Consider the following 62,764-nt stretch of genomic DNA (forward strand, 5'->3'; position numbering starts at 1 on the left):
AAAGAAATTCTGAACACAACTTGGGCTCTTAGACAGAGACATCAAAAAATTAGGTAGCAGGATCCCTCCTCTGTGAACGTCCACAGCCTGGCTCCTCTCCCACTTTGTTACCTGGAGCAGAAATCTCAGAGTCCTGTAATTAATGAAGAATCCAGTTCTTTTGGATTTGTGCCCAAGTTTTACTATAGAAACAGCATTTTATCCAGAAACCTCTCAGGGCTGTTGCAAGACTGTGTACAATCCTGACACCACCTCTCACCACATGGCCCGCTGGAGGGACATATGGTACCATTCGGCAGGAGTTTCTCTCCCTTATTGAGCTCTTGTTTGCCATTACCACTCAGGCATGACCGACTGCTCTTCCTCTGCTCATCTGTATCTCCTGGGGCAGAATCACTCCTCCCCAAGCAGGAACCTGCTCTGCTAGGTTTTTGGCAAGCTGCAAGACCTGTGGGGCTGTGGCGGCTTCCTCACTGCCCCACAACACCAGCTACATGTCCAGAGCCAGAATGAGGAATTTCATGGCCCCAGCTCCCAGATCACAGCTTGGCCCTACTGCGTTGAGTGCTAGAATATAAGAAAAAGAGTGTTTCCCTGCTGGCAAGGTAGTGATACATGATAAAACTGTCCTGTTCATGAAAGCGGAACTGAGAGGGTCTGGAGAGCATTTTGTAGGTGATAAGCAGGGAGGCGAGGTGTGAACAGAGCCAGGCTTACGGCCGTGGTGACAGCAGAGGGCACGCTTTGCTGGCACAGCACTGAACGTGCAGCCTGTGCACACAATTCTGGGCATTGCTGGACTACTCTGGATCTGTGGAGTGAGCTGGAAACGTGGGGGTAAGGAAGCAGTCACAGGAATTCAATGCAATTCAATCGTCTGCAAAGACACATGCCCCGCAGCGCTGCGTCAGAAAGAAAGGAACAGAATCGCCTTTGCCGCAGCCGAGTGGATGATGGATTTATCTGGCTGGGGAATGAGTGTAAAAAAATTCAGAGCACACTGATCCCATAGAGGGGCTGGGGGAGGGGGAACTGCTAAATCAATCTGCAACTTATTCGCTGCTCCATGCCTGTGCCAGAGTCATAAGGAAGTCTGGAGGTCTGCCCTTACCCCCTCCCCAGCAGTACTCAGCAAGAGACAGTCCAAAGATGTATGGAGAAGATGGACGCCCTTTCTCCTCTTCCTCATTGCTGGTTCCTTCAGGTCAGAACAAGAGGGTTTTCTGAACCAAAGCACATGTTTTCATCTTCATTTAAATGGTACTTTTCCTTTAGATTCTCCTTGAAATTAAATGTCAATACTTTTCAGATGGAGAACATCAGAGTGATTCTCCCAAATACTACCTGAGATCACAAAGAACTCTGGCACATTCCATACTTTATCCATCAACAAGGCTCAGACCTGATGGGAACTCAGTTTCTCTCCTTTAAACAGGCTGAGATGTTTCTAGGGGAACGTTCCCATCAAAGCCCTGGCTCTGATCCTGCCCCCACCAGCGTCACAACCTCAGCTGAATCCCAAGAGGGGAAAAATAGTTGAAGTGGACATCAGAGTCTTCCTGAGGCTGCTCTGGCTCAGGAGCCAAGTCATCTCCTGATGGGACACAGGACCAGAGAGCAGAAAATGAGCACACCCTTGCTTTCCTCAAGTAAGCATCTGAAATTCAGTGGGACAAATCCAAGACATTTGCCTGCAGTAATATTTTTTCTGTTGCTAGAAGACACTGGTATAATTCCTCCAGCCTCCCCCCAGGCAGAGAGGGGAGCAGGGGGACAGCCACTCAGCTCCAGCACTGAGAGATGGAGTCAGAGCCAACCTGGTTTTCCAAACTTTGTCCCCATGTGTCTGGAAGACCCACAGTAGCCAGAGTGACCATCAAAACCAGGGATCCCCAAGGTGGCTGAGGGTCTGTCCTGGCCTGGAACTAGACTGTAGGGAGCACACATCCAACTGCAGCAGCACTGGTCCTAGCCTGCAGCCCTGCTGGGCACTACTGCTCTGCAGCAGGATGCCCTGCACATGGCCAGGGAGGGTTGGCAAGACAGGGTTGGGTTGGATAGATATTAAAATGAAAAACAAAGGGTGGGTGAAGACAGGGGCTAGCAAGGAACAGCTCTGGGCTGAAAGTCTTTAGCAGGGCTGGAATAATACACAGAGGTGCTGCAGGTAGCTGGAGAAGAGTGGGGTACTGAGCAGTCTGGGTTTGGGCAAGACATCAAGAATGGCCTCCCAAACCCCCTTAAGGACTCAAGTCTGATATCTTCCCCCGTTTTATGCCAGCATGACCATACCAGCTTCCTAAAAACAGCCCTGCTGGCCCACCCAGAACCCATTCATCTCAGACTGAGCTCTGCCCCTCTGCAAAATCCTGTTAAATGTGTCTGAGTCCTGCTGGCCCCACACAAAGTTGACAGGAAACTAGAAGGATGGGGAACTCATCAAGGAGGTTGTTCCTGCACTGTAGCAACTCCTACATCTCCCATTTCCACATTGGTGTACAGATGGGACCTAACAGTGCCGAAATGTAGCACAGCTTTCCATCCCATGCAGCAGTCCAAGGCTGCACTCCAGCCCACTGCTATACCCTGGGAAATACAGATGCTGAACTGAACCCTGCAGCACATCAGTGCAGATCCGTAGTTGTGGAAGCTCAAGGAGCTGGTCGCCACTCCTCCCCACTCAGGAGTGATGGGGGTTCCTTGTCTGTTGTGTGAAGTGGCACGGGACATTAGATAACAGCTTTCAATATCCACAGGGGAGTCCAAAATAACCCATTTCCATCTCTGCTCCTCCCTGGTACGGCACCCAAGCAGGCTGCTCTGCGCTGGGCTGTGGGAGTTGGGACAAGCTGCTGAGGAGTTGGGATCCTTTGCAAGCTTGGTTGGGGCTGGGACTGCAGCGTGGCACAGCTGGGTTTTGCTGTGCCAAGGGTGAGAGCCTGGGGGCTACAAAAGAAGTCTATTCCAGTGCAAGTAAACTGGGAGAGTCCAGCTTGCTGCTACTGGCACAGCTGGGAGAAGTGGGGAAATTACTGTTGCTGGGAGAAACCATCCCTAGGAAATCTCTCTTGAAGGCAGACAAGAGGGACAGGATAGGTTTGATGCCCTGGTGTTTGCCATGCCCAGGACTGGCTCTGCTTTTTTGACTGCAGGAGGAAAGAGGTGTTGGTCCAGCTGCTAGCACAGGGACATGACAGAGCGAGAAACTCTGGGACTCCTGGCCCTTGGAGGCAGTCTGCTCGTTTTGGGTCCAGATCCCTCCTGTTGGCCTTGGCAGGAGGCTGTGTCCTGTGTCCGAAACAAGGGAAAGTGTCTCAACCAGAGCAGGGACTGACTCCTCTCTACCAGTTACCCCAGAGCAACACCAGTGCTAGAAGACAGACAGGGTCCCAGGAGTGCAGGGCTTGGCCTCGTTCAGGTCAGGCAGATGAGGATAAGCTGGCTGTAAAAGCAGCACAAGTCAACCCAACCCACAAGGTGTCCTGGGCTACTAACGAAGGCTTTGTCTTTCATGGGTGTCATTCATGTGCACCATGATTTGGGGAGGATGCAGAGGATGAAGGCAATGTGTGGCTGCAGATGTCTGCACAAAGGAAGGGAGGCATCATGCAGGGAGGGCAGTCCCAGTTCAGCCCAGAGGTCTGCCTGGTCTGGAACCAGTGATCAGCACCAATTAATTCCTCTTGCTGGACTGTAAAGCAGAGCAGGAACACCTTGGTTCATGCTCCATGCTCCCAGGTCAGCCTCAGCAAACCCAGCCAGCAGCACCAGGGTTGAAGAGCGGGGAGGCACATTAATTTGACATGAAACAAAATGTCCTCTTGGAGATTTCTGGAGACCTTTGTGCAGTACTTGGGTCCTTGTCTCCACAAGCCTTTGACTTTCCTCAGCTGGAAATTGAGATGGGAGAGAGACCCTGAAACCCCTTTTCTGGGTGGTAGCAGAGCCCCTTCCTTGCGCATCCTGCTCTGCTCCTGCCAGCTGGGAGATAGCTGAAGAGGCCCATCCTTTGGGGTGACAGGGGCTTGCAGCAGCTTTACCCAGTGTGGGCATCAGCCACCTCATGGGGACAGGCTGGAGAAGTGGGGGAGACTGACCTTCCTACTGGGACAGGCTCATCCCCAATCGGGCCAGCAGCTCCACTGACCCTGGGATGGAGACAAGGGTCCCTGCAGGCTCAGCCAGGGACCTGCACGCCCCGGCCGAGGCACAGACTTTTCACTGCTCCCCCGAGCTGCAGAGCTTTCGCAGAGCCGGGACACTCTCCCGGGAGGCTGCCGGCTGCCAGCGGAGCTGCCCCGACGGCCGGTGGAGCTGGCCGGGGATGGGGGGAGCGTCTGGGCAAAGACCGGTGCCGGAGAGCCCCACAAGGACCGGAGAGGCGGAAAGGACCCCCAGGGGCAGCTCAGCAAGCTCAGCATCCCCCACTCCTTGCTGGAGCCGGGGGCAAATCCGCCCTTAAGGGGATCCTTTCCAGCTCCCCGGTCTCTGCAGCCGTTTCTTACCCGACGGGGCGGGAAGCCGCTCCAGGGTGAGGGGCTTTGGCACCGGCACTGCTGGGGGGCTTAGCCCTCCGGCATGGGGGTCAGACCCGCGGTGAGGGCGGTGCACAGCTGGGACCCCCCACCGCCGCGCCGGGGGGCTTGTGGCTGGGGAGGAGGGAGCGGACGAGCAGGGTCGGGGGCTCCGGAGGGGCGGTGATTTGGGGAGAAAACGCGCCGGGGGCCGGGGGGGGCGGCAGGGGGGCGGCCGGAGGTGGGGTATTCGGGGGGGCACCGTGGACGCTTGGCCGGCCATGGGCAGAGCGGAGCATCCCCGGTCCTGGCCCCCCCGCCCCGGTCCCGGGCAGGGACCCACCCCCGGCGGCGTGGGGCGAGGGGGGCGCCCCCGCCTTGACGTCAGGAGAAGGGTTTATAAAGGCGGCGGGCGGCGAGGAGATCCCCAACGCCGGAGCCGAGCCGCAGCGGAGCCGTCAGCGCTTCCCCGCCGCCGCCTCTCCGCGCCCGACCCGCCGGCGAGATGCTGTCGTGCCGCCTCCAGTGCGCCCTGGCCCTGCTCTCCATCGCCCTGGCCCTCGGCACCGTCTCGGCCGCCCCCTCGGACCCGCGGCTCCGGCAGTTCCTGCAGAAGTCCCTGGCTGCCGCCGCCGGGAAGCAGGTGAGAGCCCCGCGACGGGGCGGCCACCACGGGCACCCCTCGAGCACCCCGCTGGGCACCCCGACGGCCCTGCTGCAGACCCCCACTTCTCCACTGCAGACCCCTCGCTTCTCCTCCAGAGACCCCCCTGATTCCCCGTTGCAGACCCTCCGTTTCCCCAGCAAAGCCCCTGGCACCCCCGTTGCATACCCACCGCTTCCCTGCTGCAGACCCCTCCAGTTCCCCACTGGACACCCCAGTACCCTCAGAGCAGTCCTCCAGTTCCTCACCGGACCTCCCCAGTGTCCCCATTTCAGGCCCCCAGTTTCTTACTGCAGACCCCAGTTCTCTGACAGATCCCCCAGTTCTCTGCTGGAGCTGAGCCAGTGACAGGCTGGGCATCTGGGGAAGGGAAGGGGAGACAACCTCTCCCCCCAGCCCAGCCCAACTGGGTGCTGGTGGGGTATGAGGAGCAGCTGCTGCCAGGGCAGAGGACAGAGCCCCTGGTGAAGCTCTCCAGGGCTTCTCTGGGGCACTGAACCAAGGCAGCTGCCCCGGAGGAGCAGGAGGATGTCCTTATCCATGAAGGGAGCAGCCAGGGCTTGGAGGGACACAAGGAGAAATAGCCCCCAGTGAGAGGGTGACCCAAATCAGCCTCTGCTGCGAGTTCCCCCAAAGACCTTTCCTGTGGCGTTTGAGCAGCAGCCTCGCAGCATCCTCGCTGAGTCCAGTGCAGTGTGCTGGGGGTGGGAAGGGAAGGGAAGGGAAGGTGATATGGTGCTCGGATGAGTTCATTCCCTGCCATAGCCAGGACAGCCGTCTCTTCCCCACACCAGGTAGATGTTGGTGCTCTTCCACTCCGCTTTATTTCGTAGGCACAGCTGCTGCGTAGCAGCTGTCAGGCTGTGCTCTTTGGAAAGCTGTGGCTCCCCTTCTCCTCCAGAGTCCTGCATGTCTCTAATCTGGGCACAAAGGTGTCTTAGAGGGACAGAGTGATGAGCCCCCCAAAACCAAGGAGTAATCGTGCTCTCTCTCTCTCTCTCTCTCTCTCGTTCTCTCTCTTCTCCCCCAAGGAACTGGCCAAGTACTTTTTGGCAGAACTGCTCTCAGAGCCAAGCCAGACAGAAAATGAAGCCCTGGAGTCTGAGGACTTGTCCCGAGGGGCTGAGCAGGATGAAGTGAGACTGGAGCTGGAGCGCTCGGCTAACTCAAACCCTGCTCTGGCGCCCCGGGAACGCAAAGCAGGCTGCAAGAACTTCTTCTGGAAAACTTTCACATCCTGTTAGCTTTTGAAACCCACCTCTCCTCCCCATCCATCCCTGCCTTCTTCCTAGCCCCCCACCCTGAGCAGAACCTTCACCACAAGAGGCGAAGACTGTAAATACACAATCCACGGTTATGGTGAAATTAAACAAACAAAGAAAATTTGATTTTGATTTCCAGTTGTTTTAATAAAACTTTCTGTTCCAATTGTACATGATTCGCTTGAGTTGTGATTTCTGACTAGTTCTTTAATGACATGCACTCTGCAACTATTTCAGATGTACTATTTTTAATTCTTTGTTGCAATAAAGTTTATGTTTCAAACGGTGATGCTGAGACTTGGTGGTCAATGAGAAAACCTAAGCCATTTCTCAGGCTGTTTGTCTTCAAAATGCTGCCTGTCGCAGGGCAGCAGCAGCAAACAGCATCCACATGTACGTGTATGTGTGCACACACAATATCTCTTAAAATGATTTTTTTTTTTTTTTTTTTTTGCTGTGGTCTTTCTAAAGCACCTAGAGACACAGTGGTATTTTAGATATCAAATCCCTGTAATTGTGGCTGAGTCAAATCCACAGCACTGGCACTTCAGTCAGTCTAGAGGATTTCAACCCATCACCAGAGGCATCACTGTAAATCACAGATGTGTATTCCAAGCAATGGGGATCATAAAAGTCTTTCACAGTTCGAGTTTACCCCACACATACCTCATTCCCTCCTCATCCACAAACACTAATATGTGTTCTTACCTGGTATATTTTATGCCTTGCAACATCCTCTCCTTTGGAAAGTTTTCCTTTGTTCTGCACAGGGGGAGGTTTCACATCCCTGTAAAGCTGAGATGTTAACCCCATGCCATCAGCCACTGTCAATCTGATAAACTGGTTATAGCAGTTTTTCTACCCACTACATCATCATTAAAAGGATATTTAAAGGTTTAGTAGAGTAAAAGATAGCATCTGGAAAAAGACATTTTTCTCTCAATGGAAGAGAAATTCTTTGGTTTTTTGCAGTCTCTTCCCTCTCTGGCTGCTCTGGTTTGTGGCATGCATTCGTGGGTGAGCTGGAGCTGTAGAGCTTACATCCTGCATGGAGCACAGCTGCCACTTTGATGAGAAATTCATCATTCAGGATTAAAGGTAACAAACATTTTGTAGCCATCATATGTGAAGGAAAGCTGAAAAATAGGGGATCTTAGAGATGCTCATGGGTGGAGGGCTGAGCATGCCCCTGGTGGAGGTGGATTCCCCAGCTGAGGGCATGTTAAATTGCCTCTGGTCTGTGCTGAGCATAGCTCTCTGTGGGGCATCGTTCTTGATGGCTCATGGGCCGTTGCCTTTATTCTTGGTCTGCGCCTCCTTTCCCTGTGGGCAGGGGTTTGTTAGATTCGAGTTGGGAGCAGGTGAATCCCTGGGAACTATAGCAGTGCCAATGTGAAATCCCAGCCACGTTCTCTCACTGCAGGACTTGTCTGGGCTGCTCCACAGCCGCCTGCAACAGGGAGGGCAGCGAGGGATGCGCACGGGGAGGGGAGCTGCTGGCATCAGGCCCTCCAAGCCCAGAGGCAGGACTGGATGCTGCCCTACCTCCCTGGAGCAGGGCAGCTGCGGCTGCTGCCTGTGCTGCAGGCAGGTTTAAGAGCTGCTTGCTCCCTGCTTGGCTGCTGCCAGCGAAGCTGGATCCTTCACCCTGCTGGAGAAGCCTTGCTGTGACATGATCCTGCATCTCCCTGGCTCCTGGGAGCCTCCTCTCCTCCTCCCTTGTAAGAGGGACAGATTTTCTGGTGTGACCTGGGGAAACACACGGTCCTCGGCCTCCACTGCCCCACATGCAGTGTGGTGGGGGTAAGGCGTCTGCCCCCTTTACCAGAGGTGGGTGCGCTGCAGACTGAGCAGGGAACGGTGATCCTCTTGGCACTTTGGGGGGACAGGGGGAGAGCCCTGGCACACCAGGTACCCTTTTTTACCCCCTGGATTTCTGCAACTGGTGCAGCTGTGGAGGATGCAGGATTAACTCACCCCTGGGAGAGGGGCAGGGCTGGCACTGTTGGCGGGGAAGCCTCCAAAAAGACATTTGAGAAGTGCAGGTAAAGCAGATTATTTCTCAACCCTAAAAGCAGACAGGGTGAGAATAAGACCTCATTTGAAAGAGTGGAGACAGACTCTCTGAAGCGAGAGCAATGACCCTAGCTCATATCTGATTCCTTTGCTTCTCTGCATCGTCAAAGGAGCTGATTTTAGGGGATTCAGTAAAGCACCGACCTCCCCATCCCTGGCCGCTTGCTCCTGTCTTGACTGAGGTTCCACTTAGCTTTCAAAAAGCAGCTAATTCTTCAATGCTGAGACAGTCTCAAGACAGCAGCTACAGGAACAGAAAGGAGGTGGAAGTGCCAGGGGCTTGAATATTCTTAGGCACCAAGTCCGTCTTTCATGGGATATAAATAGACCACTACTCGCCTGAGGTTTTTCCTCTTGGTCACTATGCTCAGCCAGTGCTTCTGAAGGGAGTTTAATCCTGGCAATTACTGGGGTGAATCTCATCACAAATAGGGATGTAGATGATCCTCAAGCACAAGCAGGAATTAAAGACAGAGTGATTCACAGGCTACACCAGCCTGTCTCAGCAATACAGTTGGCGTCACGTCACCGCAGCTTCTGTGAAGCTTAATGAAGATATACTGGTGGAGGCATGTGCGAATGTCCTCAGCTCAGAGGCAGAAAGACAAACCTGCTCCTTCTATCGACTCAGGAGCTCCTGGAGTCTGGGGAGACGGCTCCCAGGGCATTAAATACAGTATCACCGCATGTAATTGCACTGCAGCAGCACCAGCAATCCCAGGTGCTGGGAGCCATACAAACACAATGCATGAGACGGTCTTGCCCTGCTGAGCTAAAAAGACTAGAAAGACAAAGAAAGATTTATTGTTTCTCTTTGATAGGTGGGAATTATGGGGTAAAGAGATTAAATTACTATATTGAATCACTGGCCACGCAGCCATGAAACAGTATCCTGGGCTGGGAAGACTCTTGCTGGTCAAGGCTGAATCTGGGATGAGCACATAGGTATGGTCAGCTCCCATGGGCCAGAGCTGCCAAAGGGGAGAGCAGTTTTTGTGAGAGGTTTTCAAGCAATGTTCTCTGCAGCTCAGAGCCAAGGCTCCACAGAGGAGCATCCTCAGCACGGGCCTCGGGGAGGTTAGGGGCTGTGATGATCCACACACAGCTGATTCATCTCTCCTCTTGCACTTGGTGTCACGGGCAGACCCCCATTCCAGCAGGTACCTTCAGCCAGTGATTCATCTGAGGCAGTGCAGGGAAATGTCCGTGAGGAACCACATAAAAGGGCTTGAAACTGCTGTCTGAAGAGTTGCTTTTAATGAAAACCAGAAAAGGTTGTATAAGGCCTGGAAACACACATCCCCCGATGGGAAGTCAGTGATGAGCTTCTCAGCCATCCCCAGCAGCAAACTCTCCAACTAACGATGCCAGGGGGGGTCATTCACTCCAGCAAGCAGGCCAGGAGTTTTTTTATGTGCAGCCCAAATTGGTAAAAAAAAGCAAGTCTTCCTTGGCCCAGAAGGCTTGTTGGTGACAGATAGCTTGAAACAATCTTAGCTGTGGTACAGAGAACATACTTGTGGGATCCAGATTTCATAGCCTGGGTCCACTCTGGCACCAGCTAACTCCTTTAGGCTCCACAGAAAAGACCAAGAGCTTGGACCCATGGGCACAACTACCCTTCGCCCAGAACAGCCTGTAAGATGCTCTGTGCTGCCTTTGCCTTTACTCTGCCTCTGTGTCTCCTAGCAAGCATTATACCATCACTCTGATCCGCAGACAACAGGAGCATCTCAGATTCCCAGAACTCTGTTCTCATCACAGGAATCTTCTTCCCTTTCATCCTGCCCAAACTCCCAGCACCTCTCGGGAGCACTAGAGCAACCCCAGCCCCCATGTGGGTCAGCACCAGGCATTTGGAAAGAAGCACTCACTGCTGCAACCAAGTCCTAATTCTCTGAAAGCAAAGCAGCAGGATATTTATTGACCAGGGTGAGAAAAACTATACCAGGCAATAAAAGTTATTATGATGAAGGAACAGACTGTACTCTGCTCTCTAAATACCTTCTGACTCTTTGACAGCTTCTCACCAGAATAATGGAATAAAACTCACTTACACTGAGCATTGTCTTCTCCTTTGTATTTGTTTTATTAGGGAATTATTTGTTACTTTTTATTAACACCTAATTGCACTTCCAAGGATAGCTTTTTGGCCAGATGCTGTGAGTACCTCAGAAGACTTTTTGGATGGCAGTCTCAGGAGACTTATCCCATAAACAACTTGTAGAACACAAAAAATTTCACAAAAAAATCACCAAGTTTGTTTTTTCTCATACATATAGTACAATGTGGCATGAACTAATATTTCCAACATCATCTGACAAAGAAACCCACCTGGTCATTCAGTTAAAAAAATGAATTTAATGAAGGTCCCCAGTACTTCCTATGGGGAGATTCCCTGACAAAGCATAAAACAATTCATTGAAATTCACAGTTTGCTCATCACCTGGGTTGGCTGCTGGACCAGAGATAGAGGTACTTGGTCCCGCACACAACAGCAGAGCATCCCTCCCACTGCTCTCCGCTGCCTGCCTCCCCCTCCGCGCAGTTGTCTCTTGCTGCTGGCAGCCTGCTGCGCTCCTTGGTGAGGAGGGAGGAAACACTCCTGGCCTCCAGCCCTGGCAAAGCATTCCCGGGAGGTGATCCGAGAGATGCTCCCAGGCCCTCCCTTGCTCATCCCTCAACCCTTGTTAGGAGATTCCCCTGGGCACAGAGGAGAAGTCGGTGAATCCCTCCCCACCTGGCAATAAGCCTGGTGCTGCTGTGTCCCAAGGTAGAGCATTTGATCCCTTACACAGCTTTGTTCTCCCTTCAAGGAAAATCTCTTCTTTTGCTCAGGACTGAGGCTTAAGGAAGAAAAAGGATCCCCCTGGAAATTGGCTGTCACATTTGCAAGACTCTTTTGTAAATCTTCACCACCGCCTCTTCCCTATTTTACTTCTTGTGCTTGTCAGGGTTTGTGATTCTTCCCAGAGGCTCAAATACAGTATTCCTTTCCCTGTGTCTCTGCTCCCCACACCAGCCTGTTCCCCAAAGGGTGCCATGTGGGGGGACATTGCTGAGCACAAGCCCAGGAATGGGGTGCACTGCAGCCAGCAGAGAGAGCCAAAGAGCACAGATTGTCCTATTTATGGTTTGTATCTGTAAGAGCAGATGCTTAGGATGGGTGTCCTCTGTGCCAGGGGCTATCCCAGCTCTGGTTAAGACCTCACCACAGGGAGATGGGCTGGAGACAGGGCTTCTGCAAAGAGGGGCTTTCCATGGAGCAGCGCTTTCGGGGGCCAGAGCCGTGTGAGGATGCAAGCAGCACTGCTGCACTGAAAGATTCTTCGCTCAAGCTAAGTGCCTACTTTTCACTTCTAAAAGGCATTTCTCATGTCAGAGTTGCCAGTTTTTAATGGGTTAGAAGAAAGTTAAATAACATGAAAATGAGTAAGTGAACTGTTTTATCTAGGGTTAAATGCAGTGAGGTTTATTCTAATGGCAACTTGTAAGAAATTGCTTCCATGCAAATCTTCTTCCTCCTTTTGTTCAGCATCCAGAACAGCTCCTTATTCACTCAGACTTCACAGTCTAAGCAGCAATAGCAGGGGCAGAGAGAGGAAGGGCTATGTCCAGTGAAAGACTCAGGGGACCACATGGCCTCTGGTGGTGGCACTTTGGCACAATGCGTAGCAGTCACTCTTTTCCAGACCTGAGAGCTCCAGGCTGCAGGAGACTGCATCTTCCGTGGCTTGAATAACAGCCCCTGGAGGCAATGGGGGCTGGAGGTGATGTTACCTGTGCTGATGTCTTCTCCTCCCAGCTACAAGAAGTGGTCCCGGACCTTGGAGTCTCAGACCCTGCTGCAGGAAGAGCAGTAGCTGCTTGTGGCAATGGGACATCACCACACCAGTGTGGATCCCCATGGTCTGTCACCCCAGCACAGCCAGTGTTGCACCAACCTCTCAATGGCTGTTGCTCTCCGGGGCTGTTCTGTGCACTCCATGCACCCTGCCAGGAGGGCCCCAAAGCTGCTGCCCTAACATCTCCATCCCCTCGGCATGGCCTAGCAGCAGGGATGCCCAGTAATACTCTCTTCCTCCTGGTTTACAGTCCTTGGAAGGAAACACCACCATCCCCGGAAGGACAGAGGCCAACATCAAACAGGAAAATTAGGCTCAAGCAACATGTTCAAACCAGAGCTCTCAGCAAAAGCATGTGAGAAAAAGGCGGTGGTTGTTCTCCCTGAAACCTGCATACAGTATTTGGAAAGCAATGATTGGAAAGAGAGGATTTCCAGCATGGATACCCTTCAGAAGACTGTCAGGGAAATGAAGAAAAGCAAGATACCATGCCAAGCCCTGGTGAGATTGCTGTCACGAGGACACAAGGAAACAAAGCCTCAGGTGATGCAAAAGAAACTTCACACCATCACTTTGCTAGCCCAGAAAGGGAACTTCTACAGAACATCTGATCAAATTGTCCTGGAAAGTGTGGTGGAAATGGTGGGAGATGTGTTATGCAGCAACAATGCTCAAGGAGCCCTGACAGCTATAGCAGAGGCATGTTCATTGCCTCGTACTGCAAAAACAGCTATGTTGTTGGCCTTCTCACAGAGTAACTCCAGGATCCATTCCAATATCTTGGACTGTCTGTCAAATGCAATTCTGGAGTTTGGTTTTGCAGGGATGGAGGCCAAGGCACTGGTCAATACCCTGAAGATCGCTCTTGCTGTTGTTCACTCAGGTGTGCAGAGTCAGCCATCAACTTGCTGGAGGTTATTTACCTGCACATGGGAGACTTGCTGAGAGCACTGTTTGAGAGTGAAGAGCTGCCCCTTCTTCTCCAGATAGATGCTGAGCTGGAGAAGCTGCATGGACAGGTTCTACCAATTCCCAGTGGTGCCAACCCCGAGCCATGCCTAGATGACAGGACCCAGGGGGTCCCAGGGGATCACAAAAGGACTGAAGCCATAGACATTGGTGACAGGATTACCCCAGAGCTGGTGTCAAAGCTGCAGGAGAACTGGACTATCCAGAGGGAGGGCCTGGAAGAGGTTGCAGGCATCCTTCAGGATGCCAGATTCATCCAGCCAAACATGGGACAGTTCCCAAGAGCCCCGAGGGCTTGTGTCTGCAATCTGAACCCCACCCTGGTACAGATTGCCCTGAGGGTCCTCCAGCAACTGTCCACAGTCAAGGGTTCAAACATCAAACAGCACATGAAGGACTTGGGCCTTCCCCTCATTGCTCTTTTTAGAGAAAGCAAGAGCAACATGAGAGCTGCCACCCTGACTGCTGTGAATGCCTGGGCTGCACAGATCAACAGACTGGAGTGATTGGATGGGCAGGACATTTCAGAAGATCTAGGTGAAGAAATGCCTTTACAGAAGCAAGAGCTGGTGCAGTGGCTTGCTGAGCAGCTGCCAATCCTCAAATCAGCTCCCTTGGACCTGCTTTGGTGTGTGCCTCACCTCTATTCTTCCCTGCAGGACACCAACAGGGATGTTCAGACAGCCCCACAGGCACCCTGCCTTTCTTCATAATGCACCTTGGCTTTGAGAAGATGACCGAAGCCACCAGTGAGCTGAAAGCAGCTGCAAAGGACCACATACTTGTGATACTATAAAATGCCAGTGACAGTCCGTCAGCCCAGTCCACTACTCTGCTGAGTCACTTTCCAGACACCCCAGAGTCACCACCATGACTGTTTTCCCCTCTCTTCTGACCACACTACCTGCAGCAACAGCCTTGCCTTCACAAGCATCAGCTAAAGAGCCAGCACCCGAAACCAGTGGAGAGGAGAAGCAGGGTCCCAAGGGGCCCAAGTCAGAAGTAGTCCTGAAAGACACAGGAGCAGCCAAGGGAAAAGCACAAATGAATTCCACTCTGAAGGATGGGGTCAGCAAACTGGGACCTATCTTCACCATTGTCCCCAAGGAAAAAGAGCAGAACATGAGGGATGAGAAAGGCAGCAAAGTGCTGCAGTGGAACTTCACTGCTCCCAGCAACAGGTACCTCAAGCAGCTGAAAGCTCAGATGAGCAGCTGTGTGTCCAGCAGCTTCCAGGTGGAAATGTTCCACTCCAGCTTCCTGTACCACATCAAAGCCTTGGCCATCATGGCCAGGCACTTAGAGACAGAGAAGGAAGGAGTTATCAGCTGCCTGTACCTGATTCTGAAATGGCTCACCCTGCATTTCTTTGACACCAACACATGGGTGCTTATCAAGAGCCTAGATTACCTCAATCTGCTGCTAACCTTGCTGATCCAAGAAAAGTACCAGCTGATGGACAATGAGGCCTTTTTCTCCTTCCCATACCTGGTTCTGAAGATGGGGGAGCCAAGACAAACAGTTCTTAAATTGATGTATGCTGCCCTGAAGAGGATATGCCTGCTGTATCGAGCTAAGCAGGTCTCTGGCTTCCTCAAGGAAGGCATCAGGTCCAATAACACTAAGCAGCAGGAAGGCTGCCTGGTGGAGATGGGTTATCTCCTTAAAATGTACAGCCTGGATGTACGTGAGCCAAGCCCTAGCAAAGCCTTGAAGAGGATAGCGGTCTTCCTTGGAGGCCAAGATAGTGCTGTTCATAGTGCTGCTCTAAACATTATGGTTACAGCTTGCAAAACTCACGGGGAAGCCCTGTTCACAATGGTTGGGGATCTTCCAGAAGAACATATGAGGATGCTGATATCATTCAGTTAGAAATGATCCCTGAATTCCAAACCCTGCCTATCTCCTCAGACACTGATGACATATGTTATAACATGACCTCCACCATTAATTCCCTTATTTGTCTCATTAGCAATGGTGATACTAACACCAGCATCCAGGCAATGAAAGAATCTGAGGAGATCTTGAGACAGAAGAACAAAACAGAAGCCATGTCTGGGCACATTAATGAGTGCCTTGTAGCCAGCTTTCAATCAATCAAGTTTATCAACCAGCAAAAGGAAGCAGATAAGATATGGGGGAAGGAATAAATCATTCTGTGATGTAACTGTGTCCTTCAGGCATGTAACTGTGTCTTCCAGGAGAAGAAACTGGCTTAGGAGGCCTCAGTGGAATTGGTTAAGGATGTAATGAATGATATCTTTTACCTTGATGCTAGACTTCCTGGATGAAGACCTAGAAGAAGATCAGAAGATCATACAGTCCGTTAATGTCCTCATGAAGAGGGTGTTGGAAAAATCTGACCAGATGAGGATTTTCTGTGCCTTGCTGAACCTGCTCCAAGGCAGCCTGACTGCTGAGATAAGTTTTCTGACCTGCTGGCCACGTGCCTATGGAGGACCACGCAGCTTCTCACAGGCACCATCAACACTGTCAACCTAGATGAAATCCTGCCGGATGCCCACATGCTCATGAAGGCTCTCTCAAAGGAAAAACTGAGGCAGCACACAAAATCCTGCTGTAGATCCTGAAAACCCTGCTGCACAACTTGTGCAAGCTGAAAGGAGTGAGGATCCTGGATCACCTCACCCTAATTGAGGATCCAGCTGTCTCCGAAGTGGAAGCTTACCTGTGAAAGACAGTCAGTCCTACTGCCAAGCAAGGGGCAAACAAAACATCTCTAGGAGCAGGGGAGGAGCTCCTCTTAGCAGCCCACAGGTTTGCAAAGGACAGAGCAGGTGATGTTTTAGAGAGCATCTTCTAGAAAATTTGCTCCAAGGGGAGTTTGAGGGATGGTCTAGAGGAGTTATATGAATGTAAGAAAAAATGGCCTGAGGGAGAGTTGGAGTCTTTCCTAGAAAACCTCTCCCTCCTCTTGCAGAGCTATGTGAAGCAAAGTCTGGCCATCATCCAGACAGAACGGGACACTAGAGAGCATCTTCCTCCTCCTCACTTGGGGATGTACCCTGAGGTGGAAGCATCTCCCCTTAGATCAACTGGGATTTCAGGAGGGACCATAAAGGGGAAGGAGGTGATGCCATCCTGCCATTTACCTGCAGCAGCAACACAGCCTTGACAGCAAGACAGCCCATGGGAGGCTCCCTGCCAGTCAGGTCCCCTTGAAGGATGACAGTGTCATGCTTCTGCTTCCTTTTCAGGGCTGCCCAACAGGGATGTCCCTGGGGGCATGAAGAATCACCAGCAGAAATAGCACCGGGACCTCAGGACTAGCCAGCCCTCCTCCACAGGCACATCAATGGACAGATGGCATGAATCACGAACCAAAAAAGAAAAAACTCCAGCATGAATACTGGGTGAGTTATCTGTGCTCTGGCACCCTGGGACTGTAGCCCCCAGGACCTGGTCTCAGTTTCTCATTGATGTCTCTGCTGCTGTTGTTCAGAAGAGCAAAGTGTGGGGCAGGCAGCGCTGGGGCACCAGTACTCAGCTGGGGAGCATAAAAGCATGTGCATACCTAGGGAGGTGTCACTCCAGCTCAGGCTGGGCTCCTTGGGTGAGCATGTGGAGGCTGATCCCTTCCCCAAGGGGTGAAGTAAATAGAAAGAAGAGTAAATTGCTACTCTTTTGAAAGCCAAAGAGGAGATAGGTCTTAAGACCAGAAGATGTGAAACCCAGGCAAAGGGAAGAGGGTCTCCCAGGTTCCCTGTGTGCTGCAGGGAACAACTATAGGGTTTGCTTGTTTTCAGAGGGCAAAGTCTTCATGTTTTCATGTCACAGCAGAACTTTTTAGCCTTTAAAAAAGTAAGATGGGTGAAAACAATGCCTTGGGGCAAAACTGAACCCAGAGCACACAAATCTGTCCAGGACACGGGACAGACAACCAGTCAGGGAGCTGACCCTGCCTGGACAACGTCCACAGGGTCCTTCTGACATGGGATTTTCTAGCAGTCAGAACGTTCATGGTTAGTAAAGTATCAGACCAGCAGTGCCCTGGTGCCCAGCTAGGAGGTGGCTGAAGAGATCAGGGCTTTTGGACAGCATCTCTGCCTTTCTGCACAATAACCACCAGTTGCACAATGAGCCTACCAAAGGCAAAGGCTGCAATAGGAAATTCATTAGGGAAAGCGATTTGTACAAGTTTCTGTTTTCTCTTAGGTAAAATCAATAAGACATAGAGTTTCAAATCCACTTCCACTTGTCAAACTGAAAGAATTCAAGAGCATGAGCACAGAGTTGCTATGGACAGCAGCAGAATGTCAATGCCTCAACCCAGCCCATTCTGTCCACCGTTTCCCAAGGAGCACGCTGTCATGCTCATGTAAAACCACCTTGATTTGTCTTTAACAGCCCTCTTGCCTGTAAGTTCCTGAAGGTAGGAGTCCTCAGCTTTGTATTAGGTGTAACAGTAAGCACTTCAATGACGCTCACTAAATTACTAGGCTTATTTACTAATAGACAATTCAGCCAATTACAGAATGGTGTTAAGTGTTTGTACTCAGGCAGAGTGTGCTAGCTGCCTGGTGAACATGGCAAACCAATATTTTTAATTAAAATAAGTAAAAAGGAATACACAGTCTGATTACTGGCCAACAAGAAAAATACACCCCAGAGATCTCAAAGTGTAATTACCTTTTCTGAATGGCCAAAATGACCTGTTTGCTGCAGACTAGAATTCTCTCTAACGTTGTTACAAAGTCATGGTCATCCCCTCACCTACCCCATTCATCCAATGCTGTACCTGCCCAGGGGCTGCTCTAGTACCCATGAAATCAGGCTCTGGTACATCCATATCTAGTTTCTGCCTTATTTTCAGGCTGACTAGCTGGAGGGTTCACAACAAGCCTCTACAGCTTCTGATTGCTTCCTGCTCTCTCCTTGGGATGCCCTTTCTTTTTGTGCTAAAGGACATAAGCTTTGAGGCTGGAGTGGAGCTGTGTAGCTTACATGCAACACAAATGGCTGCCCTTTATATGGCCTTCCAAAAGTAAATTCATCCATGCTGAGCTGTGAGATCAGATGACTGGACATGCTGTTCCAGGAGGTTTCCTTCAATGCTATGCTCCCCTTTTGCTAGTAGCCAGTGCCCCATGAGCAGCTGCTTTTAGAGCTTCCTCTCCACCAAGTCCTGGAAATGCTCTGTACAGATGCACAAACATTCCAGCAGAGTTACCTGGAGGTCTGTCCATCCACTACACTGTCACTCCGTCCACACTGAAACTTGCTCAGTAATAGCATTCCCCTTGCAAAAGCCTCTCTGGCAATGTGCTGTCACCAGGCTGTCCTCCTGACCCATGCTGCAGTGCTGCATCTGGCACGCTGCTGGAGGAAAAGCCATTAACCAGTAGACAGCACTGATATGCTGAGGCCACACACTATGTTGTAGCCAGGGGACACAGGCAGGTTCCTCCTCTATAATGCTGAAGGCCTGATCCATTCCTTAAGGGTTCCAGAGGATGTAGAAAATGAGGGAAAGTCAAGCGTTTGGAAGCTTTGCAGTATTGGCCAGGCAGGCAGACTATTCATCGTATTGCATCGTGTTATCGGAGTGCCTCAGGGCCCTTGTCAGCAGTCAGAAACCTCCCATAGTGGGTGCAGCACAAAGTCAGAGAAAGTAACAGTCCCTGTCCTGCAGATATTACATGTGATAGGAGATAAGTGCATCAGCGCAGATGCCCTGGAGTCCTACAGGAGCAAGTGGCCTCAAATATTCTCAACACATTCTCACGTGTGCCCCACAGCACAGCCCCTGAGCAGCAATCAGGAGTGCCCTGAATATTAAGATGATGATCTGCAAGTTATTCTTGCTTGCATCTCCTTGCCCCTGGCAGACAACAGCACGCTAGGGGGTATCATGGTCCAGCATGGGTCTAGGTGCTTATTCTGGATTTTACCCAACAGTCACATTCGGATGATGTCAAGAGAACAAGGCTTAGAAATATGCTTTACACTCAGATCTGGACAGTGGAGGCCTGTGCCCTGAAAGAGCTATTTCCAGCACATGTAACCCAGCCTGCCAGGGAAATTTTACATTTTTAGAGAGTCCCTCAGAGACAGAGGAGCAGGTTCCTGCCTGTGAAGCAAGGGTTAAGGAATGGGTCCTAACACACAGTATGAAACCTTGGGGTCCTGGGATGCTCCTGCCAGCACCACATCCTGAGGTTTGCTCACAGCCTGAGGATGGCTATCCAATTTTCCCCCATCCTGCCTCCTAGACAGCCAGTCCTCCAGGCTGTTCATCCTCCCCCACAGCCCTGGGGAAGAGCAAAGAGCAAAAGAGCACCTGGGTCGGGAGGCGAAGAAGGAGACCTGCAAAGAGCTCATAAGGGGGAGCTGACCTGGTACCTTTTGCTCTTTCCTGGTTCAGTCCTCTTCCATTTGCTGGAATCATGACCAAACTGCATGCTCAGGAGAGAGCAGGGTCAGGGAGATCAATGAATTATAAATATATACACTATAAACAAATCAATCAGAGGGATAAAAACATTCGACAGAGCCACACTAATTAAAAATATAATAATCGAGATAGCGGACATTTATTTAAAATGGTGCAATTACAGCTTTTAATCATCCAGGCTTAAATTAACAGCAGCAGCGAAGCGGCTGTGCAAACGTGTTCTCTGTAATGAACTGATATTAGAAAGCCAGCTTGGTGATCTCTCCCTCTCTCAGGCTAATTCTCCCTCCTCGCGTTGTAAAATAACCTTTTGGTGTCGTTTTCTTGTAGAGTCTTGAAGATGAAGACACAATATTGGAGCTAAATTAAATCCCCTTCACATATTTCTCTTCTTTCAAGCTGTAAAAATTGCTGGTATCAGTCATTCAGTCTCTAGTGCTGACGCAACCACACTTGAGGAGAACATCTGGGGGCCCCAAGAGTCATTATAGGGAAAATAAAATCCTATATTACAATCAGTCAGCAATTAAAAGGCAGGATGCAGGAGGGCCAATCCTGCAAGATGCTGAGCAGGCTTGGTGGGGAAATCAAATGGTAGACTTGTGATGTTCTGGGGCTCTTTTCTTCTTCACTGGGTTGATTGAGAGGAGTCTAGAAAATTTCTAAATCTGCTCCTGCCCAGCACAAATAGTTGTGGAAGTAGCTTGTATTAATTCAGGTCAGTGCTGATCCAGAGGTCACAGGTTTCGTACCTACTCACCTCCAGCTAGCCCAGTCTGCAGAGCTGTGGGGCTTATCTTGCCTTGGCTTGGCATTCGAACAGACATGGTTTGGCTGAAGGCAATGCTCAGCTTCCCATGTGAAGCCCTGGTGGTTAGAGTGGGCTTCATGCAGGTACATGCAAATCAGAGACATAAAAGCTCTCCACACCTAGCACGGTTCTGATTTAGCAAAGTGATGGGTCTTATCTGCCCTGGGCAACTGCCATGATCTTTCTCCCACATATGTATCTATACCTGACCTGTAAAAGCATCTTTCCTACAGAAGAGCCCAGTATCTACCAGCCAAGACACTGACAAGTGCTCAATGCAGTGACAGAAATGAGCAGATTTATAGACACGTGGCAAGTAAAACTATTGGAAGCAAAGCCTTCCAGACACAGCTGTCCTGAGGTGGGTTTGAACCAGCAGTCAAGGAGAAGCAACTGTCCACTGGTTGCAAAAGCTCTCCTGGTCTGCAACCTCTTTTCCCTGCTAGCCATCATGCTCGGCTTGGCTCTGCCCCTGCCTTTGCTCTGTCCCCTTGTCACACTGCACAGGGAGAGTCACAGAAGGGCAGAAACAGCCCCAGAAGTTCCTGAGCTCAAGACTCAGCTTCCAGCAATGCCCCCGACACATCTGTCCCACAGCTCATGCTGGTGACAGTGCGCTGCTGGTCCTGCTCGCAGCATTAGGATGCTCTATGTCGCAGCTGGATTTGCTTAAAGGCTGCAAGGAAAGGGCCAAGAAGAGAAAAACGGGGGGGGGGGGGAAATAATTTTGGAAGTACGCAAAATGAACACCACACGGGAGAGTGTACGTGTGACTGTGTGCGTGTGTGTGCGCTCACACGCATGCCTACACACATACTTCTGCATACGTAAGTCACAGCCCCTTCCAGAGCTGCTCACCCACTCCTGGTTTTTGGCCATTGTCATCAAACACAATTACCTACCTGCATCCATAGTCCAGAGCACATGATTAAAATCAGGAGCCCTTTGAAAAGAGAATTTCATCTCTCTAATTAGCACCAAACCCTCCTCTCTTTCCTGTTTGCCCAAAGGGTGTGCAAACATACAGCGAGAGAGCAAGTGAGAGTCATACAGTCCTCACTGCCACGATGGGCAATGTAATTACCTGGCCTGCACATTAAGACTAATAAATATTAACTTTACTTGTGTTTTTACTGTCCACCTAAGATGGAAACAATGAGCTTTACAGCTTAATCAAATTAGAGCTATAAAATTATTTCCCTTTTAGAAGGTTCATTTCTGTTTTCCTGGCAATTAATGTTGATGATTTGAGTCCCATCTTTAAAACATTTTTAAATATGGAAAATGGCAGAAATGCAACAGTGCATTAATGGAGCCAAAATACACATCAGGTAATAAAGCATGAAGAGCCTGTTTACTTTGAGCACTCTAATTATTTGAGAGCTTTTTTAAAAAAACAAACCCAACATGTGAAAACTTCCATTTCATTTGAATTAATTTTTTAAAACAAACAGAAAAAGACCAACCAATCAACCAACCAAAAAAACCAAAAACCCTTTTTGAAGTAAGTATCGCTTTGTCATTCCCTGCAGCCAGGCTAGGTCCCAGGCACACACCGAGGAGCAAATTTTCCCTTCTGTTTTTCTCTTGCTGTTCTCTCTTCAAGGTGTGCAGGGCACTCACATGCTGGATGCTCACACAACCGCTCCTTCACATCTCTAAAAACATCTCAACAAATCAATGCACTATCTCATAGGAGACTCCCACCCCTCACTGAGCTGCAGGGGACAGAGTCACTGACACTGCCTGGTCTGAGATCCACAACTTCAAACCTTTAGCACCACCAAGAAAGTGTTCAGCAGCTGTACCTTAGCCTGAGACACAACTCTCCAGTGAGGCAGACCACACCAAGATAGGAACAAGATAGCAACCTTTGCAACCACACAAAGAACAAGGTGGTGCAGAATCTGACCCCAGATCTGATGGCCTGGTTTTCTAAAGCATGGCTGTTCTCCCTGTTGCAGTACCTGGATTGCATCACCAGTCAAGTGTATTTGCAAGACTATACAAGCCAAGATAAATTTGCCCCCAAAGTAATAACTTTTCAATTACCTTCATTATTCCTTGCTCAACACAAGAACAGCACAGCACCTCTTGAGGGAGCAGCTGAGTATTTCTCTCCAGGGTGCACATTTATTATTTTAAGAATCATTTAATTTTCCATCTGAACAAAAGGGGCGAATGTAGGTCCTGAATGACTCCAGGGCCCCGTTCAATATCTTGCCGTGTTATCCATCATGGCAATTACACATGGTAATTCATCTCTGAGAAACTTCAATACGCAGATCTGAGAGCATTCGAGGTACCTGGCATGGCTCACAACCCTGAGAGCCCATGGAAAGAAGGCATCATGACTGGGAAGTATGCCATTATGCCCAAGAAACTCAGGCTAAGTCTTTAGTAATGGGACTTGCAGCATACCAGCAACCTGCAGCCTGGCTTTCCAAAGCCTCTCCCAAACTCTGCCCTCCCACAGCACACACCCATCCCTGCAAGTCCCATTGCTGGGGGCAATGTGATTTACACTATTTACACAGTGATGCTCTTCAGAACAGGTTGCCTATTGGATCAGGCTGAAGGTGCTGCCAGTGTGAGAAAAGTGACTAAATGTCACTAAAGAAACTAGTCCAGTAGAGAAAGCATTTACTCTCTGGTGTCTGCAGAGCAGCACTGTCTCTCCACCAAAGTGACCTGCAGAGCTTGAACAAAAACCCACTGAGGGATGAGGAGGAAAGTTTAATTACAATTTCCATACCTTAAGGAAATACCAATAGATCTCTGATCTTATAGCTGAGGTCCTTCCCTTCCTCCAGCTGCTCTCTGCCAGCTTTATTTTCCTTCCAGTATCCATTTAGAAAAGGCTGCCTGGGCTAGAGATGCTACCACAAGCTGTGAGTTCATCTTTGGCACAGATCTATCCAGGATTAAGTCTCCAGGATATTCTCCAGACCATCCTTACATGGCTGGTTATTGGTGGTGTGAATACAGCCCTGGTCTGCAAAGCAATTCAGGGATCAAGCTGGGCCCTGCAGGAGTGCACATACCTGCAGGATGCTTATTCAGGAGCTCTCCCCACTGACTGGGAGTGGGTGGACTCCTGTCAGCTCCTCAGAAGCACAAGACACAGCCTCAGATGAAGGAACAGTGTTGTTGCCAGGCTCAGAAAATAATGAGAACCTTAGCTTGTTTCAAAGTGCTTGAGGAACAGGTACTCACCTCATGCTGAGTGGCCACTTTGCATGACTGCATCCTTTGGAAAGCACAAATGCTGCTGCCCAAAGACAGGCACCCCTGAGAGATTCCCTTCTGTGTTGCTAACACAGCGTGTCGGTGCTCAGCAGCAGTGAAAGCAGACCATACCCCAGGCATACAAGTGACATCCTGACTATGTGCTCACACCTCTAAGGAATATCCCCCCTGCAGCCCCCTGAGCACATCACACAGGCAGACTGGCTGTGGGTCACTTGCCCCTAGACACAAGAGCTCCCTGTTTCACTGGAAAGTTAAAGGTTAGAGAACATTGGGTGACACTTGCCTCCTTATGGTTATTACTTATCCTGTCCCCAGCATGCTCCTCTGCCCAGGCAAGTCACTGGAACAAGCATCTTCACAGACCCCAAGGAAGAGATGGCTTGAGTCCTTACAAAAGAAAAAGGCAAAAGTCAGTCCCTGGGGTTTTATTTCTCTGAGTCTCAGGAAGATTAAAGGCAATACAAAGTCTGGTTGCATGTTGGTCTTTGGTCAGGGGAAACCAAGCAACAGAGAAGCAGGGGATTTTAGCAAATTCTTAGGACTAGAAATACTGGTCCTAAAACCACTTAGTTTGACCTTCTGGACTACACAGTTCAGAAAACTCCACTCAGAAATCCAATGAGAACTCCTGACTGAATGGGCCATATATTTTTAGGGAGGTTTCCCATCAGTGTTCAGACTGTTGGACACCTGCAAACCTAAAAAGTCCCGGTGCTGCTGGCACGCCAAGACTAACTCAGAACAGCCTGTATGGAGACCTTGGTCCCCTTCATCCAGGGTACCTTGGCAGGCACAGAAGGTCCTGAAGGCCACTTTGGAAAAGCCACATGAAAGCCTCTGAGATACAGATTCAGGGAAGAAGATGTATTAGACAAACTGGTATTCACAGACCAGGTGTGCTCAGAGCAAGGTCCACCCATGAGGCTATGCTGATTTGCATCCATCAACAAGGCATTGCTGCTGTAAATGAGGCAGTGAGTTTCTTTAGTTTCCACCTGGACAGTCAGGTTTCTCTGTGGCCCTGCAGGAGCTGATTGAGCTAAAGGGGTTGCTGAGCTCACTGGGTGCCTTCTTGCTTGGGGACCAGCAGATCCTCTCCCTGAGTCCATCCCCTTTGCTGCAGCGGTCCCTGAGACTGGCTTTGATCCAATGGCATTTGCAGGGGTCCAACACTCAGGCCAAGCCCCAAACAGAGAAGCAGAGCTCCCTTTCCTTCATTTGTTCCTCACTGCCACAGCTGTTGTAAAGCAGCTTTCTGGCATTTTCCTGAGTACAAGCACATGTCCAGGTATGAACTTGTGCCTGGCTCTCATGGTTTTTGCAAGGAGGAACAGACAGCAAGGTGAGTTGAAAAGGCGGAAATGACAAGCAGGGCTACATAACACATCGGTGATTTCTCCACAGAGCTCACCGAAGGCAACCTGAAAGTTTGGCTAATTAGAAAATCATCTCAGTCAGCTGTGGAGGTAAAGGGTTGCTCCTGCATTATCACTGCTTAGAGAACCATTACTAACAAGGTTGCAGAGAAAAGATATCTCAAGTGTTTGCATTCCCTGCTATTTTCCCCTCTTTGCTCTATTCAACTGGTAAACAATTTATTTCTTTACAATTCCCCAAATTATCACAAGACTGGAAATGCCTAGCTGTTGTCTCATTTAGCAAACAGTCCCCCACAGTGCCAAAAAGCATATGGGTCACTAGCTCAGTTAGGAGAGAAGCATGACAGTGCTCAGATGGTATCATTTTTCTCAGTATCATCCCCCATGAAATTGTCCGAGGAATATAGCTTTTCCATAGCCCATCCCAGAGTTGCTTTTGCTGAAAGTGCATGCAGTTGTGGGGAACCATCTCCTCTGCATGTATGAACAGTAGCCATCCCCCTCTCTCCCCTGCTCACTGCCTGGTGTTACACTCCATTTCTGTTTAGGAGGGCAAGAACAGGTCTGAAATTGGGCTTCATCTATAATGTGCATGTTTTCTGCCTCAGACGAGGTCTCACATCCTCTGAAAAAGCTAGGTGCCAAGTAACTGATGACCATTGAGTCTCTTATATGCCCAGTTCCTCCCACTTCTTAAGGTTTAACTCCAAACCTTAACACCAAAACATTTGGCTGGGGTATTTTAAGCCAGCAGTTTGCTGCCCAACACAAACCAGGATGCCATATTCAGGCAAACATTTCCCAAACTCTAATTAAGTTTGCAAGAGGACTCACATTCTCCTCTTACCACCTTGGTGTGCTCCTGCCACAAAAAACACAGAGGGCTCAGTGAGGCAATGTCAGGACCCAGGTCCTGTTGCCAACAAGGCCCTTTAGAGTGGTCAGAAGAGCCTCTTTGCTGCTCCACTTAAATCTTTGCAAGAGGCTAAATCAGCATGTGTGCAAATACAAAACATGTGGCATGTGTAGCTCTTTCATCTCTGCCTCCGTCTCCCTCTTGAAAAACAAAGCACTTAACTCTAATTGTGTAGACTGAATGTCAGCTAAGGATATGACAGCAGTGCGAGTTGCAGAGCAAGGAGCTTAGATTTTTCAAACGGTGTGGGGTGAGCTTTTTCCAGGAAGACCAGAGCGTACCAGCACTGCCAGACACATGAAACAAGGAGAACTACTGTGTTCTGGTAGCACTGGCAGCCCCAAGGAGCTGTGTAGAGATGCTGATCTCACCGTGTCTTGCACAGATGAAGATGCGGTATAATGAACTTTCTTCCAGCATTCAGAAGATGCTATTTATTTTCTTTTGCTGGTGATTGGAGAATAGCCACTATCAAACATCTGATGCCATCCAGGAGACCCAGAAATAACAAGAAAATAACATGGCTAATTAGCCTCATGGATTATTTTAACCATCTCCCTCTGGAATACCCTTGTTGAACAGGGTTGAATTCTTCCCTTCCCCCCATAACTGATCCTCATATTTAGTTACACTGGAAACCTGACTGTGCCCAGCTCGGATGGAGTGTTTTAATGCTTATATGGTCTTTGTGGATAAGAGACACTGCTGCTATTGCACAAGTGGAGAAGCGGGTTTGAGGAGTTTTATATTTCCTTTGGGAGGCTGCAGCTCCAGCCACCTCAAGCAGTAAGACCAAGGCAAAGGCAGAAATCTATGAGTAGAAGCAGTAATTCCCATGACTTGTATAGGAGAAAGAACGCTGTCATTGTCTTAATCCTTTCACCTAACTGGAGAGGCTAAAAATGATAAATTGTCAGGTGAATGGTTCATGTGGGAGAGAGGAGGTAGGACCGGTTCCAGCAGAGGTCAGACTGATCTCACAAGGATAGTGAGCTTCCTCAACGGTTTTACTCAAAGGATGATGTCAGGCAGTGTTTGGAGAAAACAGGATGGACATTCCTTCCAGACAGCAAGGGTGTTCAAGGAATGAAATTGATACGGTCAACAGCCAAGGTGAAACTGCAGTATATAAAATCTTCCATCCCATGAGTTGATCAACACATTTTCAAAAAACACAAAACTGCATCCCTGGAGAAAGGGAGTGATCATCTCATGGGTAAGAGAAGTTACTGAACTGGAAACTCAGCATTTAATCCAGAAATTTTTATATACCAGCCACTGATTGATAAGATCTTTAAAATGGGAACATTATGCTTGTTTCCCCAAAATAGTGTGTCTATTTAGATCATGTATTCTTTAGTATCAAGGCCTTGACATTGTCTTCTCTTCCATGATGTCACTATTTGTCACCCCACTATTTGATATGCTGTGTCCACCCACAGTCAGGTACTGTGTCTGTAGACAAGCCTGGCAGAGGGCTCAGTAGCGTCCTAGAGCTCTTTATGATACAGTTGGACTTGGTTTCCATGTTAGACTAGCAAGAATTATGTTTGAGTCACATAATCATACAAAATTTTCATCTGCTCAAAAGTAATTTTCTTCTGACAGGCTGAATCCCTCCCTTGTGTCTCTTCTTCCACTAATACGGAGCTTTTCAGACAAAGATTTCAAACTAATTGTGCACAGCGGCAGGTTAATATGATCAAAGGAGCTAATAGGCTTTCATATGTATTTACATGGTATAAGGCTCCCAAATTCAAAGACTGGATCAACTGTGATAAACTGTGTGAGGATTATTTGTCTGCCGGTTGTGCAGCAGAGAACTTGTCTCTGCTCTGTTGCAAAAGTCAATGGAGTATTTGCCTGGGCTGGGAAATTGAAGCTTTCTCAGTAACACCACACAGCTTTCACAATCTTCTATAAACACAGGAAAACCTCCGTGGCTGGCATTAAGCTAACCGAGATGCTCGTACAAGAGAGAAGAGAGCAGATCTCCCCAGTTGTGAGCCAGACTTTGTAATGTTGGAAAGATGCTTGTGGGCAGAGACTTTCTGCTGAGCAAGGGGCACCAAGGCAGGCACTAAAGGAGGAATAGGCAGATGCTGGGAGGAAACTACATATCAAGGAATGGGTTTTTTTATGGAAGATTGGGCAAACTTTGCCTAGCAAGAGCAATGCTATCTTCCTTGTTGGCAGTTTAAATTGAGTCAGATCAAGGCAGGGGAAAATATATTGCTGGAGGGATGCTGCTCTAAACAAGGTCCAGGCAAAGTCTAACAGGTCTGTTCTACTTACCTTGTGGAAAAGTGGAGCAATTTGAGCGGGGGTAATGACAGACGCCCATAACAGATAAGTAAGGCTTTTTTTGTAGAAGAGGTACATCCAAATCTCCAGTCTAAATCAAGCAGGTGAGGTATGTGAACCCAGGTTTCCTGTGTTCCTCATGTCAGTCCATCAGTAGAAGAGTGGGGTGGGAACCCTGTGGTTTTTCATTAAAATTCCACAAATCCTTCTTTTTTTTTCCAGTTCTGAAGTAGAAAAACACAAAGTTTTAGACTTTTCCAATGTTATTAACTTGTAAAAACTGTTTTAATTGAAATGTTTAGTTTTAGTGAATTCAAGCTGCATTTTGCTTTGACCTTTAAAGCTATATGAGATATATATCTATCTTATAAACTGTGGGTTTGTTTTTGAATCAAAACAGATGAAAAATGGAAATCATCCAATGCCATCATATGAATACAGGATAATTTGAGCCTCTTTTTCCTAGACAACATTGTGCTGAAATTGATATGTTTTGAAAAAGATTTTAATTCAAATTAAAATAGCTATTTTTAATCCAAAACAGTAAAGCTTTTCTGGTCATTTCTATCAGGGGTACAGCTGATTATCATCTCCCTTCTTCTGGTATGACTCTATTGAATACAGTGGAGCCCACATCTGCAGCTGGGATGTGACAGGCTGAGACAGGGAGCTGTGCCATGCAGCAGGGCTGGTGCAGCAAAGGGGGAAAGTGGGGTTTAGGAGAGGGGAGAGTGTTGTAGCGCTGGCACTGTGGCTTTGTAATCTCCCATCATGTCCCCTGTGTCTCAGTTTTTGACCTGTTACTATGAGGGGGAAGACAAAAGAGACATGAAGAGAACAATACATTGAGTGTTGTGACCTTCTGGATCTGCAAAGCTTTGCAAAGCTCTGCAAGATCTCTCCAGGAAAGATGGTGCTTAACAAAGCGCTTTGCATGGCCTTTTTATTTTACTTGCAGATTTGTGGCTTGGCTTCAGAATGGTACTGTCTCAAAAGAGAAAAATGATCTGAAAATTGTTATCTGCTTAGAAAACAGAAAGAGGAAGGAAAGTGAGAAGTGGGGGATCCTTTCTGATACCCACTCTGCATGGACCGAAGTACTCTGCAGTCCAGCCCCAAGGCTTCCCAACATCCTGCATGGGCAGATGAGCAATAGGCAATGAACTCCTCTCCTTTCAACATAATTATCATTTCTGCATAGAAACACAGAACCTTTGGACATGAAAGCCCATTTCCTGGAAACTGGGAGCATTTCAGACATGCTGATCCTTTTAGGGGAAAGAGAAAGAAGGGACATGTCCTAGGAGGTAGAGAAAAGACTAAAGCTATTGGGATGGGAGCCTTGGTGTCAAGCAGTGTCTAAAATATCCTCTTTGCATCATACTGGCTCTTAATTGTCACCAACCACGGAGGAACTGATTGAGCCCAGCAAGGGTCCGGCAAAATAGATAATTTCTCACAGGCATCTAAAATTCATGAACGCGGCAGTGGGCCTGTCACACCACTGCTATGTTGTTCCACGACCCAGAGTCTCCCTTGAAGGGCGAAAATATCAGGGGTAATTTTTTTTTCCTGAGAGCAGAATACATTTGGGTTGTTAAAGCATGGCTCACACTTCAGGCAGATCCTTACCAAAGGGCCGAGAGCTCGTCTCAAACCGCGTGTTGTAAATTAACTCTTAATGTGATGAATGCATTAAAGGGCTGTTAGGCCTGAAGGATGTGCTTGGAAACCCGAAGTTCTGATTAAGGTCTTGATTCATAAAAGCTTTACGCACCATTTACGCAGGTTTCTTTATTGGAAATGTTACTTGGAAAGAGCTCTTGAGTGGCTTCTTCCCAGAGAAATGGGGTTAGGAGTCTGGACACGCAGGCTCACACGTGTGCTTGCAAACATATATACTCACAGAGGCAAGCAAATAGGGCGGACACATGCAGAGACGCACACACACTCATTACACACTGCTGTCACTTGTGTCTGGTGTGCACTGAGCACTGTGGAGCAGGCAGTGGCCCTCCTACGGACTCAGACCCACAGGTCAGCCTGTAAACCTTGGTCCTGCTCAGGGATTTTTCTGTGCATGGCTACTGCAGTCTGAAAATGGGCCAGGGACTCCCCAGCCACAGGGATGCCTTCTCTGCTGGGACTTTGGGGCACAGCAGCCCTGTGATGCCCAAGGGTTGGGGCAGTGTCTCCAGCTTAGAGAGGGAAACCTGAGTGGGACCAGCGAGATGGTACTGAGCCAGGGCAAGGGCTGGAGGACAAAACCTAGATAAATGGTGGAAAACTCTTCCAAGAGGAAAAGCTCTGGGAGATGACCCATGCTGGGTGGAGAGGGAGGTGTGAAGGGGATGAGCACACAAATCCCTTTTCTTATGCTTCATCTGTACAATTTTGGGGGCTTCACCTTTACAAAAAGGTTCAGGGATCTCATGATGCAGGAGCTGCACTGGAGCATCCCCGGCTGGCTTTTATCTCAGGGAAAGGGAGGTGGAAGCCAGCTGCACTGAATGGGAGGGATGCTATCTGGGCAGCTGGACACAGACAGTGTGTGTCCCCAAGGGGCTGTGACCAGGGCTGTGTCTCTGCAACCAGAAGCGATGAAGCAGCCTGCCAGCTCTGCTACCTGGGCTCCTGCTCGGGGGAAAATATGTCCCTTGAGGAAACAAGTTGTTTAATTTCCACGTTGGCTGCATGAAAGGAGATATATGCCATTTTCTATATCTTGCAGATCTATAGAGAGGAACAGTCAGAAAATTGCTGGAGGATAAAAAATAATTCATATTAAACATGTCTTTCCAGGGGGATCCGGATGAATCAGGTTTTAAGTGACACCCCACGCTGATCATGACAAACATCCCACTTGCAAAGCAGCCCCAGGAATTTTACAGCCTTTACTTGAATAGCTTACACTGAGAAATAAGGAGAGTTTGCTGAGCACTGAGCAGTGGGGTAGTGCTGTGCTCGGTGCTGTTTCTGCCCTGTGCCATAGGTTGAAGGACAGCCACAGTAACACCAGCGCTTGCATGAGCAGCCGCACAGACCCTGCTGACACTGTCAGCCTCCACAACGTCCAGGCAGGGTGTTTCAGAAATGTGCTGTCTCTGTGCAAAAACCTGCCACCTTGTATCTGTTTTAAATTGGTAGCCTGCTAGTTTCAGTGAGTGTGCTGTGGGATGGGGTGAACAGGTCTGCAGTCACCTTACCTAAAACCTTCATGATTTCATCCCTCTCAAGCCTTCTCCTCTCCCTGCTAAGAGTCCTAGCTTTTTTATTCTCTCCTCATAAGGCAGTTCTCCCATTCCCTGCATCACTCCAGTCTTCTTTGTAGTCCTCTAACCCCCTTCATCCTAGATCAGTGTGGAGACCAGGGCTGCCACCAGTGCTCAAGTGCATCCCCAAACCCATAGCAGGGCTTGGGACTCAGGGTCCCGCCACCCACTTCCCGTGCCAGCTTCTTTGAACCCAGGGCATGGCAGGCGTTATCATCAGTTCAGGCAATAGCAATAGATCTACTCCTTCAAAGCTCTAGAATTAACTTATATCCCCAATTCCCCCAACATAGTGCAATTACAATGTGTTCCCATGTGCTGAAACAGAGAGTGCTGCAGAATCTGTCCTCTGCCTTTCACCCGACATGCCTGGATGTGCACAAAGCCAGAAGCTCTTCTCATCAAAGTTTAGCGATGACATTTATCCTGATTTTAATTATAACGTGTTTCTGTGAGTCTGCTATTAGCAGGATAGAATAATGGCCCATTCAATCCAAGCAGTCTGCCTGATCCCAGAGATGTTTAATCAGGCATCAGCAACCGTACCTGAAATCATCACATTAGCTATATGGCAACATCCCTCCTCTCATGATGCTGCAATAATGAGCCCCTGTTCAACAGGAATGGGCTTTATTTGAAGGGCATAAGGAAAACGACTGATTCCTCTGGGTTTAATCTCAGCGTTTATTGCTATCAGCATCTGCTTCGACCTCGCAGCCAGTGCCTGCTCCAGAGCCCTGGCACGGGGATAGGACAGTTGTAAGTGGCTTCTGCGTCACATCCATTGCGGTCATGTCTGGTCCTGAGTACCTCTAAGTGAAAATGGAGAAAAGAGGAGAGAAAAAGTCAGAGGATAGCAAATCAAACAAAAAATGTGATTGCTCATTTATGGCATGCATAAGTGTCTCATTTCCAAATGTTCTTGCAGAAGAGTTGCTCAGCAGGCAAATTCGGGGAAACGATGCACCGAGAGTGTAGCATTGGCTGCATTCAGGCAGTAACCCCGTGTGTCAGCAATGATACCTCATGGCCCTGCTATGCCTTAGCACCCTACTAGGTCTGGCCAAGGCAGCTCCCATTTGGGGTAAAGCCTCTGAGCAACCAAGAGAGCAGGAAAGAGCCGGCAGAGAGCTTTGCCTGGAGAATGAGTGAACCCCATATCTTTGCCCTGTGCAGTCAGGGCTCCAGGTACTTTGTCTCCGCTCTCCTCTGCAAGCGCAGCTCACAGTCAAGCTGGAAAAATAAGAATCTGAACAGTGGCAAAAACAAAACAACAAATCAGTTTCCTAGCTGTGTTTGAAATGAAATAAACCAGTTCAGCCTTGCAATTTTTAAGTGAACCTCAGAATTTGGAAGAAGGAGGCTGGTGTTTGCTTTCCAAATACACAAGGTGAGCAGGGCAAGCTGGAGGGCTTCTCCTGAGAGCTTGTTTACAAAGCTACTTTTTTCCCCTTTTTTTTTTTTTTTTTCTGGCAGCATAAAGCTGCAGTTTAATCACTGTTTGCTGAGGAACAGCCACAGGAAGCTCTGCTCCCAAGAGCAACAACCAGAGACATTCAATTTTGAAGCTGCCAGTCAACAAAAGGGCATGAAGTTATTAGCTCTGAAGACTCCATTACCTGCCAGTTTGGACCCCAGATACCATCTTTCATAGATTTTTCTTGGGATTCCCATTTTGAGTAGGCTTAGGGGCCAGATTACTGCTAGGTGGTTTCCAAAACATCTCCAGAGGTGCATTGAACGCAATTTAATGTTCAGATTTAGTGTATTTTGTTAAAAAACATCATATTAATACAATAACTATGCCCAAGGATGTTTCCATCCAGATAGGCAAGCGCTCTTAATGCAAGTAGATTAAAAGCACAGTGATGCAAAATTTTGTAGACAGATGAGGCCATTTTGCTTCCCCTGTTCCCTGTGGTCCCCAGCCATCCCCCAGGGCATCCCCCCGCTCAACTAGGGGATCCTCTCTCAATTCCCAGGGCAGGTCAGCGCCAGAAGTGCCCCTCTGCAGGGCATGAGCCTTCAGGGGCAAGACAGGCAATGCCTCATAGAAACAGTCTTTTTTGAGCACCAGGAAGAAAATATATAAGGGTTTGCTGCTTAATCCCTGCTCCAGCCAGGACTATTTCACATTTGGCAGTTTAAGCTGCAGGAGGATTTATCTATCAAAGAACAACTTTGAACATCTTAAAGAAATGCAGGCAGGGGCCACTAAATGATGGTGTTAGGCAGAGGGAGGTCAGCAAATATCTCAGTGAGGAGTGAGAGAGAGATCAGTCCCTGTCCATCTGTCTGTCTGCTTACAAAAGTAAGTGGATTAAATGAGGAAAGTGAGCAAAATCCCCTAGAGTGGCAAATAAGGCTTAAAGTGAGTGTCTTCAGTACACACCCCAATCTCAGTGGTTAATAGACTGGGGAGCCTTTTCAGTACATTCCTCTTGGAGTATTTCCCATCATTTTTATCTTGTGTAATCAGAGGCTCCCTGGTCCCCAACCCTCCCCTTCATAGCACAGTGTTAATAGGAGTTTCTGAGCTGCAGCAACTGCTCAAAGCACAGCCTCCCAACTGAAGCACAGGGCTATAATTTTACAATTTGCCTGTGGGCAATGGAGTAAATAGAATGGAGTTCATATAGTCAGGATTTAAAAGGAAAAAGATCTGCATTTACGTGCAGAAAGGAACGTGCTCACAGATATCTTCCACTGTGAATCTCTTCATATCAAAGCTGGATGATGCTAAGCAGCTGGATGCAAAGATGCAAAATCTGCTGTATTTAACAAGTGGTGGTGGCATCTGGACAAGATCAGAGAGGAGGGTAAGGATCACAGGGAATTGTAGAAGCGCCAAGGCGGGTTCACCCATGTTGGAGGGCTCGATGCCTCTCAGGACTTCAAAGGGGATAAATTCACGGGAGGTCCTCCCTCAGCTTTGCATGCAGCCAGGGAGGAGGAACGATAACTCCACGGAGAAAGCTGGAGATGACACCAAGCCTGAAGTCCTCTTTGTGCTCTGACAGACCCCCTTTCTCTTTCCAGTGCCCATGGAGATGGTTGGGGTCCAGGCAGCCAGCACAGCTGGCAAGGGACAGGGCAGCACCTGAGTGCAAAACCACCACCACCAGGTTCAGCACAAGGCACTGCCTGCTCCCCTCGGGCCCCTGTGCTCTGGGCAGAACCCCACAAAAGCCTCTTTCAGGACCTGGGAGAAGTCTCTGAGAGCATTACCAAGCATTACATAGCATCAGAGAGCCATAATCTAGCCTTGCTGACACATTAGGCCAAGTTGCTATCCAATTTATCTCTACTAATCTGTTCCTTTATAGTCTGTTAAGATAGAAATCTCCAAAATGAAGAGAGAGCTGCCAGAAAGCTTTTGAATTGACAGTGGGTTGCTCAACCATTTTAGCACACTATCATCCTAAATTGCCTGCTGCTTGGCGCTTGCGCCGACCGCCCTAATGGCACTTCTGTACCACGCAGAACCGGAGGCTTCATCTTCCTGCATTTATGAGAAACTAGGACATTATGTGAAGCGGGAATAAAACATCTCTGAGATCAGTTGTTAGCACCAGGGATGTTTTATTGGCTGGTCCACGGGAGGAAGTTTGGAAGAGCAGCAGGGATGCCCCCAGTGGCTGAGCAGCCAGTCAGACAGTCAGCGCCGAAGGCCAAGATCAAGCCCTTGATCGTGAATTCACGGAGCAGATAAAACACTGCCGGCAGCAGAAGGAGGCTCAGTTAATGAGTTTTGGCCATGGTTTGGAAGGACCTGCCCCAGCCCAGCTTTTAACTGCCACTCAGAGGCTGAGCTTTGAGGATAATCTGCTTTTATGTTTTCCAGTGCAGGGAAACAGACATTCCACACCCCTGCACGGGGTCTGTCCAACAGCCCTGTGGTGGTCACAGCTACCTAAAACCAACCTGAGCACTGCCTTTAGTAGAGAGCAAATGAACATTGCTAAGACCTGGAGATGTAGTATCCTTCAGGAACCTACTTCAAACCAGTCTTTTTTGAGACATTATTAAAAGGAGACAAGTTGGATCCCAGCTCTGAAAGCCTGTTTGCAGCCAGCGATATAAACAAAGCAACTGAGTCAGAGAATCACTGCCTTGGGGAAGGGGTTTTCTCTGTAACTGGTAGAAATTAACTGGAAGAAATTAACTGGAAAAACTCTTATTTTGAAATACATCACTGCTGAAGGAGGCAACGAGGAAGGGAAAACCACCCAGGCCCTTCACGCACTTATAAGGTAGCAACAGGGCTTCACTCAGGCGGGGGAGAGGGAGTGTGGGTCTGCTTGGAACACAATTGGAGTGACCCAGCATCCTTCTGCAGAGGATAAGCCTCTCATTCTTCCATACCTCTCTGTCCCAAAGAGTCCCAGGCACAGTTTTGGGGGAAGCAAGCAATTTCCAGCATATACTTTCTGCAGCATGGGCATAGCACACAGAGCTTGCAAAGGAGCTGCCAGACACTTGCACAAATTGGAGACAAACCTCTGCAGAGAACACAAGAAGGGAGGAAAACACCCTGGACCCAAGATGCTTGGTGGACAGCTCAGGACAGGTGTCCTGTGAAAGCAAATCACTGTGGCAGGATGAGCATCTTTTGCTCTGCACATGTCCCTCCTCCAGGGTCTCATTCAGTCTGCATAGTTGTGACCTGTTTCCTTGCTGAGCTTGGCCAGACCATGCAGAAAGTCAAACTGGGGCTCTGGGTGGCAGACGGGAACTCCCATCTTGCTGCACAAAAGGTATCATGACACAACTACAGGGGGAAAGGAGTGATTTTCCAAGTCAATGCGACTTGGAAGAAGACAGCTCAAGTCTTGGTCTGTATAGCGCCCCATTGTCTGATCTGCTAGGCTATAAAGGCGTCCCACATCCTGGTTGTGGGTTGCCAACGCTTTGTGTTTCCTACAGCTATCAGTCTTCCTCAAATTATTATCTTAGTTGAGCCAGAGCATATTTTACCATGAAGAGATACGGGAAATCTGTGGTAGATACAAGTTGTGAGCCAATGCCTTCATATATCTCCTGCAAGATCACTCCTTCTGCTGGAGGGAACAACCTTGTTCACAACTCCCTGACTTACGCAGATCAATAATTCTCAAGCCTCTGGTGCCTGGTCAAAACACAGGGCCTGGGGACAGCAGCAGAGACAACTCCAACTCACAAAATGTTTCATTAAAGCGATATCACAGAAGGATTGTGTCTCATGCTGCCAGAATTGCTCAACATCCGCTCATGGGAGCCTCACAATGCCCAGCCCCGTGTGCCACTGCACAGAATTGATGCATTATGTTATTTCAGAGATTGTTGTAGTGAAGAGGAAACAAGAGTGTCACATTAGCAGCAAAAGCAGGTCATCAGTGTAATAATTGAGTACAAGATCTATCCAGTGGGGGGGTAATAGAACAACAAGCAATCAAACGCAATACAGGGAGAATAAATTAAGTGGTGTGTGTCTTCTTTCATCCAGGCACAATTAATGTCATTAGTCTTGAGAGATGATCTGGCCTTCTGAGGACAACTCACGAGACAGGTAACTCTGCCCGCACCCGGGAAGCGGCTCCAGCCTCTGCCCTGCCACTGGTGTTTGCAGGTTGCTGCACAGGCAGTGCTGTGTTCCCCCGGGATGGGCAGCATGGCTGCACTTTCCCTCTGAAAATCCTCCTCTGCCTGACCAGAACAACCCAGCAGAGTTTTGGCTGAGTCACTCATTGCGGCAGCTCTCAGGGGTTATGCGACCTTCAGGCCACACATAGCTGTGAATGGCCATCGGCTGGTAAAAGACCATCGGGGAGACGAGCAAAGCTACAGCTGAAAAGCTCTGGGTCAGATATAAAAACCCAAGGCATCAGGAGCTATGAATTTTACCCCAAACTTGATAGCATATATATTGTTCACATGGTGAAACAACCTGTTTACAGTCTCTTCACTCTCAGACAAACAGTCAAATTGCCTCTTGCCTGCAAGTGATATTTGTCACCTTATAAATTAATCACTTTCAGGCTGTTCTTCAGCTAAAGCTGTTAAGATCCGGAGAGTCTGGGACAGTTTAATCTAGAGTAAACAACTCTGCAGGAGCTCTTCTTATTTCTGCCTCGGTTTTCTTTTTTTCCTCTATCACACAAAAAAAAAATGGTTGTATTAATACTTTCCTGATGTTTCGTCTCAGGAGCAAAACTTCAAAGTGATTTCACGGTCTAGCTCACTCCTGAAAAGAAATAAATCACGAAGCCAAAGAGGCTGGTGGCGGAGCCATGGTGGGGATTGTTAAAAGAGCTGTTTTCAGCCTTTTCCATTTTCCAGGGAGCTCTCCCAAAGACTGCCCAAGGGAGTTATTTATTCTGTGTTACTTCAGCGAAGACACAGCTGAATAGCCCAGGCTTGTTGCTACCTCACTGATTAATGCAACGAAGGGGAAAAAAAGGCTGCAACCCAGTGCACACAGTACAGGGGACCTCGTGGACACAAGGGACAGTGGGGCTGGGACATTGCTGACCACAAACAATGGTGGAGCTTGTGACAGTGGCACAAACATCATTCTAGCATCATCCCTTCACCTTGTAAAATAAAGAAAGGGGATCTTTTAAATCACTTCTGTCTCTCACAGAGGAAGATGCCCTGAGCAGGGTGGCTGAATAGATATTTGCACCACACAACTTGGAAAAAGGAGACTGGCGAGTCCCTTTGGAGAGCGGGGTGTAGGAAGCAGCTGGTGGATGTGGGAGCAGTATGGGGCTCCCCAGCCCCTCGTTGGTCACAGGTGATCTCATAAGTAGGATGCTCCAAAGAAAACCAAGGGTTGCTTTTCTTTGTGAGCCAGAACCACCTAAGGGGTGGGCTACGGGAAAGCTTTTTGATAACAACTCAACTAATGCGTGAGCAATAGCAGGGCTGAGGCAGAAGCTGTACTGATTAGTGTATTGTCAGTGCTGAGGCCTCCCACACAGACAGCTCTGTCTGCCTTCCCTTCCTTCGCATACTCAAGGATGCTACATTCATTAGCATGTTTCTGTGCTCTGTGCCCTCCATCCCTCACCCAGTGTCCTCTGCCTGTTTATTCAAGCTTAATGCCAAGGCAAATAATCCACCTACGAGGCACTTTTTCACACTCCTGGCGAGAAGATCTGTGCTCCAGGTTAAAAGCAGCAGTCCCCATCACTGCTTCATCCTCAGGAGGGCAGGGGATGGCAGAGTCAGAGCTGGCTGCCATGTGTGTGTGTGTGTGTGTGTGTGTGTGTGTGTTGCGCCCAGAGCTGGGTCACTTCAAAGAAACATCGCCACCACCTCCGGCAATGCTGGGATGCCTGCAGGGAAACTTTCCTCCCATCTTTTAGATGACTGGCTTTGAAAAGAGTGAGTCTGGGCCTCTATCCTGCTAGAGTTTGAACTAAACAAGGGGTTTGAGTTGAAAGCAGGCAGTTTTGGCCATTGCTGAATGAAGAAATACTAATGCTTTTAAAGGGATCATGTAGTGGACTTACCCTCTCTGCCCTGCATGGCCTGGGGTGTCTTATGTGCCACATAAATGTAGTGGTGGCTGTTTGAAAGAGCCCCTGTCCCAGCAGACAAGAAGGAAAGGAGACACGTCCACCTGCCCACGGGGTGCAAAGAAACCTGGGCTAGAAGCAGCAGGGGGGGTCCCTGTACTCCTCACCTTGTGATATACACAGAGAGAGAGAGGGGATGTCCTCCCATCCATGCTACCCTTCTAAAAAACTAAGGAAGACCAAGTCCAAGAGCCTCTGAGGCCATTTCTGGATAAATCTGTTGGGAATTCAGCATTCCTCAAGCCATGGTGTCCTACCTCAAGCCCACAGAAAGCCCAAGGCAGAGGAGAGCACCAAAGCCCAACCTGGGGCATCACCAGTGGCTCCAGATCTCAGGTGTGCAAACCAGTGTGCGGTGACATCCCATGACTTTGCCCTGTCCTGGGATGTCACAGAATCACAGAATAATTTGGGTTGGAAAAGACCCTTGGGATCATCGAGTCCAACCATCAGCCCGACTCTACAGAGTTCTCCCCTACTCCATATCCCCCAGCATCTCATCCAAACGACCCTTAAACACATCCAGGGATGGTGACTCCACCCCCTCCCTGGGCAGCCTATTCCACTGTCTGACCACTCTTTCTGTGAAAATTTTTATCCTAATGTCCAGTCTGAACCTCCCCTGTTGCAGTTTAAAGCCATTCCCTCTTGTTCTATCACTAATTACCTGTGAGCACCAACCTCTCTACAATGTCCTTTCAAGTAGTTGCAGAGAGTGATGAGGTCTCCCCTCAGCCTTCTCCTCCTCAAACTAAAATGTCTGCGCTGCTCCCTGCACCTTTGGTTTGTGTCTCCTCCAGGGCATTTGTGCACAGGAGGCAGAGCTTCTCTTGAAACCCACCCCACCGCTTGGGACATGTAGCAGCATGTATTTGCACTTACCCTTCTGAAAGGTAGCAGTTTGCAGAAAGACAGGGCTGGGGAAGCTTTCCAGTGCAAATATACATTGTGATGGGGAGTGATTTCTGCTTCCCAAGCCAAACTTCTTCAAAAGAGCTTTCCTAAGAGCTGTTGCTGCAGACAGGGACAGGGTGGTGATGTGTCAGCTAACTGGGAGACTGCGATTGCAGGCCTGCCTGACTTGCCCTAGGAAAAGGAAGGACAGAATGGAAGTGGTCTCTGAAGAGAGGCAGAGCTGGGCTTCATACTCTTAATGCCTGTGAAATAAGACTTAATCAGCACTGCTCCAAATGCGGCTGCAAGGTGTACAGTGAGGGGCATTACTGGTGCCCAGCAGAGCTCAGTGAGTCTGTAAATCTACCTGTCCTCCAACATCTCCTTTTATTCACCTCCACCTTTCTTTTACTGAAGGACCATCCAGAAAGTGCAAAATTATCTGTCTCCCTACAGTCACTGTCCTGCCCCGAGTCATCTCCCCATGGGGACCAGTGGGAATGCAGCTTCTGACATGTCATTTCATGGAAAATCCTGAAAAACAACTGCCCCTGGAGTTCTGAGATGGTCAGTCCCAGATCTTTACTAAGGGAGCTTCAGAGCCCCCTGCACCAGTCCTCATTAACGGAGGCTCCACCAAGCCCCTGATACAGCGGCAGGCTCTGGAGAGGGGAGACGCTGTGACCCAAGTGGAGGCAGGTGCCTCCCCCAAGCAAACCCAAGGTTTTTGGTACAGGCATTAAGAAGCCAAGATGGTACAGCGACTTTGGGGCAGCAGGGAAGGAGGGGGACAGTGGAGAGAGGCTGGGCAGAGGGAGCAAGCATGCTTGGGTCTGGTTCACCCAAGCTCCTGGAGACAGATGCCGGGAGGGACAAGGAGCCAGGGCATGATGGATTCAGGAAGCGACACACTGCCCCAGCTTTGTTTCAGCATCCCAGGCTCCTAGAGAAGAGCTGCGACAGCATCCCAACAGTTAAACAGCAGTCAGGCTCATTTCCTCACTCTGATGTGTCTTTATGTAAGGCAGTCAGGGATGCACAGCATGTGCTAGGGATCTGGAGGTGGGAGCCCCTCGGAAATGAACCGTGGTCCCCTCTGATTGCCACCTTCAGCAAGAAAATTGTCCTTTCAGTTCTAATTAAAAAAAAAAAAAAAAGTAAAAAAAGGGAAAGATCCATATGCGTATGTGCATAGATATAGAAAGCAATTGCAGCCCCCACAGAGTGAAAGGAATAAATAAAGGAGTGGGAGAATGATTCAGTAGCAAAAGCTGGTTATGTGCATGCCCATTAGCAAAACTTAGAGAGAAACAGGACTAATGACATAGGAATAATAAAGTCATTAGAGTGAACAGTCAGAGCTGGTACTTACACCTGTAAGTGCTGCTGAGTCTTTGAGTAGATTAAGATCATCTTAGTGACCACAGCTGCCTCTTCTAAAGTAATTATTGACAGATCCGTGCGCTGTTTGCTTTGCATTTAGTGATCAATTAGAATGCAAACACTCTCGACTTCCTAGCCAGGCCTGTGGGATGTTTCTGTAGTTAATTATTTAAATGCTTAGGTGACAGGATAACGGATTTCAGGAATTCTGTTGTATTTAAAGCCTGACTGTGCCCTGTGATGTGGAAACAATCTGAATCTCATTTTAAAATTTCCATCCCAGCAAGAATTTGCTCAGAGAGGGAAAATATCTGCAGATGCGTCATTAAGAGCATACAATAAAATGGAGTATTAGTGCAGTGCTCTGAGCTGGGAACACATTGGATGGGGAGGACTGGTTTGGGGGGAGGAGGGAGAAAGGGAATGCCAGGAAAGCCAGGAAGTTTTTGACTCAATGCAGTTAGTAGGGATGTTGTGAAAGCACCCACAGGAAAAGACCCAGATGTGGAGGTTATAAGAAAAGGACCCTGACCAGGGTCAAATACAAGCATTAAGGTTAAATGCACAAAATCTTAAGTCTGTCATTTCCTCCTTGCTGCCTCAGTGTGATAGACACCAAGGCTTTGAGCATGGCCAGCATCTGTCCCTGAGAGCATGGCAAGCACTGGGACACAGCAGGAGCTGTGATGTTCCACTGCTACCCCAGCACCAAACACCGGTGGGTGTGACAGCAGCCAGGACCATCTTTTTAAACCAGGGATGAAGCTTCCCTGGACAGCTTGCCCATGCCCTGCAGCCAGACTCAGAACTGCCCCTCTCAGAGCTGCTGTCTTGTCTGGCAGAATCTCAGCTTTAAAACAAAAACTCACCCCCTTTATTTACAGCTGCAAAGGAAAAGTCACCAATACAGCCCAGCAGCACTCAGTGTAAAGATGAGGGTGCGCTGGGAGCCTTGAGCAGTGACTTGCGGGTGGCTTGGCCAAGCCCCAGCCCCTGGGAGATAACTGCTGGTGTCACTGACTGCAGGCATCTTTTTGTTCCTTGGGAGAGAAGGTGCTGCCATCCTGGGGAATGATGTCTCATGACACCACCTTGGGTGGAGCTGCTACTGTCAGAGGAGGAATCCAGCCTAAAATGGCTATCATGGAGAGAGCTCAGGGAGGACTTGAACTGAGCCAGATGATGCTGAGCCACTGCCTGCAGCCCCACGTGCTTGGCCATTCCCCAGTCTCCCTGCCCAGCTGGAGCTGGTACCCATGCAGAGACACCTGTGGGTCTGTCCTCCCTATCCTTCCTGGAGAGGACATCCAGAAAGTCCTGCTTGGTGCTGGCATGTTGGTTCTGGCCCTTGCTAATGAACTCTGCAGCCCCCATCCTCCTCCTCTGTGCAGATGGGTGGGTTTCCCACCCACCTGCTAGCAGAATGCTGCCATCACCTAACCCTGCGGACCCTTGCTAATGCCCACATCCAGACTGTGCTGTGGCTGGCAGGGGTTCCCCTGTGCCCAATGATGTGGCATCATGGGCCCGCTTTGGCTCGTGGGTCACCAACCTAGTGTCACCTCAGACTAGTCCCTTTGCCCCTCTGAGCTGCTGGTCAGCCAGCTCCTGCTGCAAGCCATGCTGTGCCCGTCACCCAGATGAAGGGACCGGTTGGGGGAAGGACCTGCTCTGACCAACATCCATGCCAGAGCAAGATGAGGCCATCCAGCCCACCACCACAGCCCTCATCAGCCACATCCCTGCATGAGTCTCCCAGGCAGCCGCAAAGCTCCTCTCCCCCACAGTCAGGATGGATTAACATGGCAAACCACAACCAAGCAAAAAACTCTGTATCCCATTATCCATCTCCTAAACCATCCTGTCCTCCAGTACAGCATTCTTTGCAGAGCAAAACAGCATTGATTTCAGTGCCAGTTTTCCAGCCCTGTTATTTATTTAGCATGAAAAGGCTAGTTTGCATGCTGCTTCCCTCTGCTTATCAGTCAAGGGATGTTTACACTGTGAAAGGCATCTGTTAAGACAACAGCATGTTTCTCCATAGTAATTTATTGTCCTTAAAAAAAGAGTGGGGCAGTTTAATATCTTGTTAACGAGTCTGTCAAACAGACTGTGATGGCTGGGAAAAAAAATACAAAATAAAAAATGGAGCTTATATCGAAATCAATGGGAATTTAACTACTTTATAAAATGGCATTTTTCCCATTGGGTGTTGATTAAGCTGTCAGACTTAATAGCCCTGTCCCAGAAAAAAAAATATATCTTCAATAAATAAATGGCCTAGATAAATACATTAATAACTGGTATGTACTGAAGGCTCCTCTGTTGATATTTGTTATCTTTTTTTTCTCCTCTCTCAAGTTTACATAACTGTCTGGGAGCTAAAAAGCATTTAATTCTCTCCTAGCATATGGCTATTGAGTAGGATTTACTGTAGAAAGTGCTTTCTGACATGTGGCTAATAAAGTCTGTGTATGTCTCAGCTCTTTAATAGACCCTTGAACTGCAGCCGCATTTCCAGCAACACAGTCTGCTCTCTCCTGCCTCCACTATCTACCAGCTCCACACTAACTTTGCAGATTTGAGGAGCTCTGGATTACTTTTTTCTCCCCAGTCACAATTCCCCATCCTTGTCTTCAGAGGGGACATAGGACCAGCATTCCCAGTCCAGTGAGGAGCTTGTGTGCTGGCTGCCAGGAGAAGCCTCACGGAACATCTTGGGCACCTTTGGCACCTCTTGGGTCTGAGCAGTGCTTTCCAGCTCTTGCAACCATGTTTTTCTGCCAGACCAGAGCTCTGCCCGTGTTCAAAACTCCCATGGTCATATCAAGGCCAGGTCCTAGGGAAGAAAGTCATCAGGATGCTTAAAATAAATGGTTCAAAACCTCTGTCCTGATTTTTTAACCCATGACTTGGCCTTCTCTCATTTTCCTGCCCAAAGGTTCGATGGGAAGGGGATCTCTGGACACAGAGGTGTAACACCAAACCAAGAACTTCACTTGCTCTGGGTTTTAGCAGCAACAGATATCCCTGAAATGGCTGGGAATCACCCTGGGGAGACAACCATGGGTGAGCCCTGAGTCGTGCAGGCTCTGTGTCCATGCCAGTACGTAGCTGCCGAGGCATCAGTCTCAGGGCACAGCCTGCTCACACTGCAGGATTCTTCGGGTCCCTGTCCCCCCCCTCTGGGTGTCTGGGACAGGACCTCTGATGCTCACTAACAAGAGGTCCTCCCAGAAAGAAAGTTTTTCCAGCTGCAGTGCAATACAAACAAGCCACTACCCAAGCGATCACCTGGTAGACTTACATGCTGCCAAAAGCATTGTATCTGCCAAGCCCTCTCTCCCAAGACCCCAGATTTTTGAGCAAGGATCTGCACAGACTCTTTCTACAAAAGGCAGGTAGCATCATGGGCTGCTCTTTGCTTCTCTTGCAGCAGTTTTCTCAGCAAATAATCTTCTCCCCTTCTGGATGAAGTGAATGTCTTTGTTAACTCTCCTGTCCAAGTCACACACGAGGTCCCGCTGAGGCCCATCAGCCACCTCCGGGGGTGACAAGGATGGCTGGGGCTCGTGCATCTTACTGTCAAGCGCAGCGAGTCAAGACATCTCATCCGGGGATGCTCATTAACACCCGGCCATTCCCATTAGAGCAGCGATGACTGTAAGTCATGGCAAAAATAGAAACTCCCATGGAGCAGGGAGCATCTCTCTGTGGCAGAGCTGATTAATTCCCTGGGATGAATCGCTTGCTGTGGAGTGTACCGGGGTCCCATGTCACAGGGCTCCAAGAGGTGGCAGCCCCCCCACTAGGATTGAGCTGCTGTTGATACAACTAAGTAGAATTACTTAAATATTCACAGTGTCCTTCCCCCATGGTATTTACCAGGAATTTACATTTCCACAAATACTTTGATTTCACCACATTTCCTTTCATTCTTCCCCTAGGGAAGGGCCACCAGGGGAGGTTTCTTCTCCTTTGCTTTCCAGCAAAGCTTCAAGTCCTCCTGTTTCAATTTGGAGTGTTTCCTTTTTCCCTTTCCTCTCTCTACTTTCCTTCAAACAGAGAAAGCAAAGACACAACAGAGAAGAGAAGGAGAGCCTCTAAAAATACCAAAGTCCTCCCCCACCTCCAAAAATGCCACATAAAAGCCCTTCAGTGTTCCCAGACTTTCAAGGCTGATGAAAGTGCAGGTCTCTGCAAAACTTCCAGAGCTAAAATCCATTCCTTGAAAACACTCATGGAAACCCTTTCCTATTTTATGTCCAGCTTTGCCTGACACCCCAGTGTGGCTGCTCCCCTCCAAATGGGTTGCTCCCTTCCCCACGCTCTTAAGTCTCCCGCCTTTGCCGGCAGGCAGCGGGCAGTGGACAGCGTTTGCAGGCAGCTGAACTATTGCTTGCCGCCAGGCTCACTGGCACTGCTGCTCGCTGCCAAGCCAGCTGGCCACAGCACAGGCAAGCTCGTGCTGCTTGAGCAGCTGCTGGTTTTCTGGCTACCAGCCTCTCTGTGGCTGGCAGCCCTGGTTCTGCAGGCAGCCTGTCAGCCAAATGCTGCGTAGATCTGTGTTACAGTAATAATCGTAATTAATAACAATAACATGCCTGCAAACCATGATGACAGCAGGCACTAATCTTTCATAATACTTTTAAGACAGGAAGAGGAGAATCCTGCCATACAAGTCCTGCTCTATATCAGTTTGGAGCCAATACTTAGAGGAGGCAGAAGACCTCTTAAATGCCCTGCAAATCTGGTTTTCATTGAGCCAGGTTCTATCAAAACCTTCTGTTCTTATGTTCTCACTGGATTTACTTTGTCCCAGTCTGTGTCTATAGCATTAGGCAGCAGACCTTGTCCTTGCAGGCAGAAAAAATGCAGGAAGATGGTAATGCTCTATGTTACAGCTGCTCCACCAAGGTGGAAACCAGGGAGGACTTACTGCCATGCTGAGCAAGTGGCCTTTTAGTGCTACTGCTTCTCCTTAAGTAAGGTGTTTGATCTGGCTTACTGGAAATCAACTGGGAAGGGTCTGGCAATGGTGCTACCTGCGTCTGTATTGGTGAAGCAGCGTACAGGATGCCAGTTCCCAGAAGCACAACATCTGCGGGGAAATCGGGGCTCAGTTTCCCCAGCACTGCTGTGTGTCAGGGTAGAGGGCAGGAGCTGGCACACCTGCCCCCTCCTCACTTCACAGCATTGTTCTCACACCTCCCCATGCTGCTGTCTCACTTGTTCCAGACTCATATGCAAACTATCATTCAGGATAACGTCTGTGTTTGGTGTGTTTAATTCCCTGACCATGAGAGAGAAGGGTAGAGCACAGGCTGCTTTGCTAACCTCCCATCTCGCCCCTGCCTCCCCTGGCTCTTCCCTCCAGAGTCAGCCCCATTTAAACCGGTTTTGTCCCCGCTATGAGCAAGAAGCTTTTTGCCCCACACAATAGTTGATGAGGCAGAGAGTCCTATAGAAGGTGGCCAGCCATATCCAGACTGTCCCAGGAGGAAAGGACACCTTAGGAAATCCAGACCATGAAATCACTGCTCCCTGCCTCTGGCTCTCTGGAAACAGCTTTGGAGGGACTTTTTTTGAGGGACTCCTCACATCTGCTTTTGCTAGCCCCACACCCCTCCAGGGGCAGAGGGGAGACCACACTATTCATGCTCTAATTCACAACCCTCTGCCTCAGTTTCCCTATCTGTGAGATGGGGGGTTGGATAATTACCTGCTGCTTCCTGAGGATAAATTGGGAGGTTTTCAAAGATATAGACAACCAGTGGGTACCTAGACACTGTGGCAAGCATTTATGAAGTGAGTGGAGCTCCAGGGGCAGAGGTGTTTCAACACAGGCATCACAGAAACAACAGATGTTATTAAAAAAGTGCTGTTGCATTGTTTGCTGAACCCTGCAAGGAGCGATTACAGAAGGTCCCCGTGAGATGTCATAGCTGATGGGCCCCTTCACCCTGCCATGTCTCAAGTTACGGGACTGTTTCCCACAACAGTCATGTTAGTTCAGTGGCTGGGTGGGCTCTGTCACAATGGAAACATCTCCCAATTACACTAATGAGGTGTGCAAGTTCCCCAGAGGGGTCTGGAGATGAGACACATCACTTGAAGAGGATTTTAATTGGGCTGGGAGGCTGAGGGCTACCAGAGGTGCACACCAGCCAGTGGAGGCTCTCCGGGGTCCTGCTCCTGTCTCGGTACTGAGGACAGGCAAGAGGGTTTGCACATTGACCGTTGTCATGGCTGGGATGGACGTGGGGTGACCTCAACAAGAACACAGAGTAGTATGGACCCAGCATGTCCCACCACACTGCCAGGACTCTCAGATGAGCCTGGCCATGAGTTGGGCTTTCTGTTGCCCTGAGGACTGGAGCTCTCCGTTCTCCCATGCGGCAAAGCACCAAAGCCAAGCACCTATGGAAAAATGAGGCTTGCTCTTCAGAAGGTCCTCTCAGTGTGCTTGCTCCCAGGGAAGCTGCCAGGAGAGCCTGGGCAGCTTAAGCTGCTGCCACTCATAGAAGGGAAAATCTAGTGTTTTATCCTGCAGAGCCCTCCCAGCTTGTGTCGCTGGTGAGAGCTGTCTGTTGCTGCACATTAGCAGGGGCAGGACTGAGGGGCCAGACGCAGATGATGGAGCCAAGCCTTGATCATGCAAGGCTGGGGCTGCCCTGGGACCTCTCTAAGCCCTCGAGAAGGAGAAGGGGGACTTCACAGGTGTGATACTATGGTAGTGACACAGGGGAGAGGTCTCTCTCATGGGCAACTGCAAAAGCCTCCACTGGCACTTTCTGCAGTGGAGGGATGCTTACTCAGCACCTTTCCTCCTGGGCTGGTGCCTCTGAAGGGATGTAGATTCCCATTCCTCCTCCTTGGCTGCAAGCCATGAATCAGCTGTGCCAGCATCTTTCTCCTCTTCTGCATGCTGTCCCCCTCCCCCATCCCCTGCTCCCCAGCCTACTTCTTCCTCCCACACAAGAGCCAGTGGGGATGGGGAGAGCATCATTCCCCATGCAGGGAAGGGAGCAGCAAGATGTCTGTCTGCCTCCTGCCAAGCTGGCCTGGGAGACAAGTAGTGGCAAATGAGGTGGGAACAGGACATGTGAGATGTGCAGGGGTAGAGTATAAATGCAGGGCAGCAGGTCCTGGCTCTGCCATGCCCCTCCTGCCTGCTGCCTCTGCGCTCCTAAACACTCTGCTGGGAGCTGGCTCATAACCACATGCCTCGATGTGAAAATCCCAGGGTGTTTCTTTCATTCCCAGCATGATAGCTCCTGCCATGCTGGGACACGATAGCCTGTTCAGAGTGTGTTAGATATAATCCAAGGTAACCCTTTTGTGTTTGCTTTAGTAAAAAGGCAACCTTGGGAGGAGCAGTGTAAAATTTGCTGAACAGATTTCTTGACAGACACCATGAGGTCCTGCTCTGGGAGCTCCTGCTGCATTACGAACCCCAGCACACCTACGCTCTGGGTTTTGGAGCCTGAGCGACTCTCGTTCCCCTGCAAGTATGGCACAGGCATGATGCAGAGTCCCCAGAGGTGCCTTGTCCATATGTCACCGCAGGGTTGGAGAAGCCCAGCTTCCTGCCCAGGTTCTCCTCTAAGGGACCCTGTGGAAGTACCAAGCCCTACACACATTTCCTTGGGTCCCTTTGGCAACCACTGAGCCTGAGTTGCAGAGCTTGAAGTACTGTGACGAAAAGAAGTGATAACAAAAACTAGGGAAAAAATAGCTTCTGATTAATATGCATTTAATGAGAGTTTCATTGCAGTCTGGACTGTGTACCAGCTCAGGGAGGGATAGCACAAAAGCCTACTGCCTGGGCCAAAGGACCAGCTCTAATCACTGCACAGCAGTCACTCACTCAGCACCTGATGACGCTTCAAGCCTAGGATGGGACAAAGGTGTGCTTTTTTTCTAGGGGTTATGGTAGTGGACATGCCTGAGTGCTGGTGCTTGTGTACACCAAACCCACCCAGTGCAATCCCAGAAGGGTAGAGATAAATATGAGGGTGGATGGTGGGTTGGTGTGTTTGTGCAAACATAGTGTTTGTACATAAGTGCATAGATAACTGGGGGGTTCAGTGCAGATGGATGGATGCATGGACAAATGGACTCACTAAATAGCAAAATAAGCCAAATCCTCAGAAACAAGATAATTGAAAACTCTTGGTAACGTGGGCTCTGAACTCACTGTGGCTGTCTGTTTTGTTGGTCTCAAACTCAGAGAAATGGGAAAAGCTTTTACAAATCTCCTTCATCATGCCAAAGGGGTAAACAAATGGGATTGCCTGCTACTCTAGTTTGGGGTGAACTTGTCCATCAGGTGATTGAAAATCTGAAAGTAATGGGAGCTTTAGAAAGAAATGTAATTATCTATCAGCTTGCATTTGTATTCTGTGTTAATCCTTTTTGTTTCAACTCAGAGAAAAGCAGTCCTTCATTTTGGGGGGATTTTTGTATTTTTGATGTGTGATTGATATTTTATAACACTGCAGAAAGTGACCAATCTAGAGAAGAAGATGAATATTATTCTTCCTGCTGGGAAAATTATTAATAGAGCTGGGGGAAGTGTTCCCCTTATCTTTATTTCAGGTGCAGAACTACTGCATCACGCACCAAGATTAGTGGTGTAATCCTCTTCCACATCTGCAAAACTAGCACAAGCTTTCTCCAAAAGGGTTGTAGGCAAGACCAGGAAAGCTTAACTATATATATATATGTAGATATATATAAATGTATACGTGTATAAAATTGTTCATACTTTAAGTGTAGGTAGAATTTACTCATTCTCTCCAAATAGAAGCACTGAAAGAAACACAGAGCATGACAAGCTCATCATCATAATTAAAATTTTCTACAACTGTTTAAAGGAAATAAATTCAGTTCAGTTTCTTTGGGTTTTTGTTTTTACTTTTAAAAGTAACCACTTGCTGTCTTAAGAAAAGCCTACAGATGAGGCAGAGACAGAAACTGCTTATTCAGAATGCTCCTTATTATGGAAATGTTTGACTGCCCTTTTGGGATTACTTCAGAGGAATTAGGCACACAAGACTGGAAGAGAAGAAAAGGGTGTTCAAGCCACATCCCTGGCAAACGCAGTCCCAGGGCAGCCATGTGATGCAGAAGAGTCCCCAGAGCATCTCGTCCACACCCCACGCATATGACACCCCAACATCCCCTGAGATGTTGGATCTGTGTCAGAAAACAAAACCACAGCTCTCAGATGGCACAGGGAGAGGGGAGAAGAGGTACCAAATGTGTCACCAAATATCTGAAATTGCAGTGGGTCTGCTTGGGGAAATTCAGAGATGACTGGCTCAGGAGATTGGATGCTGGGGCTCTGTACCCCCAGCTATCACAGCCCATAGGATTTTGCTCAGCTTCCCTGTGCTGAGCCCACTTATATTTGACAGGGCTTGTGCTGTAGCAAGACCTGCAGTCTGGGTCAGAAAGCACTGGGAGATGGAGAAGGCACCATGCTCCTCAGCTGCCTGTTCCAGGTAGAAGCCACTTCGTTAAAAATCTATGACTCATCAAATGATCTGCCTTCAGCCCCCAGCTGCTTGATCCTCAGTCGCTTTTCTCCACCTGCTCACAAAGCCTTCCAGCACTTAGTGCTTCTCCCCTTTGCCCTGCCATCAGCTCACCCCCCCAGGCTGCCAGGCAGTGAGATGTGCAGAGGTCTTGCCAAAATATGGCTTTTGCCATCTGTGTCATCCATGCAACAGATGGATACACTAAATAGAGGTCCTGAGCAAAGGCCCGTCTGAGCCCTGGATTTTGATGAGCTGTCTATCAAACCCATTAGCAGGGCCAGCTCTATGCACAAGCAAATTAAGTCATTGCTAAGTCAATACACTGATGAGAATGGCATAAGACCCACTGCGGACCCACTGCTTCTCTTGGCAAGGGCAACATTTTACAGAGTCAGACTGACTGCGACTGCTGCCAGGAGATGGGTCAGCGTACAGCCCATGGTGGCTCCATCCATAGGGAAGAAGCGACTTCACCTAGCAGCTGCAGAGAGTAAAAGCTGTGGTCTCCTGGCTCTCTCTCCTAGCTCTTTCCTTCATGTGTTCCTTCTCACTCCCATAGCAGGAGTAGCCCAACTCCACCTTCTCATCAAGAGCCATGATTTGGTCTTAGCCTACAAATGCAAGGTCTGAAAGTTTGGAAGGAACTCTAATTAGCACAGCTACAGTGATGAAGGTCCATGGCATCAGTGACAGGGATTGCTTGAATTTCAATCAATCCAAGTATGACCTCAGCTCTGGGACTGTGTCACAGACCTATAAATACAACTGTATGACCCAAACTCCTGACTGCAGGAAGAGTCAGCAAAGGTTGCAGAAGCCTGCTGTAAAACCCCCAGCCCAGGGAGCAGGGGCTTTCAAGCAAAGGGACATGGCCCTTCCACTCACTCTTTGAGCAAGGAGACTGACTCATGAGTGATTTAATCCACCATGACTTTCGTCAATCATACCTCATCTGCTGTTCCTGTAGCCTGGAACATCCCTCTTGCGTTGTTCTCCCTACACAGCCCCTGCATTTCTCTCCTGCAGTCATGCCCCAGCTGGAAACATGCGTTTTTCTCTCTTGACTCAACAGAGCCAGTAACAGGGCGGAGGGGCAAATGAGCTTCCGTTCTGCCTTGCACATTAGCAACAAAACGTGACTGACTCTGTCCTGATTGCAAACACTTTATTCTTGGTGACAGCATGGTAGAGGCACAAAGGATACAGCTGGATTTGCAGAGCCCAAGATGAGCTCTGCAGAACTGATAATTAGAAGAAATCATCTTTTTGACTTGTGAGCTGAGCACATTTGAACTGAGATCAGAGAGGGGGAATAAATACAAAAACCAATTATGTCATTTGAACCAAGTCACTTCCCTGATTATAATCACCTCCCTGTATGGGCATAAAAAAGGTGAAAAAATGCCCATGTTAAATTATTAAGCGAATTAGGGTGACCAGACTGCACTTAATGACTCTGTCGATAGTAGAATTTAAGTGTAGTTGTCTGATGGGATTCTGAAGTCAGATGTGCACCAAGAGGGATAATTGGAGCATTGAGATGAGGATTTATGGTACCGTTGCAGTAGAGGACTCAGCATAGGTTGTACAGCCCTGTATTGCTACAGCAGGAAATCTTACTGCTGGCAGAGGGTGGAGTAAAGCAGCGATGCCTCAGTATGTTCTGCAGGGCAGCGTCCTGCCAGAAGGTTTCGCTATGGTGAAATCCAGAGTTACACAGCCTGATGGTCCAGCACCACTGGTGATATCCCAGCAATGACGCCTTGATTGCACCAAAGGGAAGAAGCGAGGACTTCATACAGAAAGACAGTGAGAAGTCAGGTAAATGCTGCACGAAACAAGCAGTTGTAATCTTCTCATTAATGTGACTGAGATCCAGCAGGGTCAAAGACTCACAGACACAATCTCTAAAAGCAGAGATAATCCCAAAAGGTGGATCCCAAACCCACTTATCACCAGTTTAAGGCTGGATCTGCAAGAGGCTGAGCATCCACAAAGAGATACCCAGTTTCCTCCCTGGAAACACATTCAGATCTCTTCTCTGGTCTAAATTCACCAAGATTAAGTCAAGAAGATGCCGACACTGTCACTGTGCTCCAGGCAAAGGACAAACACCGCCAGCAGCCTGCAGTCCTCGCACCAAGCTCCAGCACCCATCTCATCATCATAACCCTCTGGGAAGCCTTGACATGAGACAAAAATCTTAAGAGCAGTTTGCTGGCTTTTGCTGTGCGTACATGAACCAAGGCTGTGCTTAGGAGCTTGCTGAGCAGTGTTTACACACTTACATCCACTAAGCTTCAGCAGCTTTGCTACCTCTCAGTGGAGATGTTTTAAAAAATACATTTTTGATCCTTTGTTAGCTATCCACTGGAGGTCTCATGGAATCTAAATTAAATACCATTAGGAAACCTTTAATCTGCAGTGTTTCCAGTAAAACCAGATGGTCTCTCTTGAGCACAAAGGCTCATTCACTGAAGACTCTCCCGGCACGCTTATCCTCAACACTGGAGCTCAGAAAGCGAGCCAGGCGCTCGGCAGGCTTGAATTGGCTGGGTTCCCCTGCCGTCAGAGGGGAAAAGCCACTCTGTGCCAGCCAAGGGTCTGAACCAGTATTTGCTCACAGGAAGGAAATCAAGGAATTTGGATGGCTCTTCCCAGCAGAGTGCCAGGAGCATCTAAGAACCTACACTGCTGTCCTCTGCCCACAAAACAATTTGGGAAGGCACAAACACTTATGTCTGTCAAACTGTTTAATCTCCCTGGCTTAAGCTGCCTGTCCAAATTTGAAGCCTAACTAGATTTTCCCCAGACTGCTTGTAACTTTGTCTTATCCTTTTATTAAGATCAGGAGGATTATTTGAAGTTTTTGTTCTTTACAAATCCCCTTGTGCAAAGGCAAGGTGGCGCTTTACATGAAATCTTCATCCCGGGCTTCTCAGATGAGAGATGCAGTCCTTTCTCACAAAGGATTTAATGACATTGGATGTTGAAAACTGGTACCAGAGTGTCTGGGGGACCTATGATGCTTTAGTCCCCATGATTGTTGCTTTTCTTCCTTTGAGCCTAAGAAATTGTGGCTCCTCAGCCCTACAGAAGGAGGCAGAAATCCTTATTTTTGGTGCTGGAAGCATAAACATATGCAAACTTTCACTTGAAATGGAGGACAGGAAAAGAGTTCCCTCTAACTGCTTACAAACTGGTGCACAGATACACAAGCCTGCTGAAAACAGGCAGCAGGGACATCGGCTGGACAAGCTGGGGGGTCCCTCCCAAGGGCTTTAGAAAGCACCTGGCTCTGCTGATGTGGTCTGTCCAAGGATCAGGGCACAGCGATGATACGCATCCATACCTCACACATCCTTGAACCCTGTAAGACCCAGGGGCTGATTGTTCTGGATGGAGAGATAGACAAGAATTTGTACCTGCAAAAATGTCAACTACCAGCAATTGCAGGTGCAGTTTAGGGGAGCAGGGCATCTCCAGAGGAACACTCAGAGACAGAAGCAGGGCACAAAGCCCTGTTCCTGCAGAACAGGTACTGTGGTGAGTCACTTCCTTGCTCAGTTTTTCCCAAGGATTGTGCAGAAGAGGAAAAAATGACCCTATTGTTGATGGGATACCCGACTGGGAGCTGTGCCAGTTTTGCTGTGGCTTTGGGGAAGTTTCTTGGGATTGGTGAGTGCCTCAGGTATTTAAATACCTTTCTGAAGTTGGGTCTTCATTCTCCTGGGTTCCAGCCTCTGTCTTTTCTATAGTCTTTTCAGACTGTAAATGTTTTAGAGCAAGAAGTCTCTTTTATTATGTACAGCACCTAGCACCACAGAGCCCACTTAATAATGTTATTAAAAGCCCTACTATATACCACCAAGGGCAAAGGTGGACACTGAATCAAAGGAGTTCTCATTAGCAAGCCAGGCAGGGATGCCGGAGGAACTACCACACTTCGTGACGTGCCGCATATGCACCCAAGAAGTCACGAGCTTCTTTCAAAAAGCTGCCTGACGTTCCCCTGTGATCTCCTTGCAGGATGCTAACAGGGCCAGCAGGGAAGCGATGTCTGACAGGCACAGCCTTTGATTGCTATTGTAACGTAGAGAATATTAGCAGAATTGGGCACTAGATCCATCCCTCAGTGCCCGTCCGTGCCTGTATAACTCAGTATTTTCATGTTGCGGTGGCAGAGCCTCCCCTCCTAGGTAATCTTGTTGGCAAGTTGCGGTGACTTTGACTTAGTCTTTGGGAAGTTGTTCTGGGGAGTGGAAAGTGGAACATCCCGTAAGCAATTAGCAGGAGGAACACGTGCATTGCAGATGGTTAATCTGCCTGCTTTCATGTGAACAAAAGAGAAGTCCCTTGAATGAAAGGAAACGAGTAACTTTAATGCAAGCTACAGTAAATGCAAATTAACTCCACAAATAAAGAAGCTTTTCTTCTTGGAGCCAAGAAAACATTTCTCAAAGTCTGTATTTTAGATATACAATAATCTCTTTTATACCTCGGAAAGCTGTTCCTGCCGTGAGCAGTCTGATATCTTCCTTGCAGACTGTAATCAGTCCATCACCAGCACTCAAGGATGAATATTAATGTTTGATTGTTCTCTCTGTATTCTGGCACGTCCAGTTGCAGGGCTGGAACCAGACTAACTTCCCCTGCAGCCAGCAACCTGACCAGCCTCAGATTTAGGCTGGAGTCCAAGAAGGTGCCTCACATCAAGCATTGGGGCATCCAGAAATCTCTCTATGGACCTACTGCCCTCCTCAGCATTAGGATGTATCGGATTTTTAATCCACTGATCCGTGATGCTGCAAAGACCCTGTATCAATTAGCTTGCCCCAGGGAGCTCATCCCTTCCTAGGGATGCTGGAGCTGAACAGGGCTGTGTGCCCCTTTGAGGACACATGTCCTTCCCCAGCTGCTCCAGGACAGCCTGAGGACCAGGCAGAGGCAACAGCTTTAATCTGATGGGAGGGTAGAGCTGAGACAAACAGAAAGTTTGGGGCACGTCTTCAGGCAAGGGAGCCCATGCTAGTTAGAAGAACCACTGCTGCCCTCTCCCATCACAGCGGTGTTGAGGAAGAAAGGCACCTCAGTTGAACACTCTTGGGAGAAGACCAAATTTCTGTGAGCAGGGCAAAAGGTGACGGGAACAGCAGCCTGCAGTTGCTGGGTGAGACAGGTCTGTGCTTGTGGAGCCGCTGGAGTCACCGCTAATGGCCTGGCTACTGCAGATGCAGAGGAGGAGAGTAGAGCCAGACGGAGACAACAGGCTGGGCCAGGTGGCCAAAAATTCTGGTGAAGCATTGCCTGCAGATAAATGTGACTGAGCATCCAGGGTGCTCACCCCAGCCTCGAAACTACCCAGCAGAATCTCCGAAAGGAGTAACGCCAGCCCACCTCAGCACCCATAAGGGCAGGTATCACCAGCATCTCCTCCCTCGGCACTGCTGGTCCCACCTCCGGCCCAGTGCAAAACAGACAACAGCCACTTCAGATATTGCAAGTGAGGATACGAAACACCAATCTCCAGCAAAGGCTCAGATGGTCCCAGTGCTGGTTCTTTCCACCTGGAGTTCATGAAAGGGACATGAAATCCCAAGCACTGGCAGGTTTCTCAGCCCATTCCAGCATGACAGATTTGTAAGTCAGTGAAGCTGATGGCATTTGGGAGGATTTGGTTGCAGATGGATCAAAGAAAATCCATCCCAGGAGAGAGCGTGTGCAATGAGAAGCGGAGTCTGTGTGTGAGACAGGGAGGAGGGAGCACAGCGGGAGTAGAGGAAAGGACACAAAGCAGAGGATTATTTTAATTTCGTTCTCCTTCAGGCTCTTTATTAACACCCTGCCAGATCCCTCTCCCTGGCTGTTGCAGCAGTGGTAGGGGCCAGGCTAAATGTGATGGCAGGTGGATGCAAATCAGGGGCAAGAGAGACTAAAGCATCTACACATCCTACATCTCTCACAGCAGCCCTGAGAGCAGAGGGGGGCTAGAGGGGATGTGCCAGGGACGGGGAGGGAATAAAGCACTGGTGACAGCTCCTGCTTCTTGTGACTGGTCCAGGTGACCTGCTGCAAACACAACCCTGAGAGGTGCTAATAGGAGAAGCTGCAATATCCTGGTCAATCCACACCTGCTCGGGTCTGTACATCACCTACTGCCAACACATCTCTGCCAGTCAAGCAGCCGCTTGTCTTCAAGGCTTGCCTGCAAGGTGGCACTCAGGGCCTGATCCTCAGCAGGACACGCGGGCAGGGAGGGAGGAGAAAACCTACAGCAGGTGTGGCTGGTACTAGGATTTAAGTCCATCCTGGGGCTGTAGAAAAGGGGATCCTGGTACAGAAAAGAGCAACTAGTTTCAGCCCTCAGGTGTGGAGCTGCTGCCACGCTGCTGCCAGAGCTGCTGTTTCTCCCTTGACTTCCTGAAGAGACGAGGCTCATATGGACCTGCTGAACATGGGAGTACCGTGCTGTCCGAAGGTCTGCCAGCCCCCACCCCCACAGCTTTTAAACCTTCAGGCCATTTCCAGAGCACATTTTTCAGAGGGACAGAAACCCTAGAGAGATGAAGTCCCCACAAATGTGAGCTGTATGACTACACAGAGGACCTCCACAGAGGCACAGCAGCCGGAGCTCAACCCCTTGGTAGACAACAGAGAATACACACATACACACACAGGGGCGTGTGCACACAGACACAGAGACAAGCTGGGATGCACTTTGGGCAGATTTCATGCCTTTCTGGATGCCAGAGAGTACAATTGTGAGAGACAGAGACACAGGAAAGACAGCTCTGTGGCTTGATACAGGCTCAAAGACAGCTCTATTTCCAAAGTAAGGACACACATAACCAAGTGAAATAAATTCAGGACTGAGGGAGACGATAAGGAGACAGGGCAATTCCTGACTCTCCTTGAGGTGCCTCAGCGGGTGGGCCACCAAGCAAGCGTCTGGAAGCCTCCGCTCCATGAGGGGCACGGGAAGTTACAGCAACACCAGCGAGACAGGCCCTGGAGTATTAGCATTAATAGCCATCTCAACCAAATTAATTCAAATTGCGTTCAGTCGACCATTAAAGCGTTGCTGGTGGCAGCGCTTCCCCATCCGCTCACATTTTCGTGGAGTAATTAAAGCCATTAGAATGTAAACCAGCTTTTTTGGCTTGGGAAGGAAAGAAAGCAGGAAGGAAAAAGGGAAGCTGAATAATAGCTTAGCTAATTCAGCTAATATTCCCATTATTTCCATATATACTAATTAGTTCCCATTCTCCAGCCATTTCCATACCGATGCATAGGCTTGGCTCCTCTGCAGAGGTGCCTACACCTCTGTGCAGTGGCATCCCCTGACCCCAGCTCAACATTCCTCTCAGGGAGGATTCAGGCAGCTGGGTTTGCATCCCGCCAACCCTCAGCCCTCAGGGATTCACATCCCTGGAGTCTGTTCTCTCCCCCATCATGAATGTGTGGGAGAAGGGGAAATGAAAAGAGGTTTTGTGCTCAAAGGAAAGAACCCCCCCCATGAACCCCTAAATAAATGGAGATAAGCAGGAGATTCGAGGCAACCATGCTGTCCTGGGAAGTCATTTCATGACTGAGAAACCCTCCCTAGGACATTCAGCTGCAAAGTGCGTCCCCTCAAGTGATGGAGCTACTGGTGCAGGGTCTCTATTTATTGGGCAACCAAAGGACAACAGCACTGTCGATGGCAGATGGCCAAAGACGGTACACAGGGCTTAATTCTCTGCCTGGCACTGGCCTGTGTGCCGGAAGGCAGGCACGGCTCAGGGCTAGCAGGACCTGCAGTGAGGATGGCTTTGTGACAAGTCCAGTGGTTAGAGAAATTGGCTGGAAAGTGGAGAGGTGAGAGAAAGGGATGCCCAGCAAGGTACAGAGGGTTGCTGGGGGAAGATAAAAATGACTTGGCAATGACAGGGAGCAGGAAATCCTGCTGGACCCCAAGACCATGCAACAGCTGTGTTGAAGTCAGTGTGTACTGGTGCCACTGTGGCCAGGCAAGCACTGGAGACTCTATGATCCTCCCAGGGCAGTGACTGGGAACTGCTGCCTGCACGTGCACCCAAGGCAGATGCTGCCTGCCACACCAAGGACCTGGGCAGCACGAGCCGTACCTCTGCCCATGCCAAGGCTTCATGCTGCGATCCAGCCTGAAGAGCAGAGATAGACAGACCCATGTGCACTTTGCTCAGGCTTGAGCCATGCCAAAAGTGCTGTGATGGATGAAGAGGGCACAATATAGTCGTGCAAATACCTGGGGAGAAGTTCTCTGTGAAAGTGCTCTCCCTGTCTCTGGCTCTCTGCAGTCTGTCCCTCATAAGCCTACGTCTGCTCCGTGTAGGCAATGTGGGGGTGTGGGTTATCTGACATTTATTTTCAAGGCAGAGCACAGCAGAGGAGTTCAAGGGCATCTGAGGGGCATGGTGTGTCTGCAAATAACAGCAATAACTCCCTCCTTGTGATGACCATGAAGGAGATCAGAGGACAATTCTGGACGTGGCAGCTATCTGAGGGCTCTCCTGAGCTCAGCCCATGCTTTATTGGACTATTTCTCACCTTTGCTGACTTATCTCAACACTTCAGAGCTAAAAGCCTGGCGGCATCATGCAACCTAAAGGACCCAGAATGGCATAACCAGTTGGGCTTGTGATCTCTCACCTCAGCAGGTTGGAGCATCAGGCTGAGAGCTCAACTTTCCCCAGGGATCAGTCCATCTGAAGTATAATGTGCCCACAGCCATGCTGGGCTAGGGGACTTGTGAGCACTCCTGGCTTAAGCTCAGCCAGCTGAGTGGCCTAGGAGCACTCACGTGGACCATCCCATGTGCCCAGCACTGAGACATGACAATGGGTAGCCACGGACAGCTACTGGGACTGATTGCATGCTGGTCAGTGACAGGATCTGGACTAAAAAAAAGTACCCCTTTTTCAGAGGGCTTTTAGCTTGATCCAGATAATTTGCTGGGGCTGGTTTAGTGGGAATACCCACACACACCTGTACCGGTATGAAGGAGGGGCAACAATAGCAGGCAGGAGATGCAAAGTGCCCCTCAGTGGGTTTGCAGCCAGATACTTGACAAGGTGGAGCAGCACCCTGTGCCACTGTTTTCACAGCTTTCCCAGCAAGGTCCAGGCCAAGCCCCAAGGAAGACAGGGTAGATGTTAAGGCTAGAGCATCCTTTACATAGCCCTGGGATGTTATTTTGTCAGCACATTTGGACAGCAAAGAAAAAATCCATTCAGGAAGCTAAGGAGTAAATTTACCTCTAGGATTACTGAGGTAGTAGGTACCAGTGCAAATCAGAGGGTTTTCCCCAAGTACAGTGCTATTGATTCCAGGGGGAGTGAGGGGTGCCCATAGGGCCATCTTCAAACTGGGGTCCCCGCTGGCAGCTGCTCTTGCACACAAACTGCAGAGATCTTGGATTAAGAAGCACTGGGAAACAGCCGGAGGAGGAAGGAGCTGCATTTAACAGTCAGATCTTTGTAGCAGGGATGCACTCCGGGCTGCCCGAATCCCCCAGCGCAGCCTCAATGCTGCTCTCACAAAGTGCTCCTCTGAGAGCGAGGAGGACGGCACAATGCATCAATCACCCCGGGCATTCATCCCACCTGGGCCTCTCAGCGCGATGTGGGGAGCAGCGCTTTCAATCAGGCAACATTAAAAATAAGAGAGATTCACTTTTCCATTGGCATCAGCAAAAAAGGAAGAAGAAGAAGCCGCCAATTGAGCCCAAGGGTCTTAATAGAGTCTTTCACTCGGTTTTCTATGGGCTCCCAAAACTATGGGAGAAAATTGAAATCTGTTTCTTTCTGTCTCCTTTTCTTTCTTTTTTTTAATAATTCCTGGTATGCAAGGTCTTGAGCCGAGGCTGGTATTGTGGGTGATGAATCCTGAGTCAGGCGGCGGGGAGGTTTGTGTCCTATCAGCGTGTGCTTGCCGTGGTTTGGGATAATGTGCCTGCCGGCTTGTCAGGTGCTGATGGGGAGCAGGAGGGGTGGGGGGGCTGAATGCATTTTTGATTGCTATAATTGCCACAGATTGGATGCTTGAGAGGAGCTAATTAACAAGGAGGCTATGGGCGGATTATACTTGCAGAACAGAATCCCATGCAGATCCTTTCCCTTTGTGTCACATGTATGAGATCATTGGTAGGTGATTATGGCTGTGAATACGGTGCTAATTTACTTTGCACGTCTGACGAAAATCCTGTACATAATAAACCGCGGAGGCAACTTAAAGTGGCCCAGTTCAGAGTGGAAGGACAGTCTTGCTGCTAAAGCACTGAACCCAGAACTAAGCTCCCAAGGCCTCCTACTTTCCCCGAGTAAGGCTGAATGACAGCTCTTCCCCCTGCCTCAGTTTCCCACCCTACCAAAGGAACAAGGCAAGTTCGTAGCTATGGATGTTTGCAGGGTGCTGTGCGCTCTGTCAGGGAAGATGCTGTAAAGGAAACAACAGGAATATCATCATGCCACGGGATCAGACAGCACAGCAAAAATAGCAACCAGAAAGCTGTGCACTTGAAAAAAATACACATATTTGTGAGCACTCTTATTCTCAGAAGAAAGGAGTGTAAACAGCAGCCCCAGCTGTTCCTGCAGCTTCAGGATTAGGGAGAACTAACAGGCAGGATTTGCTCTGCCATCCTGGTCCTACTTTGTCTCACCAACAGATCTACTACATTCTCACAGGCTTACCTCCAGATCCTGGGTCCCTGAGCAAGAGAGGAGCAAAGGTTTCTCCTTAAATGTAACCCTTATCCTGCTGGAGATGCTTGGGCTGGGGTCTAACCCAGGCACTGACTTCAGGGCAAGGCTACGCTTTTTCTCTCTGGCTGCTATTCACCTCTGGTGACTGAAAATGAGGAGCTATCCCATAGCTGCTGTGCCAACAATACAGCTGAAACATCACCCGCCAGGCAGGGGAAGATTACTGGTCACAGAGACTGAGCATCCATCCATCCCTCCCTCCCTACCTCCATCCCTGAGGGTTTTAGGAATAGGTTAGACTATGCAATACCCCTGTCTCAATTTGGAGAGCTGGAGAAGGGTTTGCGCAGGGTCCTTTCACTGCTGTCTGTGCCAGTGGGAGTTAGGCTGGACAAGTCTGGAGGGCTTTGGCTTTTCCAAGCACAGCAAAAGTTTCCCAGCGGGAATGCTTTTCTGGGAGTTTTCTGGGATTAAGTACTGGTAGACTCTTTCAGAAAGTTGCAGTATTCCTCACAAATAAATCACATCTTCCCATTCTGAAATGGAAGTGACATTTACAGGTTTGGTCAGACCTTTTATAGTACTGGGCAATTTTCACTCAGAATGTTTTCTGCACTGTTCAACGGAATTTTTCTTGGGGGGCTGGGTGGAGGGGGTGTTTCATTAAAGTCAGCATTTCCAGAGGAAAAGAAACAAAACCATTTTCCATGGTTTTTTTCTTTAACTAAAGTCAGCATTTTGGACTCCAAATTATATACAGGAGTTGATCTGTGGAAGGAAAAGGTCTATTTTACCACAGTCATTTTTTTATTAAGGTTACTGTTTCAATAATAATGGCTCCCCATTGATACCAAAATGAAAATATCATTAGAGGATCTCCTAATAAGAATACACTGTTTCATAATACTTCCTCAGTTTTATTTCATTTTATGCTTATTTATTATGCTCTGTATGATGGTTCCTAGAAAACAAAACTC

The 62,764-nt window shown here is 49.0% G+C and overlaps 1 protein-coding gene and 1 pseudogene across 1 annotated transcript; both read left to right on the forward strand.

The window, feature by feature from the left end:
• The first annotated feature begins 4,960 nt into the window (after positions 1–4,960).
• Positions 4,961–6,729, forward strand: SST (somatostatin). The gene is made up of 2 exons (XM_074834556.1): positions 4,961–5,157; positions 6,210–6,729. The coding sequence occupies exons 1-2, from the start codon at positions 5,020–5,022 to the stop codon at positions 6,420–6,422; spliced, it is 351 nt and encodes a 116-aa protein (XP_074690657.1). The 5' UTR covers positions 4,961–5,019; the 3' UTR covers positions 6,423–6,729.
• Positions 6,730–12,685: 5,956 nt separating this feature from the next.
• LOC141926877 (cytoskeleton-associated protein 5 pseudogene) lies at positions 12,686–16,154 on the forward strand (annotated as a pseudogene).
• The last annotated feature ends 46,610 nt before the right edge of the window (positions 16,155–62,764 follow it).

This window comes from Strix aluco, chromosome 9 (assembly GCF_031877795.1).
Source record: "Strix aluco isolate bStrAlu1 chromosome 9, bStrAlu1.hap1, whole genome shotgun sequence".
Lineage (NCBI taxonomy): Eukaryota > Metazoa > Chordata > Aves > Strigiformes > Strigidae > Strix > Strix aluco.

Excerpts from the sequence above, each read along its gene's own strand:
- SST (XM_074834556.1), top strand. The coding sequence starts at position 5,020 with ATGCTGTCGTGCCGCCTCCAGTGCGCCCTGGCCCTGCTCTCCATCGCC. Across the intron at positions 5,158-6,209 it reads CTGCCGCCGCCGGGAAGCAG|GAACTGGCCAAGTACTTTTT; the intron begins GTGAGAGCCCCG and ends TTCTCCCCCAAG.